Source organism: Rhinolophus hipposideros (genome assembly GCF_964194185.1).
Source record: "Rhinolophus hipposideros genome assembly, chromosome: 19".
NCBI classification, from domain to species: domain Eukaryota; kingdom Metazoa; phylum Chordata; class Mammalia; order Chiroptera; family Rhinolophidae; genus Rhinolophus; species Rhinolophus hipposideros.
The window spans coordinates 13,926,740-13,995,786 of NC_138065.1; the positions used below are offsets into that span (position 1 = coordinate 13,926,740).

Consider the following 69,047-nt stretch of genomic DNA (forward strand, 5'->3'; position numbering starts at 1 on the left):
AAGCCGACTAATTGTATTATGGAAAAATGCTTGGACTGGGTTAAAAGAAATGGTCGAGAGCAGCTCACTTTCACAATATTTTGATTATTACAGGTATTATTTTCAAGTTGTAGATGGTAACCACCTTAGTTTGGCTGAGTTTATTCATCTCATGGGCAGGTTAATATTCCTTGACAGTTCATGTGTCCTAGGCCATACAATGGACAGAGAAACAGCTTCCCCACTTTCTTGGTACAGACACAGCCCAGCAGAAACTGGACTGGATTCTACTGAACTCGGAACATGCAAATTCTTTGTCTCCTCCCTTGGTACTTCTGGAAGGGCACTGTTATGTTAGATTCCAAAAGGAGAGGAAATGGTTTAAGGGAAAAAGAAAAGAATCTGAATTTGAATACTTACCTAATTTCTTACATTGAAAAAATCTTGACCAGATGGCAGCCCTACTGTCTGGCCAGTTGTCTTTTTCTCGTTAGGAGAACAACCAAAGTGGTGAGGGATGGAGACACCTTACACCCAGCCACATCAGTCAAATCAACCTTGACAGTCAATGAAAGGACAGATGGTTGATGCCAGAGTGCCCCATAGTCTACATTTATAAGCATTTTTCATCTTTGCAAAGCAGTTTTTGCTCTGGCTGAGTTTGGCCAAGAGGATGAAACTGGTAAAAAGAACAGGTCTGGGGCAGAAGACTGGGAGTGACCTCGTGGCCTGTGCCAAGCGAGATCTCTGGGCTTGAAAAGCTTTTTTTTTTTTTTTTTTAACTTTTATTTATGTGTTTTTTTCAGGACCCATCAGCTCCAAGTAGTTATTTCAATCTAGTTGTGGAGGGCATAGCTCATAGTGGCCCATGCAGGGATCAAACTGGCAACTTTGTTGTTAACAAGCTGACCTTTCCCCGCTGCCCCAGGGCGGAAAAGTTTTGATACTTCTCTCTCCATCATCCCAAGGAAGTCCATGGCTGCACCTCCCCCCAACCCATCCACAGGAAGTTCCCTAGATTCTGGCCAAGATATGCAATTTTGTTTGCTCCCTAATTCCTGTTAGGGGGCGTTTCCGGGGAGTGGGTGAGGCTAATGTGACAGTTGCCTTTGAGCACAGAAGAGGGATCGGCCAGCCTCATCTCTTCTTCCTGATCTCTCAACTCCTTCCCTTTCTGCAATTGGAATTCTTGTAGCCCTTATCTTGTCTCCCAGGAAACCACTGGGGAAGCTTCACTTTGCCCACCCACACAGCAGTCAAGGCTCAGGCCTGTGCAGTAGGATGGCTGGCTCTTCTGGTCTGCCTACAATGAGCTTATGCTGGGTGCTTCCTCTCCTGGGAACTGAGAGAGGAAGGCTAAAGCAGCTGCCAAGTGCAACCCCTTCAGGTTTATACACTACTGGGTGGAAAATGGCAAGTGGTAAAGATACTCAGACTTGCCCTGGTCTGCCCTAACTAGTCTACTTGCCCTGGTTACTGCCTCAGAATCAGAGGGCATGGAACCATGCCTTAGAGGAGCAGTCTTCAGGGAGCCGGGATGTGGAGCCCTGCCAGGGACTCCTAGGCACCCCCCAGCGCTGGAAAGCATAAGGTCAGAGTCAATGACCCCAGTTAGGGGTGTGTGCACGAGCAGATGTGCACACACACTCAGGTTGCAGAGCACTGTAGCGAGAGAGAACTCTGTGCCGCTTCCCCCACCTCCCACTACTCCCTCACTGGGCAGTTTGCTTTTGTGTGGGTCTACACAGGAAGGTCTAGCCCAGGCCTGGGTATCCGTAGATAGCACCATGAGATAACTGGGAATCTGCCTTAGAGAGAGAGAGGTGTGGGGGACCCCTCATGTATACTCAGTGAGACAAAGAGGAGAATTCTCTGGTACCACAGAATAGCCTGAAGTAGTAGCTACTTAACCTGCTTAATTTAGCAGAGGTTTTAAAAATCACCTGGGAAATTCTGACAAAAGCAGGTAGATAAAAAAGTGGGGCTCTTATTCCCTGTACAGTAGCCAAGCCTTCTGGGTGGCTGGGTAGGGGGAAGGTTGTCTTGCGGTCATGTGTGTCTGCTTTGAGCTTTGCCTGGTGCTGGCGTCTGCGTCACACGCCCTCCAGGGCACTCCTCAGGCACTGTCCTGCCCATCAGCTGTGTCTTCCCTGTGCCTGGACTGCTAAGAATTGCCCACAGTGCCTGATGATGGTCATTCCTGGATCGCAGGGCAGGAAAAAACCCAATTCAGATAAAAAGACGAATACTGCAGCCTCTAAGCTGCTGTTACTCCGCCTCTGTCCACTCTAGGCCGACTGCAGGCTGTTCTCAGACAAATGGAATGGAAAGTATCCTTCCTCTAATTTAAAATTTAAACAGAACTGCTTTCATGGTGTGTGCGTGTGTGTGCGTGTGTGTGTGTGTGTGTGTGTGTGTATTTTAATTCCTTTGAGGAGATGACTGTGATCCTACTCCAAGAATCTGAAACAAGGAAAGAGAAACCAACCTGTGGACAAGCCTGGCCTGAGGGGCTGAGCAGGCGTGGCTCAGCCTGTGGCAGGGGCCCAGGTGGCACTGCTGTGTCCCTTATTGCTGCTCTCCCCTCCCATCCTGGCTTGTCCCTCAGGAGAGATTTGCATGGACTTCTGATCAGCAGCCCCAGACCAACCAGCTCCAGGAACTCTAGGCTGGACCCAGGGGATAACCGCACTGCCTCCCAGATTTCCCAGGAACCCCATGACTTGAAAACACCAGACAGGCAGCGCTTAGGGCAGGCTGCACTGGTCACAGTCTGGGTGCCATTCCTGGCAGGAGTGGATGAGAGCTGACCTTGCATCTAGGAGGGACTGTGTCTGTTCTCTTGTGATGGCAGCAGCAATACAACCCCTCTGAGACCCGGGGCCCCTAAGCATCATCCATCCGCGTTTACTGCCTCCCTCAGAGAAGCATACAGCCCAGAGCCAGGCGGAGTGAGAGAGAGAGAGAGAGAGAGAGAGAGAGAGAGAGAGAGAAGGGCAACAACACAGTGATACCACCTGTTTACATGTGTTTAATGCTTTGAACTTTCCAATGCCAGGTCACATGCATTCTGTCATCGCACCCTCACAACAGCCCTGTGAGGTAGGTCGAGCAGTAAGTGATTTGCTCATGGCCACACCAGTGTGAGGGGCTGAGTAAGCCCGCACTGCAGGTTTCCTCATTCCCAGGTCAACACACTTTTCACTTCATGACCCAGAGGCTCTTTCTGCCCAGCAGACACGGGCAGCGGGAGCCCCCCTGCTCCCTAAGCCTGCAGAGGACCACCAAAAAGGCTGAGGTCGGGCGTCAGGACCGGAGGTGTGCCCTGGAGGCCGGGACAGGTAAACAGAAGGGAAGTAGAGGGTCGGGTCAACAGTCACCACCGCTACTACGCGTGTCAGCGGGGCACACACTGTGTTCCCCACATCGTGACCTCTGTCAGGTGAAAAGGCCTTATTCGTTTACTCAGAGGCATCTCAGGACCCACTCCCGGAGGACAGAAGCCTCACGCTACGGCTGGGAGGTGAGACTCCTGACCCCTCCTCCCTGCCACAGCGCTTCCCATCTGTGATACTGCAGCCCAGCAAGAGGGGGAAGGTGAGGGCTGGCCGACTCAGCCTGCAAGTGCTTAGAGATCTGCAGCTGAAAGGCCTAGCACTGCTCGGCTAATGATTATTATTAACGCTGAACAGGCCTTGGCACCGCAGCCAGCTGGCTCGGGAGGATGCCCAGATCTCCCACAGTGAGGTTTTAAAAACAAGACCCATGGCAGCCATGCACGGGGGTGGGAGGGTGGGGACAATGAGAAAGAAGGGACAGGCCAGTATGGAGTGGGGCGGGACAGTCTGCCCTGTGAGAGGGTGAGGAGAGAGGCGGCACCGGCTGGCGGCTGGCGGGACCGACCAGCCGACCTTTGAGGCAGCTGAAGAGCCAAGAAGGTGTGGCTGAAAGACTTCCCTCGAGGCAGAGTGCCTGCCATTCACACCACCCCCACGGACGGTGGGGCTCAAGGGGGCAGGGGGGTTCCAGGAAAGATGGGGGCCTCTGAACCCAGAATGGTTGTCCTATTGCCATCTGGATTTTGATGCAAAAACCTGTCTTTCTAATGTCCTCAAGGTTGAGTCTGAATATAATCATATTTAGAATCAGGACTTAGTGAGCCTGATATGCAAATTTGTGCAAATTACATGCTTTTTTTTTTTTTAATTTGAGCACCCTGCCTTTTTAAAAAAGGCAAAACAGGCTGACGAGCAGCTTTCCTTAGTCAGGGGACAAGGGCAAAGGGCAGCCATTTGCTTCTCCCCTGAGGCCTCTGCTTCATCGTTAAGGTGCCCAACTAATACCCCGGATGGGGAAATAGGAGGAGGTGGGGGGAAGAGAGCGGGTAGGGAGGAGGAAATACACAAGCAGGGGGCATATGCAGCCGGCAGCCACCAAGATCCCAGCTGGAGGACGAGTGCCCTGGCACTTAGGTCTAATGGCTGTGGCTGTCCAGCTGCCGCCCCAGGATGTGAGGGCAGGTGGTGATGGAGGGAAAAACACAAAGAGGGGAGGGGAGTCTCCCCAACTATCTGGCCAGCAGGGAAGAAGGGCTCCTCCTGGTGACCTACTCCCTATACTGCAGTCAGACTAGCTAAACAGGAAACCAACTGTGTGCCCTCCTCTCTGCCCTGTGCCCCTGCCCTTCAGGTCTACCGGTCGGAGAGGCACAGCTGCAGCCCCTTCTTCATGCAGAATATAAATGACTTCCCCCTTCCTCCCAGGGCTGGGAATAGACATCAGCTGGCACAGCCCACGCAAACTGCAGGCTGTCAGCCAGCCTGCCCACCCGCCCACAATACCCCACCTCCCACCCCACGCCCCCCGCCCCACACCACCTGGGAGGAGGAAACACCTCAGGCAGGCTTTCTGGCATTGCCTGTTTGGCTCAGAGCAACCTGGTGAACCTTACACAGCCTCTCCCTGCTGAAGACAGGGAGAGACTCCCAGCACTGGCTGTGACGGGCAAAGAGGAAATGAAATCCCCGATTAAAGTGACCCCAGGTGAGAATCTGCTCTATGCAGCCCCAGTAACCATCTCCCCCAAGTTCAGACCACACTGAGTACTTTGAGAGTGGAGAACGGGCAATAAGACAGGAACAATCACCCTCTGCACAGCAGGGCCCCCTTCAGCTGCTCAGGGCTTAGAGATGCCACCTGACCCAGAAGGAGCCCAGTGAGTCCACTCAGGACGCCCTCGCAGCCCTCATTCCTGGACTGTTGAATCATACTACCCACAGAGGTCTTGCACCTTCGAAAGACCGGGAACATCCAAAACGCTGCCATCTAGTAATGCCTACCTCTGCTTCCAAGACAGGGAGCTCCAGCCCCTACACCCCAGGCCTCCCAGAGTCCCACTGAGCTGTCTCTCCCGGCCTGGCCATCTTCAGTCCTTGCCATGTTCTATGTAGGTCCCATCTCCCCACCTGAGCCAGATCACAGTTAACCAGCCGGCATCCAGCCCTCATTGCTGAGGGCAGTTTGAGGAACTACTTTCAGTTTGGAACAAAGAGGGGTCTCTGCAGGGAAGAGGGCCCAGGCCTTATTTGCCAACTAGTACCAAACTCAGCCTGCTCCCGGGTCAAAGAGCTGGCAAGAGACGACAAGAGAGGAAAGCTTAGCTGACAAGGTAAGACAAGGGCCCAGGGTGACCCTGTTTTCCCTAGATCAGAAGAGCCCTGCTCCGCTTCCTTGGTTCTTATTTTGTTCTAAAAGCTTCGGAATAGCTCCACGAAGCTGTGTGCTAAGGCAAGAACCTGAGCCCCAAGAAGGGTAAACCACGAGATGCTCAGGACTCCTTTGCCTCTGAGAATGGAGGTCAGGGGAAAGAGCACACCCATGCTCTGCAGCCTCAAGCCCAGATCCTGAGGTGGGCTAAAGGAAGACCAGCTGGACCAGAAGCCCAGCCAGGAGCCAAAGGCTTGGGTAAGCCAAGGCCTTTCTGCTCCTCCCTAAGTTTTAAAGTGACTGTAGTGCCTTTACTCTCTTGGAGTTCAGCAGACCCCCACCTGAGCTCCTTCTCTCCCCAGTGCCTGATCCCTGTACCCTGGTCCAAGGGCCAAATCAGCACAGATTCCTGCCAGGCCAGCAGGGCAGACCTGTCCCTCCAGAGGGATAAGGAGATGATGAATGTAAGAATTACATCCTGAATCTGCTGAGTGGTCCAGCCCATGGTCCAGAGCTGGGCAGGAGTTCTGTGACATCAACCTGACAGACACTGAATGTTAGAGATCATTTAGAAATACTGATTCATTACACAGATGAAGAAACTGAGGTCCTGAGACATGTGACTTGCCTAAAGTCACATAACAGAGCCTAGTAGGACCGTAACACCTAAACAAGACCCATGGGCTCTGTCCACTACAACACACGGCTTTCTCAGAAGTGACCCAGGGAGCCACAGGTGCTATTCCTAAGTTACAGGAACCCAACTCTTCATCAGGCATGCAAGTAAGAAATGACCACACCACCACCACCACCACCACCACACAACCCTTCTGTCTTCCATCAAGAGTGGAGGCTTCAGGATCAAGCTCCCCATCACCTTTTACTTGTATCCAGTACGTGTCCCCATTTCGGCCCGCTGAATCATGTCTACAATCGCTGTGTGGGTTTCTGCAGCCCTTGGCCCAGCTAAGAAGTACAAAACCCCTACCAATTTGGGAGTGGATCCCCTGAAGTTCACCAAGGGAAACACTGACATCCAGTGTCCCATCTAGATTCAGAGTTGGGAGGCACTCACATTTCCATTTTCTTCCTCGGCAAGTAGGAGCTGGAGATCTGGTGCATGATCACCAAGGCCGGATAGAGGGGCAATGCCAGGCATAGGTACCAGGCTACACCTTTGATCTGGGCCTGGAACCACACCGAGTACATGGCCAGGAGCACCGTTACCGTAGCCATCAGGTAGACCACCAGTCCACATGTCAGATGGTAGAGCTTGAGGCGAGCCACCCTTGAGACCCTGGCTGCCCGGGGAAAGAGGAGGCAGAGCCCACACAGTGCTTGGCCGCCCGTGGCCAGCAGTGTTAGCGCCCCTACCCAGCTGTGCCAGGACACCAGGTGGGGCAGCTCACTGCGGGTCCTGCTGGAGACGATGAAGCCCAGGCCCAGGGCTGCACAGAGGATGGCTAGGGTCTGCCCCGCCCAGTGGAGTCCGATCCGGGCCTTTCGGGAACAGAAGAAGAACGGGGAGTGCTCAGTTGAGAAGAGTAGGATGGCCTCAGCCATGCAGAGGCAGAACTGTGAACACAGGAGAGGGCCAGTGAGTCTTAGGCCCAGCTTGGAGGCCTAAGAAAAAGGAAGTGTGCTCATATCCAAACAAGGAGGACAAAGGGTGGGGGCTAAAGAACTCCTACCAGGACCTCACAGGTCAGCATTGCTGGGCACAATTGGGAATGAACACTTGAGTGGCAGTCTGGTCATTCCGGCTGACATCATGCCCCCACCTCCCTCCTCCACAGACGACTCCCATTTCTTGGCCAATGGAAACAGCAAATGTTAAACTTCCTCTTGAATTGTGGGGAAGGAGTGACTAGATATTACCCCTTCCACTTCCTCCTTTCAGGCCCTGGTGGAGAAATACCTTCCATATCCTCCCACCCCCTTCAACCACCTGATACTACCTACAGCCCAGCCCTCCATGTTTCCCAATCTCATAGGTTGCAGGGAAAGATGGGGCCCTGCCTGTTTCTCGCACCTCTCTGAGCCTTAGCAAGGCTGAGCCTTCTGAAGGCTGGATGTGTCCCTAGGGGCATATCCAAACAAACCAGTTGCAGGTAGAAGCCCAAACTCACCGCCAAGGCCATGAATACAGGGTGCCAGGAGAAAAGACCTAAGAATCAAAGAGAACAGACTGACGGCTGGGCACCACTGTTTACCCCTGAGGCTGGCTGGAGCCCAAAGAACCTGGCTAAGGGGAAAAAAGTCAGTGTACTATCCCCTACTATTCCTAATCAGGAATCATGACCTCACGGCTAGGTGGAGCAGCCAAGGGGCCTTAGGGTGAGCAACTAAGAGGACAAACATACACCAGTTGGGCCTGGGTTCCCCACTGAGCACCTCGCAGCTGTCAGCCCAGTCTTAGAATAAACCTCGCCTCCCTCCTTTAGTTGTACTCTAAAGGGCTCTGCTTTTGATAAACTAATGAGTTTAGTTCAGTTGTCTGCTGCTTCTCCCCAGTACCCAAAGCCCCATCCTTCCAGGACCCACACCCCCGGGCCCGCCCCACCACACCCTGACCACCCTCCACAGTCTGTACCGCCCCCACTGCTGGGGTCCCCATCCAGCGCTCCCAGACGCTGCCCCTCCAGCACCTCGGCTCCGCCCCCTTCCCTGGCCCCGCCCCGCCCCGCACACTCACTGGTTCCTGGCCGGGACAGCACAGTCAGAAAGATGGTGAAGCCCAAAGCTACCAGATGCGCCAAGATCCCACTGCCTCTCCGCAGCCAGCGAGTCAGTCTCGGCTCCCTCGCTGGAGCTGGAACCAAACCTACCTCCAGAGCCTGCATGGCCGGGCCGGGCCGGCGCACGCTCCCAGCTGCCAGAACGCGTCTTCCGGGTTTGAGAACGCGGAGGCGGCCGCAGCTGCGGAAGAGGCTCCTCCTCCCGGGCGCCGCCGGCAACGCGGCGGACTCGCCCACAGCGCCCTCTCGGGGCTGGGGGGAAAGCGCGTCGGCCTCGGAGAGCCCCTAGGGCAAAGGGCACCTGACAGCTCCTGACCATTGTTTTCTAAGCCAACATCATTGTATCTTTATGTCTACAGGGCTTACGTCTCATGTAGCCTGGAAAATTACATTTATGGCAACTGATTTCACCCAAACCCCCAAATCACAAATTTGGTTCACTGAAATTTGAGTTTTCCAGAAATACAGGATTTCCCTGGCTGCCCACTATCTCCTACCACCCCTTCTGTCTTATTAAGGGAATAAGATTCTTCCCTGCCTAAGGGAAGGAAAGGACAAGGCCTGTGTCTAAATGGATTCAGGTTTGAGGACCAAAGGAGGGAGATGCAATAGCCTGATACTCTCCTCTGCACCATAGTTGTCCCTTGTGAGATAAATGGAAGAACAAGGGCATTCCCAGGCCTTGCCACCTCCACACTGTCTGCTCAGCCCTGGGGAGCCAGGAGATCCTGGGGGACCAGGGCCTCCCACACTCTTGCTGCCTCCCACACCAAGGGAAGTCCTGTAAATGATCATACCTTTTCCCTTCCTGCCTCCGAAAAAGGTGTGGTTCAGCTCAAGGAAGCCTACCTGGGAGAGGCTGTACCCCTTCCTTAAGGGCAAACCCACAGGCCAGGGAGAGAAAGACCAAAACGGGCTGTCCCAAAGAAATCACGGACATCCTGAGAGCAGTTACCAACTCAATTCAAGCTCCCCCAGTGGTGGAGAAAATAAAGCGGGAAGGGCAGGAACAGCTGAAGAAACTGAGGCAATTAATTCAGAGATAGGATGGAAGCCCAGGGTTGCTGGAAGACCAGAAAAGGGCCATAGGCTGACTCCCACTTACCCTCAGGGCAAAGATCCCAGAGTAGTGTCAGAGGTGTGGCTTCCCTCCCCACCATCAAGCTTCCCTTCCCAATGGGACTGAAGTAGTCTCTGGGGTCAAGATTCTGGGGAGCCTTGCTCACTCAGAGCCACATGCTCCTCATCCTGTCTAGAAAAAAAAGACTCCCCCAGTGATACAAACCCCAGATATTTCCACACTGTTTCAAGGGACAAAAATATATGAGCATGGGACTTTTGTAGACAAGTGATGGGAGCTGGAGTCTTGCTATCATCTCAGCCTCCTCGGGACAGTAAGGACACTCATTTTGTTACATTTTTTTTCCTTCCTTTTCTATTTCTGTTTTTATATTTTCTTAGCAGCAACAGAACAGGGAGACAGTCTTGAGGTATTTTAAAGAGGTTTTTTTTTCTTAAAAAAAATAATATAAAGTTATAAAAAGCGGCAGCAGCCTGGGGCCCGGATCTGGAGGGGAGGAGGTGCTGGCGGCTCCATCACAGTGGGCAGGCACTTTCTCGTTAATGGGCTTTTGACTGTAGGAAGACAAGAGGCAAGAGACAGGGTCAGGCAGGGGGCCTCCCAGTCCTCCTACCCAGTGTGAACCACAAGAGCTAAGACTTGATTTCCTCCTGCTGGCCTGGTGAATAAAGCTGGGCAAGGGGGAAGATGAAAGCCAGCCTAGCAGGGGCAGGCTGGAGAATACCCATGCCCATGTATATACACACATACACATTCAGGCCCTGGGCAACTGTTAAACTCACTACTCTCACACGCGTGCCTGAGACGTTGGTATGCGTCTGGCCCATGCTGAAACCAGGAGAGCATTTCTCCTTCCGAGCTCCAGCAATGCCCTCCTGGCTGACATCATACGGACAGCTCCTAGCATGCTACTCCAGGGCTCCAGCAGCGGAGAAGCAAACAAAACTGAATACTGGCTTGATCAGAAGCCCTGGAGAACTTGCCTGGCACCTGAAAACCTGAAGTGGACACATGTGCAAGGTGGGCATACATGCATATGTGGGCCTTGAGTTATGTCCCTGCCCTTCCCTGATGCCCAGGGACAAAACCAATGAGCCAGACAGGCCTGCCAGACCTGCTGCGCAGCATATTAGGCCACAGCTCAAGGACCCAAGCTCAACCTCACTGCCCAAACCTCTTATCAGAGCTTATGGAGTCCAACTTCCTTTCCTTCATGGACAGAGGTATCTCCAGTTCCCGGAGTGAGGGCCACAGCCAAATCAGAAAGTGGCCCTTTGACTGAAGCAAAAGCAGGGGTTGGTGAGGGTGGGGCAGGAGCAGCATCTCCTTAATCCCAAGGGAGAATGCCCATCAAGCAAAAGGCTGGGATCACTTTACAAGGAGCTGACCCACCTCTCCCTAAAGAAGATGTCCCAAGAACTCTCTCTCAACTTCCTGTTTCTTCCCTTCCTTGCACAAACATATACTCAGCATCTTCTCTGTGTCAGATTCCCACCGGCACTCCACCCTCACCCACCCTGACCCTTCCCTGCCCATGCTCTTCCGGGAGCTGGGCTGGTACCTTCAGTGTAGAACACTTCTCCTCAAAGGCCAGGGCTGGACCCGGCTTCTTGCGGCGTACAGAGCAAGCCGCATCAGCAGGGGGGGCAGCCTGGCAGTGCTTGGCCTTCACTGGCCGGCAATAAGTGGCCAGGTTTTTCCGCTTCTTGGCTACCTCCTCCTCAGAGAGGCAGTTGGTCGGCAGGGCCTTGGCTGGATGTCCAGCCATTCCCCGGTTCTCCAGCTGAGAAGCCTTGACTGGTGTGGGGGGCTGATGAGGGGAACCCCGACAGTCCAGGGGCCCGGCCCGCTTCACTCTTGGCCCCACTGTCCCATTAAGCCCCATGCCCAGGGCTGTTTTAGTCTTGGTCGAGAGGCCCCGGCAGCCAGAGGGTTTGCCTTTTCCAGTGGGTTCCAGGATGCAGGTCCGTTTGAAAGTCGTGGGGCCAGGGGATAACTTTCGCTTTCGAGAAGGGGCCTCCAACTCGGCCCCGTCTTTGCCTCTGGACGACTTGCTGGCCTTCGAAGGCGGGAGCTTGCTGAAGGATGGGGATGGCGTGTTGGCAGGCAGTGGTGAGGTGATGGCCTGGCTTCCACCCATGCATTCCGCCTGGCTGCAGGCGGCTGCCACACTGGGGGAGCCTGCAAGGTAGCTAGGGACAAGGCTGTCCTTGGTGGGGGTTGTGGAAGCTGGGCAGGCAGGTCTGGGAGGTGGGCCTGAAAGGCGGGGGCAGCTGCCCATAGAAGATGGGCTCAGGGGAGCAGACAGAGGGGAGCTGACAAGGTGGGATGGAGGCTCAGCCGCTGGTGGGATCTTCCTGCAGCAAAAAGAGAGCCCCCCCTGTCATGCCAAGCAAACAAGAGGGCCTCTCCACCTACATACACCAGTCTCTCTGCCCCACCTAGTAATGGCCCACAAGCCCTGGCAGTGCTGCCACCTGCTGGCAGATGCTGGAACTGAGGATTAGGAGAAAGGCACGGAGAGAAGCAGGAATGAACTAGTAGTAGAGACCCATTAACCACCTCATTTTAAAATCTGTTTGGACATGCCCTACTCCCAGTTACCCAAAAGGTACTGGAAGTGATGGGTAAGAGTCAAGAGTCACTCCAAGACCACCCACCACTCATTCATGCCCTGCCTTAGCCCAGCTCCAGGTGGCCAAGTTTCCCCACCTCCTCTTCCTTCTAGCTAGGGTCTTCCTGGCAAACGGCCAAGCCACATCTATAGGTATGTGTGAAGAACTAGGGTTTCCAAAGCCCACATATGCCTGGGGCCTGGGGAGGGAAATTCTGAGCCCGAAAGACTCACTTCCACATGTGTGAGCTGAGGTGCCGTTCCAGCATGGAGCTCAGTGCCGAGCAGAACCGGTCCAGCCGGCGGCTAAACACGTAGCACCCTGGACTCACCAGCCGGCTCCCAAAGGTGCAGAACTGGAGGCAGAAGGAAGGTACATGGTTAGTGGGGCCTGAGATGACAGGGAGGGCACCTGCACACGGATCTGACCTCCTCCCCACATTGTGGGCCAGGAGAGCTAGGCCACCCCCCACCCCAGGTTCCTTACCGCCTGTGGCCGTGGCGGTCGGGTTGCATAATGGCAGTCAGAGGGGAGGTGGAGGTCGTCAGATGTCCCCTCCTCCTCACTCTCCTCGCTGGAGGCCTGGGCCCCACCCCGGGGTAGGGGGAAGGGGAACAGGCCTGGGTCCCCATCACCACCACAAGGGCCTTCATCATCCAACTCACTCTCAGAGGAGGCCCGGGACCTGGAAGGGCCAAAGGGGATGTGAGGGGGATGTGACAGGAGTGGGTCAGGGAAGGGATGTCCCTGAACCCGCCAAGCTCAAAAAGCCAGGGCCACACACCCTGCTGGGTAATCAGACAAAGAGGAAGGGAGGACAGGAAGGGAGGGAACAACACAGCTCACAGAGTAAGAGCCAGAAAGATCAGGGGCCACAGCTCCCAAGGGATTCTTTTCCCAACCCCTTCACTTCCCAGGCCCTGCCTCCTCAGGGGGAAAATCTGCTCCAGATTCGCCTCCTCCAGAAAATCTTCTGAGTTTAACTGCACCCAGCTCTGGTCAGCCCAGTCAATTCTCTCAACCCCCTTCTTGCATCACATATTCCTGTGAGCCTGTCTGTGAGCTGAGCCTGTGTCTTGTGTCTGACCCTCGTGTTACAGGCAGAGATGCGTGTGTGTCTCCTTCGGCAAGGCAGGCTCTCCCCGGGGTCCAGCGCAGCCTCTGCACACGAAGGGGCCAGCGAATGAATACACAGTAGGACTGCCTTACCCAGGACCCTGACCCTTTCAGCTCCCCAGTTACGAGTTTTGGCCTGTCGGAAGCAACTGGGAAAACGGTTTCATCCTGGGTGTTGGAACTGGCACACTACAGAGGCTAGGGTACTGTGGCATGCTTGGTTAGAAACAGGGAGTCACCTATTTCCACCCCCCGCCAGGGGCCCCAGGTCTCCCCACACACTGGGGGCGAGTGAGCAGCACCTTCCAGGAGACTCCCTGGGCCTGTCTCCAAGGGTCCCTGATGGCTTGCAGCCACGTGTCCCCAGGTGAGGATGGGGGCTAGATCCCGGACCGTACCTGGGCAGTGCACAGTATGAGTAGGTCTGCTTGGCACGAGCAGAGAAGGTGCTGCTGGGAGCGGCCGCCGCTGCTACAACCTGGCCTGAGGGGGGCTCCTGGGAGGGGCGCTCAAGCGCTGGCTCCTTGCGCCCTGGGCTCTTCTCCTTGGGAGACTCCCCTTTGCGGGAGCTGGCCTTCAGCTCTGCCACGAGCACATCAAAGTCCTTAGCCCGGCCTTGGACCTCCCGGCGCTGGTGCACCGAGTGGATCTAGAATACAGCAGGATGGAGGGGTGGGGAGGGGGGTGTGAGCTGAGCAGGGGTGAGGGGCAGCGGTGTGCTCTGGCCTGGGCAAGCGGAGAGAGAGGGGGTGTGAGTGTGATTGTGGGTGTGTCTGCGTGCCTTTGTTTCACTCCCCTACAGGGTAAAACCCTCCTTTGGGACAGGGGATCTGGAAGCCACCCCTGCCTGCTGCCCCCACCCTGGGCCCACTGCAGGCAGCCTCCCCTCCCTTTGCCTGGTGTGGCCTTCACCCCAGCCCCAGCGCTGCGTCTTAGAGAACATCTCAGCTCCTCTCCCTGCCCAGGGCCCGCGTCTGCCCCCTCCTCCCTCGCTGTGTGGTGGGAGGGGGGTTACCTTGCAGGTCAGCAGGCGGGTACAAATCTTCTTGGTCTCTGGATTTATTACCCCACACTGCCTGTTGAGGTCACACTCCTTCCCTGTGAGGAAAGCGGTTCCCATGAGTCCCAAGGCCATTTCCAGGCGGCCCAGGGGAGGAGAGCTTGGCCTAAGGCAGAACTCGCAGCCCTCCGCGCGGGAAGGCTGCAGCCTTCCAAATAAATTCCTGTGGGCACTAGCAGCTCTCTCCTGGGCACAAGAACCATCCCCGTGCCCACTACCACCCAGGCACTCCTTTTGGGGACTCTAAGCCCCAAACAGGGCAACACATATCAAAACACAAAAGCAGTCAGACATCTGGGATGCCAGGGAAAGTAGTTGTGGGAGGTGTGTGGTGCCCTGAACCTAGGTGAGAAAAGATAAAGGTCACCAGCCCACGGTGAGGAAGAATAACTTGGCCAGGTTAAGCCTGGATCCCTTAGCCTGAATCAGGAGGCCTGGGCTGGAGAGAAGCTTCCCAGAGAGCAAGCAGATCAAATGTGTGTCCACGTCAAGGGGTGATCAGGGGCTCCTGGATGCTGGCAACTTGTGATGGCCCGGTCCATTCCCGCCTGCCCACCTCTGCATTGGGCCCAAGGAGAGAGCAGTCCAAAGGAGTCCCCACTCTACCTTCCTGACCCCAAGACCACGACTACTCACGAGCCATTTTCCGATGGGTTTTGGGGGGCAGCCTGGCCCCACCAGGCTCCTTTTCAGGAGGGCTGACTTCAGCCCGGTGACTAGGGCCCTCGCTGGGGGTTATCTCGATGCACTCTCTGCCAGGAGGTTCTTTAGAAGGGGGCGCCATGGGGGTTTTTCCAGGGGAGTCCTTGGTGAGGCTGCCCGGCTGGCTGAGGAAAGCAGAGGGTGGGGCCACCCTGATTCCGTGTCCATCGGGTTTCGGGAGACTAGACATCTTCTCCAGATTCACCACAGGCATGAAAAGGCTACACATGGAGAGAGGATGTGAGCTGGGAGTAGTGAGGCTGGGCCTGGGCCCTGGGCTCTAGCCCAGAGCCATCTCCTTCCCAGACCTGGCACTTACATGGGCTCTAGGAGGGGTGCAGTACATGGGAAAAAGGGACCCCATATTCCCTGGAGCACATGGAAGGGAGCTGCAGACAGAGCTGGCTATGAGCAATGCTCAAGGCTCCACATCTCCGTCCGTTTGTGTCAATCCCTCCCTGGGCTAGGGTCAGGGCCGGTCTTTGGGAGTCTCCAGCCTCTCCTTACCAGAGGTTGTCCTTCTGAGTCTTCTCAGGAGGCTGGTGGCCACGGCTCCGGGACCCCTGGCCCTTCTCCCTGGAGGAGGTTTTGGTGGAACCTGGGGCCCTACAAGCTGGGCCCTGCCCATTCACTACATGGCATTTCTGAGAGCTGGCAGGGGCTGGAGGTGGGGGTGGGGCCCGGGCGTAAAGCTTGCTGAGGGGCCCATGTCTTCTTTCTGTCACCAGGAGGTGGAGAGAGTAATCGAGGTGAGTGGTATCAACTGCCTCCTTCCCCAACCTTCTAACCCTGCTCACAGACTCACGATAGAGAATCTGGAGTTTTCATAGCTTAGATTTTAAATGTGCCTCCTTCCCTATGAATTTGAGCCTTCAAGACTCAAAACCGTAGGACCCGGCTTCCTGAACCTCTCAGTTCTTCCTTTAACGCTACCAGATCTGCTAGAAGTTTGTCAGACAATAACCCCAGCCTGCCACAATCTTCCACCCCCAGGACCTTCCTTTCCCCAAGGCCTCCCTCCAGTACACACATGACCTCCCAACTGACCCTGACCTCAGAGTTCCACATTCCACCTTCCCTTGTCCCCTCTAGCTCCTCCCTAGGGCTCCCCTCACCGCAGTGCTTCTGGAAAGCTTGAGGCTTCACCACTTGGCTGCAGTGGTTACACACAACCAAATAGAAGTCGTCATGGGCAGGGCAGTGCCCGAAGATGGACATGTCTGCAATGACAGAAGCCCTTATCACTGGGGCTGGGGACCCCAGGATTTCCCTGTAAGATCAGTGAGCACTCCCACCCCACCACTTAGAAGACACTTCCCCTCCCAGCTGACATGACAGGCTTTATGCTCCCAGCTTCCAGAGTTCAATCTAACCAGTCCCTAGGAATGTGGGCTTTCAGGTGAGTGGGCACCAACCACCTATGATTAGGATGTTCCACAACAGGTCACGTGTGCCAGGGGAATGGGTGGACTGAGACCTATCAAAGTGAGGATCACCAGACCTGCTGCTTCAAGCAACTACCTCCTGGGATGCGGTGGAAGAGGGGAAGGTGGTCCTGTCTGCCCTGGGCCCCAGCCCTAAAGTGCGTTGACTCCTACCTTCTTTAATGAGGGTCATGGCATCCAGCTTCTTCGGATTTTTGTTACTCTCCTCCAACTCAGCTCCTGGAGGAGAAACACAGCTCAGAAGGACCATCCCCTTCCCAGAAGCCCCATATCCTAGCTGGCCAGGGCCTGCAGTCTGGAGTCTGGCAGTAGGACACTCCCTGACAAGCTCCTGGGGCTCAGGACCACTTGGAGAACCACTTGGTGGTCATTCTCCAGTGCCCCTTCTTCCTACATCTGCTACTTCTGAAATGAGCTGGGCCCATTAGAAGGGATCCAGCCACCTTTCTTATGGACCCTTTACTCCAAGGTGCAGTTCACGGTTCTACTGCTGACTTTTCTGGCTTGCTTCCCCAGTTAAATGGGAAACGGTCTTTGACATATTTTGCTCTAGATCCCCAAGACCCTTCTTGAGATTTCTCAGATGGGTCCTTTCTGCTACTCTGTAGCATCCCAAACAGAAACTCTCCCAGGTCCCCATCCCCATGAACTCAATTTTGTTGCCCCTGGGTTACCATAGCATGGGCAAAGTCACACCCAGCTTCTCAGGTCCTGCATTGATAGGACAGCCACAGAGCAGAGAAACTGCTGTCTTGGGGCCCTTTGGCATCTTCAAAGGGTTGCCCTTGTACCCCCGTTTCTGGGTGGATGACAAAAACATCTTAGCTGTGCAAAGCAGCTCTTTCCCCATCCCCCTACCTTACTGCTCTCCCCTCCCTCCTCTACGCCCCCTCCCTGTCCCTTGGAAAAAAAAATCAATTCTGAGTCACCAAACCCGTCTGATTCCATTTCCGGTTCTCAAAGCACCCAGACCCTGACAATGGCCCCATCCTTGCCCACCCGGCATGGGGCAGTCCCTGGGGTGGCCTGGGCTCCCACTTAGATCTGCTTCTGAAGCCTATTAACAGATTTGCCCCTTTCCAGGATGAGAAGATTGTCGACAGTCTTATATAATCTCCAGATATGAGGGGTGGTGGGTTAGGCATGCAAGAGGCAAGGGCCAGTTCCCACTCTTAAGTCCGTTAAAATGCAGTGATGGACAGAACTGAGCTGGGAGTCGGAAGTCTCACAGGAGAACAAGTGTCATCAGAAACCGCATGGAGCGGTCCTCCTCCTCCACCTCTTCTCACTTGCAAACTTCTTCGGGGGCGTGATGCCTGCTGTTACCCCAAAGGCCACGAGGCCAGGTGCCCCACCGGGGCCCAGGAGACAAAGATCGGGAGAAGGGGCTGTCAGCCCGCGCACCAAAGGCTCTCAGGGGCCTGGGGAAGGTGGGGGTCGGGGAGAGAACCAGGAGGCAGGGCAAGAGGCCCGGGAAAGGACGGTGGGTTGGAGGCATGGATGGATGGACAGAGGGAGGGAGGATGGATAGATGGATGGACCGACGAACTAACGCGGAGGGGGCGGGGGTCTTGTAGCACGGCAGCCGGCAGGCAAAAGCCGAAAAAGAGCAGGAGGTGTGGGGCAGAAGGCGAAGGAACAAGGGGGGCTAGAAGGGGGGCACAGAAGTGGGGTGCGTGGGAAACACGTGGAGAGGACTATTGCGGATGGGGAAAGCCCGAGGCAGGTGCAGAGGGGGCGGAAGCTGGAGGACAGCAAGCAAGGAGAAACATAAAAGCAAACAGATGTGGAGGCAGGTATTGGGCACCAGCAGAGTCAGAGGTGGGCAGGGTGGGCTGAGGGGCGGTGAGCCGGCGCTAGGACCCAGAGGCGCGAAGGTGGAGGAGCGGGCGGGCACTAGGACCCGGCGGGTCCTTTGTTTGGGGGGCCGGGGAGCCGGACGGCGGCTCCCGTCGGCGGCTCCCCTCTGCTGGCGGGGACCCGGAGTGGGGGAGGGGAGACAGTGATGGGGTCCCCAGACTCTAGGGGAGCTTCACTCACCGTCGGTCGCGGGCAGGTCGGCCCGTTCCACCCACAAGCTCCAGCTCTGTCCCGCGAAGTCATCGAGACTCGGCACCCGCCGCTCCAGAGCGGCCATTGCTGCCGCCGCGCGTTCACGCACCGCCATCACCGCCGCGGACGCGCGCCCGCCCCGGCGCCGCCGCCGCGCGGCTCCCACCCCCCCTCCCCGCCGCGGGCACTCCTCCCTTCTGCCTCCCACCTTTCCAGCTCACACTTTGCGCAAGCGCAGCACAGGTCGCCTTCCCCTCACCCTCCCTGCCGCATAGCCTTTTGGGAAATGTAGTCTTGATGGAGGTGCTGAGGCTTACGGATCTTGCAGCTAGAGCCCTTCCGAAATGCACATTTGAGGGGGTAAAAGAGACCAAAACCCCAAGATCTTCTCTGCTAACCCTTGTACACACATTCTTTCTGCTACCAACCCACCCTCCCAGGCTCACTGCACACACACCCCAGCCCCACACCTCTCTCTGCTCAAGACGCCCCTCTAAGCCATGCCTCCGCCCGCTGGCTGGCGCCCCTTCCCGGGCTGGCGGCCACGAATCGACTCCAGTCCCCTCTAGATGGAATAGGGTAGGTGCAGGGAGGTGGGCGCTGTGAATCAGAAGGGCAAGGGGAGGGAGTCTGTCAGATGTGCTGAAGGACACAGGGGTTGGAGTGGGGGAGGGTCCAAGGCTGCCGTGTTGTGCCTCCTCTGTGGGAACCTCATGCTCCCCTGATGCGGAACAGAGGGTTGGAGTGGCGTTGTCCGGTTTGGGGAGGACCTAGCTGAGCTGACCAAGATCACCTGTCAGGATGACAGAAGGCTGTCTCGGAGCCAGAGCCAGCCCCGGAACTGGGTGTGCAGCATCTCTGCTGATCCGTCTCTCTCCTGAGCACTGTGATCGATACCCTGTACCGCCTCTTCCCAAACCCTGGCTGGATCTTGACTCCATCCATCACTTTGGCTTCTTTTTCTAATGAATATTTTCTGTGCTGGAAATGCTGCTACCAGACCTCAGCATAGGGAGATTTCTCATCAGATCTGTCATTTTCCTTGCTAAGGCCTGGAAAATACCTTAATCATCCACCTCTTTCTTCTCAGCTGATAACATTTCTTCCCACTCTCACACAATCGGGACAAAAGCCGCCCCTCCCCATCACATCAAAAAAGATACGCGAATTCTCTTATCCCTCAACTCCTCACACCTCACCCCATATTCATTCCTTCAGCTAAGGGGGAACCGAATTGGAGGCAATTAAATCAAGGTCTGTGACTTCAAGATCTCAGATTTTCTTCTCTTCTTCACCCAAGCGAGGTCTAAGTAACTCAAGGACGATCTATGAGGGCAGAGACTCTTAACCTGAGAACCACAGATGATCCCTAGGGGGGGTCCAGGGGTGTCTGGTGAAATCAAATGTAATATTGTGCCCCAAGTGTATTTTTCTAGGGGATGTAGGGTATGATTGTCAGAAGGAGAGAGGTGCAAGTTTGTTCAGCAAGTACCTTTATAGTTAAGAAGGCAAAGCATATGGCCCTCAACTCCTGACAGGAAGCTTTTCTGGGTCACAGATGGTAGGAGAACAAATGGAAACAGCATTGTGGAAGCCACTACCTCTCTCGCCTTTTGAGTTTGCTCTCAATTTGCTAATGAGTCTCGGTTACATTGGACTAATTGACGCCATCAAAAGAGATGTCACCAGACTGGCAGGAACAACTCCTCAGTGTGCAGACTCTATTGCTTGAGGTGCAGAGTGGGGAAGAGTGGAATGATATTTTGGTGGAAATGTAAATATTTGTCCAACAACTTAAAGTACGGGGAGGAAGAGAAAAGAAAAATCCCCATAAGGGCTCCAGTCTTGGCTCCTTCATGGCAAATGCTTGAAGCACTGTTTATTCCAATGTGTAATAACAAGCACCAGAAAACAACATGCAACATTCTCCCCCCACCCCTGATCTGCAATCCCGGAAGTAGGAGACCTCCATGATAATGGAGAGAATTCATGTTCAGGAAGGGTCCTAAGTGGGCACACTGGCAGGGTCAGGGTTTACTAGGGCAAAGGGTAAGTGCCCTGCTTGTTGGCCTCCTGCAGCAGCTGGAGAAACCAGACACCTTCTTCTACCTCTGGCCCCACTAGGCAAAGCGGTGATGCCAGCCCTGGTTGGAGGAGACATGAATCCTATGCGGACAACCCTGCCCTTGGGCACTTGGCCCAGCCTTCTGGAAGTAATGAAGTGAAGTAGTCTTTCCTTTTAGGGTGGCCAGGGAGAGAGAGGCCGTAGCCTAAATCAAGGCTCTTCTGGCTGAGGACAAGCGATCCTCTTGAGGAGAAAGAGCCTTCTCTGCTCTAGGGAAAGTTCTGGGCAAAGAGTCCTTGGCAGGACTGTGTACCCACCCACTCCCCTTTCCCTAGTGAATGGCCAGTTGCTAACTCTGGCCTCCAAATGAGAACACTTTATCCATCACATTTCAAATAAATTATAAATACATACACAGAATCCAAACAAAGTTACAGTAGAAGCTGCTCACAGACCCTCACAGGGGCCAGCTTGAAAAAAAAAATGAAAGTCACCCCTTTGTTCTCTGTATCTCTGGAGCTGTAGGCAAAACTGTCTCCCCTTGTCCTTGAGTAACCATGGGGACAGCTCAGGACAGAGAGGTTCAGACATAGAAACAAACATTCTCATCCCCATCTCCTTTTTCCTTCCTCAAATCCCTTCCTCCAAATCCAAAACAAAACAAAACAAAACACTAGTTCTTTCACTAAAGGACTCTGGAGCAGTTGAGGATGTAAATCTCACACTCCCCCATCAAGTGGGGAAACTCTGACTCAAAGAAGAAACGATTGGCCCAAAGGCAAAGGTCCTGACTCCTGGGTCCCCGGGTAATGCACATATTACTATGAATGATGTTTGGGGAAGTGAGGAGGTTAGAGGGGTTGACTCAATCCTGAGGAGAGAATGGCACAGGGTACATTCACCATTGGGATAATAAGTGGACTAATCGGCACTGGATTGGAAAATGGCTGGATTCTACCTTCTTCATCCTTCTCTGGGAAGACTTATGGGTAAGGAAGACTGGAGTATTGTGAGCTGAGGAGGAGACAGATACCCAGTTAGCATTGACTCTTAGGCCCTGGGGTCTAGAGAGGGACTGAAGGAGGTGTCAGGAAGAGGAGACACAACAAAGACACATATGGAACTGGGTCCCGAAGTGAAGAAGCACCAATAGCATCGGCCTGCCCTCGACTGGTGTGTGTGTGTGTGTGTGTGTGTGTGTGTGTGTGTGTGTGTGTTGGGGTGGGGTGGGGGGCGAGCAGGATAGAGCCTGGGACAAATGAAGAAGCAGGATAGGAGGGAGGGCAAAGGGAGAAGGTAAGAAGCAGAAGTATGAAAGAGGGGCCAGAGAAGGAGCAATGAGGTGAGGGTGGGGAAGGTCAGAGAGTAAGGAAGAAATGGGCCCATCCATCCATGTCCTGGGGCTTTGGGGCAACTTAGCCTCAGGATGGTCCTTTGGACACTTCCAAAGTCCCTGTTTCAACCCACAGGAAAGGAAGGAAGGCCTGGACAGACTTGGAAAAGGCTCTTGAATGCCTCAGACCCAAGAGGCTGGGGAAGGGAGATGGGCAGAGGTGTTCGATGGGGGAGGGCTGAGATGGAGATGTTCCTAAACCCCACGTGTTGTGTTCCAAGTGTGAGACCAAGCCCAAGAAGGAGGTAAGGGAGGAAGGTAAGGAGTTTCTAGGGCCAGTACGAGTTCAGGGTGTTGGTGGAAAGTGCCCCAGCCTGGAGGGGTGGGAGGACTGAGGGAATAGAAGAAACTGATTCCCCCAAGTTTCCTGGTTTTCGTTTCTTGAAGTTTCAGCTCAGTTGCAATTTATCTGCTCCCCACTGAGTCTACACCTCATCAGGACTCCCTGAAGACTGTTTTCCAGGCTAGTGGGCCTCCCCAGTTCACACATGGTGGGCTCTGTGTGCAAGAAGAGGCCTGAGGAGTGGGAAGCATACTGAGCTTGGGCTGTCTGGAAATCAGTGCAGACTGATTGGAAAATCAGTGTCGCCCCTCTGCAGTCACTGAAGAGGGGTCACTAAACCACTTGTGGGCCCTCCCTGCAACGGACCAAAGAGAAGGCTGCCAGCCAATTTCCCCTCCCCCCACTTTTATTGAGGCCGGACAGGTTGATAGAAGTGGCTGCTAGGAACCAGTCCAAGGACTCTGGTCCCCTACCCCCAACCCTCGCCTGCAGCAGAGGCTGTGAGGGTCCGTACAGCCCCAAGAAAGATGCCTGGGTCCAGGCAGTAGACAAGCACTGAGTTCCTGTCATCTGGGACTCCAGCAGAAGCAGGGATAGAAAGCCACTGGGAGGGCTGTCCAGGTTCCTGACAGCTGATACCTGCCCATCCATCGATATCTCAAAGTTCCAAGCCCAGAATAATGGGGGAGGGGAATTAGAGAAGGAAGAAGAGGGAGGTCCTGGAAGCCGGAGGTGGTTGAAGAGGTGCCGTCCTGTTCGGGAGTAGCGAGGTGGGGGCCGCTTACTGCTTCTCCACAGCTCCCTGCTCAGCCGCGCTCTCCTGGCTGGGGCCCTGGCCCTGGTCCTGGTTCTGCCCATGCCATGGGGTCTCCTTGAACACAAACCAACAGTTCCCAGCCCACAGGAAGAAGTTGATAAAGCCGAAGAGCTGCAAAGACATCAGGAGAGTTTGTGAGAAGAGTAATGGGGCATCCGGGGAACAAGGAGGGCAGTACCTGTGCGGGGGCGGCGAAGGAATGCAGAGGTACAGAGGGCTACAAAGACTAAAAGACCAACTGGATATTGAGGAGGTGTTCAAGGCCATCACCTGCTAAGTGGTTCTTTGGTGAACGTGTCTAACTCTGTGTACAGCATGCACCCACGCTGTGGCTTGGTCACTAAGAGAATCTGGCCCCTGGAGTGGAGCATCCTACAAAGCACAGCCAAGGACAAGGGCTGTAGTTGCGCTTCCCACAGCGCAAGGGGGACCCTGTTCCGGGAGCCTTCCGCAGGTGGGTGTGGCCAGAGCTGTCCAAGGTGCTCCTTCCGGAGGGTCAGGGACCACGCCAGAGCTATAAATATTTATTCGAAATATTTAAAAACCTATCAGCGGGAAGTATTTAGGTGGAAGTGTACTGATGTCTGCAATTAACTCTGAAATCCATTAAAAATAAGATGGATTGACAAATGAAGAGAGGCAGGTAGATACATGATCAGGCGAATACAGGAAAATGTTAATGGTAGGTACAGTCTAGGTGGTGAGTACGTGGCTGTGGGTGTTTGTTGTACAATTCTTCCAACTCTGCTGTCTATGTGAAAATTTTTACAATAAAATGTTGGTGGATAAAACCTATCAGCAGTGTTCCAGCAAGGTCGAGGGGCTGCCTGGTGTGCCAGGCATTAAACCCTTCAGTTACTGGGCCTTCAGGGAGGTTCAGGCCGTTTTCAGGGCAGGCCTGGGGTGGTGGGGATGAGAGAGGGACATTTGAAAAGCTTGAGGCCGCAGCTATTTACCAACTGATATGTAAACAGTCCAACTGGGGTAGCCAAAAATGTGCAGACCAGCTGGACCCACCGTGGCCCAAAGGCCTTTTCTAGTCTGGAGGCCTGAGTGACAGTGAGCCCCTTCTCACTCACCCTGGGCCTGCTCCCAACTTTAAGCCCAGCCACAGCCCTGTGCTCCCCCTTCACACACACATATGGTAAAGAGGCAGGAGGAGTGGGAGGCAGTCACAGACGGCAAGCCTGGAGGTGGGGAGAAAAGAAGGGAAATGGGAAGGCAGTGTGCGCAGAAGAAGGAAGGGACAGGAGCTCCACTAAGGCTAAGTGGCACTCAGGTGCCCCCCCACCCACCGTCCCAAAATGTCTTCTCAGGGTCAGCTAGAGGTCAGCAGCCCGCATTCAGCACAGGGGGTGCTGGTTCCAGGTACAGGGGATACTGGCTGTGGGGACACCTCTGCTCTTCTCAGAGCCTGCTGCTAGGACAAGTTTGGGAAGCTGGGACCTCTTCAGTGACCACAGGTCTCACCACAGAGATGTTGGCCAGTCCCATGGAGGGTGTGGCCCCGGCACTGCACTCTATGTCCTCTCCATGGCACACGGACATGGCTGCAGTCAGGCTGGATGGCTGTGTCGCCCCCTTGACGTCAGTCAGGCCCTTGCCCCAGGCAGCTGCTGCCACCAGCCAGAAGAAAGTGAAGGAGACAGTCACACAGAAGTCCTGGGAGGAGCAGACGGACAGGAAATGCAATCATACCCCATGATTCCCCACTTCTTTTCCTCTTGCCATAATGCACTGGGGTCCTGGGGTCCCAGGACAGATGCCTCTTTCTATCCTACCCAACACCTAGCACCTCAGGGAGCCCAGATTGTCCTAGAGAATCTGTTCACTGTCACCAAAGGAATTCTGCCACCGGGGGCTAACCCCTGGCCATGCCCTCAGAACTGAGGTCAAGTAACAGTGTACCAAGACATCTGCTAGTCAGTGTCACTCCAAAACCCAAGTGGCCTAAACTCCCCAATCTCCCTTTCCAGCCTTTCCTTTTTCAAAAAAATTTTTAACGGGTTTTTCTTTTTTTTATTTATTTTTCAATTACATTTGACATACAATAATATATTAGTTTCAGATGTACAGCATAGTGTTTAGGCATCCCAGCCTTTCCTTTGGTCACCACTACTCAGCTACAACTGGGGGCAGAGCGAGGGCAGACTGCAGGAGACAAACAGCGTCCCCTAAGGCACCCCTTCCACCTTGCATGCCTGGGATAGGGAGAAAGTAAAGTGGGAATAATATCAATTAATAGCTAACACTTAGTGAGGCTAACTATATACCAGATATTTTACATACATTTTAATTTTATCTCCCCAGAGGCTGTGAGATAGGTACTATTTTACTCCCATTTTCTAGCTGAGGAAACGAAGTTTAGAGAGATTAGGTAGCTTTTCCAAGAGCATACAGCTGGTAGGGGACAGTGCCAGGATTAGAACTCAGGCAATGTGACTCCGGAGCCTGCTTCTGGATGCTATTGTGCCTTCCTTGAGCAGAGCAAGCCGTGGGAGGTTAGTAGAGGCAGAGTCCTGAGATGTGGGCCTTCTGTTGGCCTGAGGAGCTGTGGGAGCCACAGCACCTGAAGGGACCAACAGCAAAGAGCTGGAAAGGAAATTCAGGAGGCCCCACATATGGGTGCCAGGGACCCAGCAAAGCCACCATGTTTGTTCTCGGCTCCAGCTCTGGCCTCAGCCTCAGAACGTCAGTCTCCTCAGTTTCTCCCCCCAGTCCTTTCTGGCCTGTGCCCACTCACCACCAGCGGGAAGCGCCTGTTCTCCGTGTAGAGGTTGTGGAATCGCAGGTAGAAGACCAGCGCAGCCATGGTGTAGAAGAAGGAAAAGATGCCCAGGGTCACGAAGAACTCGGCGGGGGCAGAGAAGTCTCCCATGAGGTGCATGGTCTTGGAGTTGGGGTCACTGTCGTCACAGAGGGGCATCTCATACTGGACCCGGTTCAACCTGCAGGTGGCAGGGAGGCCACCTTGAGCTCACGGCAATCATCTGCCTGCTGAGGGGTGGTCTGAGCTCGTTCTCACCCCAGGACACTTACAGAGCCAAGACGGGGGCCATGCTGGGAAGTGTGTTTCTGGAGGGAACCTTGCACTCAAGACAGGAACTTCCCTGGAATTCTGGTCAAACCCTGCCTCCCATTCAGCCACCACCTCCATACTCATCCACGCTGCCCAGATATGGTGACCATGTATTTCCCAGTATCTCCAGGGCCCTGTAGGTTACAACCACAATATATATAGTTCATCTATTTCTGGGATCCAAACCACCAGGGCGATCACCTTTATTCTGCTTCAGAGAAGGCGCAGGCCACAGTGACCAAGTTAAGGTTGGAATCACCCATTCTCAGGCCTACTTTAGGACCTTCAATGAGACAATTGGACAAAACAAAGAGAAAAACAAAACACCCTAGTATATATAAGAGACAGTTCACCTAACTTGGCTGCTCCCTCTGAAAAGGTGAGAATGTCCTGATTCTCCTCTGAACACCTTAAGCTCTCAAATACCCAGGAAAGACTATCTTCTCCTACCTCCTGCTCAGGTGTGCCTCTTTATATTCTGGTGGTATCAGATGTACATACACCCCCATCAACTCTTTGGGATTTAAGTAATAACAAACATCCTTACCTTCAAGGCGGGGCAGAGAATGCAAGGCTCAGAGGGACCTACCCAACTTGCCCAGACTCCCATGAGCCTCCAGCCCAAGCTGCATGGGTCCTTTCCATAGGAGCTGTCATTACCTGCTATTGGTTCTCTATGGACTGGAACACTGATAACAATGGTTTGAGTTTCTCTTATATTTTTTTCTGGTCAGTATGTCTGAAATTCCTAAAGGACAGGAAGGACCCAAGTCCGGAGGGGCACACCGCCAATGGACCATAGGTTTCTGGAAGAGGAAGAGACCTAGCAGGTCCCGCCGATCCAGTGAGAGAGATTGTGTGGGGTCAGGATCAATTCCTGCTCACCTGAAGGGATAGCCGAATGAGACAATGATGGAGCTCACGTCCTTGGCTTCGTTGTTGCAGCGAACCATTGCTCCTGTCTCCCCGCTGTAGGAGCCGCAGCACCCGAAGGCGAAAATAGCAAAAAGCTGAGGAAGAGGGAAGCGCCTTTGAGTGTCAGAAGGCCACAGCCGGCCAAGGTACATCCCTTCAGAACCACCCTCTGACTCTCAGCAGGTGCACCTATGAGGTGGGGGCAGGATTCCCCTTGATCAGGTTCCTCCTGGGCAGGGACCCATGACTTCCATTCATCTTTCAGCCTCAGGGTGCTGTAGTCACTGCACAGGGTGCTGGACCAAACGGCCAAATGAAAAAAGGTGACTTTGAGTGGTGTCTGGGAGGGAGATGATGAGAGAGGAAATGGACAGTTTCTAGGTCTCCTCACTGGATGTGACATTCAGGATCATAGGTAGCCTCCTTCGGATGATGATTAGCCCAAACCAATTTAGGCTTTTGGAAACTTCTAGCTCAAAGCTGGACTTGACTTTGCTCCCCAAGGGAGAAGTACCCTGGAAATAGATTCCCCTGCCCCAACCTAGATCTGGCACGCATGGAATTCTTTCTATTTCTCCTCTGAAGTCGTCATTGAACCCTGTCATTCATTACCTTGGGGCTAACTTTGGCTTCCTGCCTCAGCGGAGGTATCTTTAGAGGGGACTTCTGCCAAGCCTTCAGAGGGGCCAAGGGGCAGGGGCCATGCTGCTGTCCCATGGTACCGCCAGCCTAACCCCACTTCCCCCAAAGGCACCTTTCCTTTCAGCAATAGTGCTGGCTGGGTCCGCTGACAGTCCTGGCTCAAGCCCAGAGAAAAGCACCCTCCACTTGTCTCCACTGCTTTCCCAGTGGTGTCTTCCTTTGTAATCTGTTGATGCTGCTACTTCTCAGGGTTAAGAACCAGAGGCGTTTCAGGTCACTTGAATTATTTTCCTCTCATTTTACTAAACCTCCTGTCTTGAATGAAATGCAATTCCCTCATCTTATGATTTTCAAATCTCTTTCTGGGAAAACACACTTCGATTAGAAAAGAAGGTGATAAATTGGAATTCCTTATCCTCCCATATCATCTTTCAGGCCCCATGTCCTTGGCTTGTACGTGATGTAATCATTCTTATTTAGCAGGGAGCTTATTCTCTAAATTGTTCATTCTCTGTGGCTTAGTGTCTCAGACAATAAGCATCTAGAAGACAGCTAATCCACACCCCAGTCCTGCATCCAGAGTTTAGAACAGAGTTGTGTGCGTAGTTTTTGGCTAATGCTCAAGAGTGTCCTGGACTGAAAAGAGACCTGGATTAGGAGTCTGGAAATCTGGCTTCTAGTGCTGGCCCTGTCACAAGTTAGCTGGGTGGCCTCTAGTAAGTCGCTCTGCTCTCCGAGTCTGTTTCCTTACCAGTAAAATGAGGGGTTTAGAGTAGGCAATCTGGAGGCCTTTTCCAACTCTGCGATTCTCTCACTTACTGAGGGTAATGCTATTAGTGTGCTCTTGGCCGGGCTTGCCAGCAGCTGCACTCAGCCCCCGGGTGGTGTCTGGTGCCACTGCCCCCCCTTGCATTGCCTGGCCAGGCACATCTCTGTGCTGGAGCCAGACCCTCCTCCTGCCCCTTTTAAAGGTCATAATGGGCACTTTTCTCTTTCCAGGAGGTTTCGTTCAGACAAATAAGAATTGTGTCCATTAAAAAAATGTCCAAGAAAGGAAATAGTATAATCTCTCTCCAATGCCTGAACAACCTCCTCATCTGACTTAAATTTCCCAGGCTACTATAGGGCCCTGGGGACTCATCTTCCTGACAAAGCTGGAGAGAAGTCACCCAAAGCCTCTGAGTCATGACCCTTTACATACTTCAAGTCGCCTACCTGGCGTCACAATGGGACTTCTCTAGCTCTTCCTTAGAGGAATTCTCTACTCTTTTGTCAGCTATGTGATTCTCTGATTCCTCTGAAGAGTGTCTTTATTCCTCTTAGCTTCTGGTGTCCAACTGGACATAATTAGGGTGTCACATTCTAGGAAGGGCAGCACAGTTGGATATATTTTTACCTGTTGGCAATTAGTCAGTGAATGACTGTATATAGGTTCCTTAAGAACACAGGTATTCCTCCTTGGGGGCAAGGAATGCTCAGTTATGGAGCCTTCTCTCTGACACCAGCACTCTCTTGACAGACACTCCTGAACATCTTCAGAAAGATGACATTTGCTGAGCTTCTAGTATGTACCAGGCACACGGCTCTGGGGACCAGTACTTACCAGTGAACAAAAGAGAAAACAGTCTCTGTCCTGTAGAGCTCAGACCCTAGAGCTGTCGTATCCACAACAGTCGCCACTAGGCAAGGGTGCCCATTTAAATTTACATGAATACAAATTAAATAAAATTAAAAATTCACGGGCTCCGTCACACTAGCCACATTTCAAGTTCTCAACAGCCACATGGGCTAGCAGCGGCCATACTGGACAGCCTATTAGAGAACTCTTCCATGATCACCAAAAGTTCTGCTATGTCTAGGTGATATCTTAAGGTTCTAACAATCCTGAACCCTGCTTTATGATTCCTTTATAGGCAAAATAGACCCACAATAACTTTAGTCTTAACTGTATTCTATTCTGATTCTTTGAAAGCCAAGACTCTCTAAACACTTTATACAACTTGTTCTTAACCAGAATATATAATTAAATCTGAACATCACCCAGTGAAATAGTGCCAAATGACAGAAAGTTTGCTCTAAGTGGATGAAGGGCGAAATCTGAGGAGAATCTCACAGGTTCACAGAGCAGCAGAGCAAAACAAGGATCTCAGAGTTTATCAAATGCCATAGTCTCATTACATAGAGGTGGAAACCGAAGTCCCAAAAGATTGAGTGACTTTCCCAAGGTCACATTTAGCCAATGTGAGGTCCAGGCTTAGGATCTGCATATCCTGATACCCTGTCCAGTGCTCTTTCTACTGCATTCATCCATTAATCAACAGTTATTGAACATCTACTTTGTGTCAGGTGCTGGAGACATGAAGATGAATAAGACCAAGGCCTACTCTCAAGAGTTTACATCCAGAGAGGAGAATGTCAGGCTCAAACAAACAACAAACAAGAAAACCTTGCTTCACAGAGTTATTAGGGCCAAAAAAAGAGATCTCTACTATGTGCAGGGAGGATTATAAGGAGGGAGGGAATAGTTCTGCACCTGGGATGAAGGAGCAGAGAGACACCCTCTCCCAGACCCCTCCATCTTTCTGCACCAACTTTGCTTTCTTTCCTAACTGTGACAGGTGACTGAGCCACAGAGAAGAGCCCGAAAGAACTGAAACCACCCCTGTCACCAAGTACAAGTCTCTGAGTTGAGTAAACTGCTCATAAAACACAGGAACGAAGAAGAGATGGAGTCCTTGGGACAAGGGGGGATCTCTGGAGTTCTGGTGCCAAGCAGACTCCTTCCTCTGGAACCTGCATTGCTGGGGACAGCGACGGTCTTCACTGCCTGCCTCCTCCTCCTCCTGGCCCGGCATCTCTTTTGGAAGATATCAGAATAGCCTTGCCAGTTTTAAGGATGAGGCTCCACTTTGGTGCTGACTTGCTTGTTGGGGATAATCTTGTGTCAGTCCTGAGAACACTAACGTCCCCGGTTAAGGCAGAGCGCAAGGAAGACAAGTTCTGCCCCCAAAGCCTACTCCCACAATTACCTCATTGACTTATGGACTCTGATGGCGTACTCTCACATTTCCCACACTTACCGAAATAGGTGATTTTCATTACAGAGACCCCCAGAGTCAAATAAGTGACTTTGGCACCTCAAAGGTGAATTGTTGATCAGGACACCCCCCATTACTGATACGATAACTTCTTAAGGGAATAGCAACTGAGTAATCCAGGAGATTCTTTTGTACTTTACCCTCAAAGTGAGGATTTGGCAGTGACATTTGAATAATCTCACCAAAGGACAAGTCTAGCTGACAGTTTGCATAAGGGGGAAAGTTAAGGGTCAGGGGAGGTTCGAGAATAGGAGGGAAAGGAACCAACACTTACAGAATACCTCCTGGACTGCCAGACTTGCCATGGTCTTCTTGAATGCTCAGATGCTTTACAGATAGTACCTCCTATAATCCTCCCAGTGAGGCCATGTGATAGATCTTACCCTCTCTTACAGATGAGAAATCGAGGCCCATAAAGTTTCATCACTTACCCTAGGTTCCACAGCTAGAAAGCAGAGGAGATGGGATTTAAACCAAAGCCCATCCGACCTCAAAGTCTGCTTTTTTCTCTTTTAAAAAAAACTAGTTGGTCTATGCACATTATTTCTATGCACTAGCTTAGTATAGACTTTGTGAGACCAGAATTGGAATTGAGGTGAGATTAGTTAATTTTTGAATTTCACAAAGATACTCTAAGCGAAGCTCCTGGCTGGTAAAAGAATGAAAGAATAACATTACTTTCTTCTTACCAGGATTGCAGTAAAAAGTTTTCAATAATCATTACAATAACTGCAAGATTTGTGCCTCTCCCTCCAAGCAGGAAATGAGTGAAACTTCCCAAGTGACATTTTCCCTGTCATTTCTGGTGCTGATTCCTGTGTACTTTTATGTTAGCTCATCTGCAAAGATTCAAGGCAAGTGAAACTCACGCTGTGAATTTAGGTTAGGAGGATGGTAGTAAAAGCAAATCGAGTCTCCTTATGAGGCTGCCCTTCAAATGAAGGCTGAGCTGAGAGTCCAGCACTGGGTCTCTGGATTGAACATTATGAGAGAGAGGTGTATCCTCTCTCTAAGAAGTTGAGGATCATAAAAATCAAACAGGTCTTAACTCTTAGGGATCAGTGCTAAGCCTGGGAGGAGACTGCATCACTTCCCTTCGCATCGCTTTGTGCAGCCTTTATAGAAATGTTGTGGGTACTGGGGGCACGGGGTGGGGGAGGGGATGAGAAAAGGATAGAGGGTTGAAAAAGGAAGCTTTTCAGAATCTCCCCATGGAAGATGATTCCATGGTCTAATAACCTCATTGTTCCCCTAGTCCCTTGACAGCATTTCTCAATTTTCCCTTAGATCCATTTGTCTAGTTTAATGATAAAATTGTACTCTTACATTTCAGACTCTGCTCCTCCAGATTGCTCATAATGGTTCCCTAGTTCTGAACAGTCACATAGAGCCTTAATATCATTCTTATATGGCCCCCTCTGGTACCCAAGTGGTGGGTCACAACAGGAAAGTGGGCGGAGGTGAAAGAGCTCAGTCAGTAGTCTGTCCAACTGTTCTTGAGGCAGTAGGGAGAGTGGAAAGTCCCCACCAGGTCCCAGAGTTTGCACTTGGAAGCTTCCCAATCTGGCCTGTAGCCCCAGTCAGGGTCTCAGATAGCTCAGAGATAACCCCAAATGCACTATTACCCCTGAATTCCAGAGTTGATGATTCTCATCCAAACAGTGATTTAAGAGTCAGTGACACGGTGCTAATTCCTGTCTCCAGTGAGTTAAAAGCCCTTTAAAACTCAATCCTCCTCAGTATTAATGGTAACTTATTCCATAGCTGAATTCTGTGCTAAAAGCACATTAATAAGTTATTCACACACCATTTGGTGTGTGGATAGTCTAACTTCAAGCTCTTCTGGTATAGTACACTAAATGCTCCCAACAAGTCTTTATGATTTAAAAGAGCGACTGCGACTGCACCTGTCCACATGCCTTGTACCCAGGAGGCCTTGGGCACTGGGAAGGACAGAGAGCATACCACTGTCTCACAGTACCAGTGAAGCAAGGAGATTGTGTTTACCCTAGACCATTATGGGGGAAACTGAGGTTCTGGGTGAGGATTTCTTCAAGGTCACAAGGTAAGTCGAATGAATGGCAATATTCTAGAGTGCCAACCCATTTATAGCAGAAGGGGATTGGTGTGATCAACACTTGAATAATGTTGGAAACTGAGGTCCAAAGAAGTGACTTGCCCAAGCTCACATAGCTTAAAAGGCAGGTCCAGGTCTGGAACGTAGAGCCCCGGCTTCCCAGCTCAATGGTCGAGTCGCATTGTGGCCACACTGTGATTTTTACTGTCTTATGTTTTTCTCTTATTTAATCCTAGAGCCATGACCTCCATTCATTCATTCATCCACCCCCGCGGTCAGTTACAGGAACCCAGATTACTCTAGTGACTTCAAAAGGGCAACAGCCAGCTGGGGGCCACTGTCCCCTGAGTCCACCTCCAGGACCAGTCAGGTCCTGATGGGTTTGGTTGAGGGATGGTTTCCATCCCCTGCCTCTTTCCCTCCTGTCCTCTGCAGCTTTCCTCGTCCCCCTTGTCCTCCTCCCCCCTTCCGACACCGAGGAGTGGTATGTGCAGGATCAGAGTTCTGGAAAGGTTACACCCGAGTCCTCTCGCCCGGGTGAAATGTGAGCGCCCCGGGCGAGGGCTCCTTGCACATAGAAGGAACGAATCCCGGACTCCGCATGCCTCGCTTCTCACCCTCCTGCCACCAAGTGCTGGAGAAGCAGCCCCAGCCCGCCCCTCCCCCGCCCACCTGTCGCCGCCCCCCACCCTCCCACCGCAGGACCTCCTCGCCCCCCCACTCCGGCCACATTGCTTCGGGTCAGCGTCACAGCCCAGGCTCCCGAAATAGCCCGCGGCCAGAACCGCGACTCACCCACTGGAGAACTTTGATGAAGCCCAGCGGCTCCTCCAGCCGCCGCCAGCGCAGCCCCACCAGCAGGCGGTCCACCTGCGAGACAGGCGGGCCGGGGGTCAGTGTGGTGGGGGACCCCGGGAAGGCGCCGCTCCACGTCCTCCCACCCCCACTAGGGAAAGGGGCGGCATAGGCGTGGAGAAGGGGAGGTGAGAGCGTCCCCAGGGGCGCAAGGGGACTACCTGCTGGCGCGGCGACTTCTCCGCCGGGCGACTCGAGCTCTCCGTCGAGGACATGCTGGCGCAGCGGGGCCGGGGCGCGGCGCTGGGGCTCGGCTCCCTCGCCCGGAGGCTGCGGGGTCCGCGGTGGGGCTGGGGGCTGCTGGCCCGCGGTGGGGCAGGCGAGCGGTGGCGGAGCGCGAGCGGCCGGCGGTGGCCCGGGATCCAGGCTGGCGAGGTGCGTCGCGGGGGCGCTGCTGCTCGCTCTCGCCGAGGTCACGGCCGCCGCGCTGCCCCTGCGGCTGCAAGAGAGCCCCTGAGCCCGATTCAAACTTCTGTCAAACTCGGCAGCGAACTTGGCAGCCGAGTCACGTGGCGCGCTCTCGGGCACCCTCCTCCCGCCCCCCGCTGCCCCGTCCGCCCGCAGGGCGCCTTAAAGGGACCCGTGGCCTCCGTGGGCAGCTGGGCCACCAGGGGGCTCCAGCTCTGTGCCAGACGCTTTCAGGGCCGATCCCAGCAGAGACTCCCACGGCTGCTCCAACCCACTGCCACGGTCGGGAACTAGCCTGGCTCTCGGGGATGCACCTGTTCCTAGCCTATCTTTCCTTATTTCCCTTGTTGGTCGTCTTTCCCTTCTTCCACACCACTATACTCAAAACCTTAAGGATTTTCGTAAGGTAGTGTCAGGGCTGGAATAAGGTTTTAAACCTTACGGTTAACAAACCCCTTGCTTTCAAAATCTTTGAGAGCCGGTCCAGATGAAAAGGGCAATAGGATACACATTGCTCACTTTTTATTCGGTCTAGTTAGGCGTCGCTTTGAATTTTTTTAAACAACAAAATGCATTTGTATGTAACGATTTAAAAGTTATTAATCTGTTAAAGGTATACACTCAACATCCTTTAAAATAGCCATAACTGTTTAAATGAGTGAAAATAAAGTCTGGGGAACAGGGGGTCCAGAGAATGTAATTTGTATCGAAAAGTTGACGTTGTTGCTTTATGATCGACCTTAAATCGGTCTCTGACTTTCAAAAAGTGTTCGGCAGGAGCCTCCAGTGAACAGCCATGAATTTTACCATGAATTTGGGTTACCGGATTGTAAATGGAAGGAGTGAAAGGTTAAGTGATTTGTCCAAGGTCACAGAGTGAGCCCGCAGGCGGTGCCAGGAGGAGAGAACCCGCCCTTGCCTCACATCCACCTCGTCAGTTATTCTTGGAGGTCTCCTCTGGTACCTCACAAGGACTGTTTTTTGAACAAACATTTACTTATTGTTAATCAATTCATTCTCCCCACTGAGTAAGTGCCTTTCTAAGGTTGGGGTAGGAGGGAGTGGCTGGGATCAGGTCACCTGGGCTTGATGGAAACGTCTCCGATAGATTGCCATGAGAATCTAGGCTAAATAAGGAACAACTGAGTCCCCATTTCAGTTCTTAATACATTATTCTGTAGTCTTAGTTTCCTTTTCTATGGAATAAGGATGTTAAATTCTGTCCTACTTACTACATAAGGTCATCGTGAGGGTTAAGTGGTGCGATGTGTGTAAATGCCCACACTACACAAATATAAAATAATACTTCATACCACTGTCTACAACACTATGCATACAGAATACAACACAATCAGAAAAGAATCAGAATAAGACAGCAAAAATCCACATACCCACCAACCAGGCTTGTTAACCCTTTGCGTTGTTTGTCTCACATCCATTCTTTCAAAGCAAAATGAAAATTGTATATAACATCAAGCCTGCTTGTACCTTTGAATCATTCCCTCCCTCTCTCCTTTCTCCGCAGAAGTAACCACTATCCTCTGCTGAATTTGTGTTCTATCAAGCTTCATGCATATTTTAACACTTGTACTCTCTATATAACTATATGTAGAAACAATACACAGAAATTCACCACAGTACTATTTTTCAGATTGTTTTAAACTTTATCTAAATATTATGTTTTAGGTAACCTTCTTAAACTTGCTTTTGTAGTTAATGTTGTGTTTATGAGAGTCATCTAGCCTGACATATGTACCTTTAGTTAGTTCATTTTAGTTACATAGAATTCCACAACATACCTAGACCACAGTGCACTTGCTAATTCTCATATTGATGGACATTTCAGTTATTTCCAAATATGTATTCTTCCACACAGTGCTGCATGGAACATGTACACATCTCCTTGTGCAATGTGCATAAGTTGCTACACAGTACTGAATTTCCAAATTTCATTTTGTTTTTATTTTCTTAAACACAAAGGTAAAAACAAATAAAATTTTATGATCCATTATATAAACTGAAACAAAAGTTTTACAAAACATTCTCATATTTTCTATTCCATTTCATTTAAAAAATTCTGGTCATCAAATATAGATCCTGCTTTTGGGGGCCTAACGTTTATAATTTGAGGGACCTCTTTAGAAAAAAAATACAAAATTATAAATAAAAAATTAGTAACCAGGCCTTGGAAAAAGCTTTGCAAGTGAGAGGGCCTGAAACAAGCTTTATTAGTTTTAGGGTAAATATCCCTCTGAGTAGACACACTAGATTGATTTAATGGTTCACTAATAATAGGTCTCTATAAGCAGTTTGATAAACATTATACCTAAAAATGAGCTGGCTAAGATGTGAACATTTCAACTTTGAGTTTTGATAAATGTATATACCCATGCAATCACTACCATGATCATGACATAGAACTTTCCCATCATTCCAAAGAGCTCCCACTTACCAATCCCCAGGCAACAACTAATCTGCTCTGTAATTATAAGTTAGTTTTGCTTTTTCTAGCATTTCAAATAAATGGAATTATGCACTATGTACTCTTTTGGTTCTGACTTAATTCACTCAGCATGATTTTGAGATTCATCCATATTGTTGCACTTATCAGTAGTTTATTCCTTTTTGCTATTGAATAGCATTCCATCATTTTATGAAATATTATCCATCACAGTTTGTTTATCTATTCACCTGCCAATGTATATTTATGTTGTTTCTCTCTCTCTCTCTCTCTCTCTCTCTCTCTCTCTCTCTCTCTCTCTCTTTCTCTCTCTTTGCTACGAATAGAGCTGCTATAAACATTCTTGTATAGGTTTCTGAGTACACATAAGCATTTATTCCTAGAGTGAGTACCCAGAAGTGGGATTGCTAGGTTATATGTAAATAAATGTATGTTCATACGAAACTAGAACACTGTTTTCAAGAGTCTCTGTGCTATTTTGCTTTCCCATCAATGAAGTATTCCAGTTGTTTTGCATCTTTTCTAGCACTTGGCATTATTAGTTATTGCTTTTTTAAGCCATTCTAAAAGTACATAGTGGTAGCTCATTGTGGTTTTAATTTGCATGTCCCCAATGGCTAATGATGTAAACATCTTTTAGTGTGCCTATTTGCTACCTGTGTATCTTCTCTGGTGAAGTGTCTCTATAAGTCCTTTGCCCATTATTTTTTAAAGGTTTTATTGGGGAAGGGGAACAGGACTTTATTGGGGAACAGTGTGTACTTCCAGTTCTTTTTCCAGGTCAAGTTGTTGTCCTTTCAATCTTAGTTGTGGAGGGCGCAGTTCAGCTCCAGGTCCAGTTGTCATTGTTAGTTGCAGGGAGCGCAGCCCATGTGCCACCTCTCTCTTGCGGGAGTTGAGGAATGGAACTGGCAACCATGTGGTTGAGAGCCCACTGACCCATGTGGGAATTAAACTGGCAGCCTTCGGAGTTAGGAGCATGGAGCTCCAACCGCGTGAGCGACAGGGCCAGCCCCCTTTGCCCAGTTTTATACTGAGTTGTTTGTTTCTCACAATTGAGTTCTGAGAATTCTATATATATTCCGAATGCAAGTCCTTTGTTGGATGTGTGATTCGCAAATATTTTCTCCCAGTCTGTAGTTTGCCTTTTCATTCTCTTTTGAGAATTTTTGAGAATTCTCTTTTCATTCTCATTCTGTCTTTTGCTGAGCAAGTGTTTTACATTTTGGTGAAGTCTAACTTATTTATTTTTTAATGGATCATGCTTTGGACATCAAGTCTAATAACTCTTTTCCTAACCTTAGGTCACAAATATTTTCTTCTATGTTTTATAGTCTTATGCTTTACATTTAGATATTTTTGAGTTATTTTTGTACAAGATTGAGATTTAGGGCAAGGTTCTTTTTTTTTCTTTTGGCATGTAGATGTCCAATTGTTCTAACACCAGTTTTTGAAGACTATATTTTCCACTTAATTGCTTTTGCACTTTTGTGAAAAAAAATCAGTTGGCCATATTTGTGTGAGTCTATTTCTGGACTCTACATGATCTATGGGTCTGCACCTTTGCCAATAACAGACTGTGTTGGATACTGTAAATCTTAAAATAGAGTAATATGATTCCTCCAACTTCTGTCTTCTTCAAAATTATTTTAGCTGTTCTAGTTCCTTTGCCTTTCAAATAAATTTTAGGATCAACTTATCTATATCTACAAAAACTTCTGCTGGGATATTGATTGAAACTGCATTTCTATGGATCGGTTTAAGCAAAATGAATATCATTACTATGTTGCATTTTCCAATCCATGAACACAGTATGTGTCTCCATTTATTTAGGCCTTCTTTGGTTTCTTTCACCAGCGTTTGCAGTTTTCAGTATACAGGTCATGTAAATGTTTTGATAGACTTACATATGAGTATTTAATTTTTGAGGAGCCATTATAAATGGTATTATTTTAAATTTGAGTTTCCATTGGACAGTTGCTAGTACGTAGAAATATGATTGATTTTTTTTCTGTTGGTCTGTTATACTGTGACCTTTCTAAACCTACATTTAGGTACCATGAATTTTTTGTAGATTTCTTGGATTTTTCTATATGGACAATTATGTTGTCTGCAAATTGGGATATTTTTATTTCTTTCTTTGTAACCTATTTGCCTTTTATTTTTTTCCTCATCTTATTGCACTGGCTAGGATTTCCAGTCCATGGTGAGAGCAGACATCCTTGCCTTGTTCCTGATCTTAAGAGAAAGTGTTCAGTCTTTCACCAGTATCATATTAGCTGTTGGTTTTATAAAGATTCCCTTTATCAGGATGAGGAAGTTCCTTTCTATTCCCAGTTTGCTGAGAGTTTTTATCATGATATATATATATATATATATATATATATATATGTTTTATTATGTTTTATAGTCTTATGCTTTACATTTAGATATCTTTGAGTTATTTTTTTGTATAAGGATGATTTTTAGGTCATGGTTCTCCTTTATCTTTTGGAATGTAGATGCCAATTGTTCTAACACAAGTTTTTGAAAAGACAATACTTTTGAAAAGACTATACACACACACACACACACACACACACACACACACTAGAATTTTTTTTTCCATTAAAGTTTATTGGGGTGACAATTGTTAGTAAAGTTACATAGATTTCAGGTGTACAATTCTGTAATACATCATGATATATCACATTGTGTGTTCACCACCCAGAGTCAGTTCTCTTTCCATCACCATATATTTGATCCCCCTTTACCCTCATCTACCAGCCCTCTCCCCCCTTACCTTTTGGTAACCTCTAAACTATTGTGTGTCTATGAGTTTTTGTTTCTCATTTGTTTGTCTTGTTCTTTTGTTGTTTTTGGTTTATATACCACATATCAGTGAAATCATATGGTTCTCTGCTTTTTCTGTCTGACTTATTTCACTTAGCATTAAAATCTCAAGATCCATCCATGTTGTCACAGATGGTCCTATTTCATCTTTTCTTACCGCCGAATAGTATTCCATTGACACACTAGAATTTAAGAGAAGTTTTAGGTTCACAGCAAAACTGGGCACAAAGTGCAGAGAATTCCCACCTTCCCACCCCATCCCACACAGCCGTTCCCATAATGAATCATTTATTTGTTGCAATCAATCACCCAACACTGACACATCATTATCAACCAAAGACCATAGTTTACATCGGGGTTTACTCTTTGAGTTATATATTCTATGGGTTTTGACAGAAGTATAACGACATGTATCCACCTTTATGGTATCATACAGAGTAATTTCACTGCCCTAATAATTTTCTGTGTTTTACCTATTCGTCCCTTACTACCCCTAACTCCCTGGCAACCACTCATCTTACCGCCTCCACGGCTTTGCTTTATCCAGAATAGCATAGAGTTGGAATAATTCAGGATGCAGCCTTTTCAGATTGGCTTCTTTCAGTTAGCAATATACCTTTAGGTTCCTGGCTTGATAGCTCATTTCTTTTAGTGCTGAATTATATATCCCATTGTATGGATGTATCACAGTTTATATATCCATCATCTGCTGCAGGACATCTTGGTAGCTTCCAAGCTTTTGCAATTATGAACAAAACTGATATAAACATTCATGTGCAAGTTTTTATACAGACATAAGTTTTCAAGTCATTTGAGTAAATATCAAGGAGTGTGACTGCTGGATTGTGTGGTAAAAATACGTTTAGTTTTGTAAGAAACGGTGAAACCATATTCCAAAGTGTACCATTTTCCATTCCCAATCAGCAATGAATTTTTTCTCCAAATCCTGGTCAGCATTTGATGTTGCTTGTGTTTTGGGTTTTAGCCATTCTAATAGGTGTGTAGTGGTATCTCATTATTGTTTTAATTTACAATTCCCTAATGACATGATGTTGAACATCTTTTCATATGCTTATTTGCCACTTGCATATCTTCTTTGGTGAAGTGACTGTTCAGAATTTTTCCCCATTTTAATTGGGTTGTTCATTTTCTTATTGTTGAGATTTAAGAGTTCTTTGTATGTTTAGGATAAAAGTCCTTTATCAGATATGTACTTTGTAAATATTTTCTCCCAGTCTTTGGCTTGTCTTATTCTCTTGAGAATGTTTTGCACATATCAGAAGTTTTTAATTTTAGTGAAGTCCAACTTTTCAATTTTTTCTCTTTCATAGGTCATGCCTTTGGCGTTATATCTAAAAAGTCATCACCATTGGTGAAAACCGAAGGGGGAAAAATTTCATCAAAACCCAAGGTTGTCTAGATTTTCTCCTCTGTTATCTTCTGAGTTCTTTTTTTCACATTCAAAAAAATCTTTATTATAACAACCTAAACAATTATTCCTAAAATCATGCTTAGACAAAACCTGTCTGGAACAAATTAGGTGCAATGTACACAGAGACATATATATATATATATATATATATATATATATATATATATATATATATATATATATATATATATATATATATATACCACTCTTTAGTCACACAACAGCCTAGCCAACTGTCCCTTCATGTCTTTCCTTAAGAAAAGAAGAGTGTGAGATTGTGCCTTTCTGGGACTCTGTTCCACCCTTGTGTTTACACTTTATGTCTCTCTGTCTGGTCCCCAAAAGATGGTTTGCAGCCAAAGATGGGTAAGATATCTCACGGGAGATACAACCTAAGCCAGGCGGAACCGAGTGGAAGCGAGTGGGGACCCCCAATGAGCTGCCTTGGACAGGTATGGGAAGGGGCCTTGCCTCCCCTACCCCCTGCCTGGGAAAGTCTGTTGCCGGCTCTGGCTTTCCCCTTGCATCTGTTTCCACTTATCTCAACGGAGTTGTTACAATGTGAAAGACTTGATCCTGAAAAGGGACATACTTTAGGTAAAAACATCCTGGGACCTTGTGCTTCCCCTGTTTAAAGACAAAGGGTGATTGGAATAAACATTTTCTCTTATGAGGTCTGAGCCTCACAGACCATGAAGAAACAATGTTGCTTTCTTGTAGTTGTAGACCTCTCAATAAAAACCTCCAGCCAGCTTTATTCTGGGCTCCAGCCCTCCGAGACTGAGACCCCTGGCCTTCGGAGAGATTTAACTGCATTAAGTCTCTGGTTGTTTCTTGCTTAAAAACTTAACCCAAACCACCCCTTCTCGCATCCTCACTGCCCTTGTTGCGCGGGACCCGACACTTTAGTATAAAATTTTCCAAAAAAAAAAAAGGAGAATATAATAATTTATATTTATAAAGAACAGATGTGTATATAAGCACTGTTATAAAGAACAACAAAAAAAAAACTCAGAAAAAAGTAGTCAGAGTATTACTTCTTACACAAAAGGCAACTAATGCCCTAATGTCTCAAAATCCTTTACAAAAGGAGGTAGTTTAGTAAGTTCTAGTTCAGGGTTTGTTTGGTTTTTGCTTTTTGTGGTTTTTTTGTTGCATGTTACTATTTTTTCTTCTTTTTTTCATCTACTTTCATTTTAAGCTTAACTTCTTCGGCTGTAAGAGCTCCCAGTTTCTTATTCTTTGCTTTCTTAACCTTTTCCTTGATGGCAGCGGCATCGACTTTAGTTTCAGTAGAAGCTTCCTTAGGTTTCACAACTGGTTTTTCTTCAGGTGGAATGAAAGCTTTGTTTCTTTCCTCTTGTCTCTTACTGAGAGCTTCTGCTTGTTTAGCCTTTATTGCTTCCATTTTCTGTCGCTTCTTTTGACTTGCCTTCAAGAAGTATTCACCACTAGCCAATTCTTTATCAATCTGACTTTCTGGTTATGGTGGTGGGAATGGTGTATACTCTTTCTTAACAGATTTTTCCTTCGTTTCCTTGCGTTTATTCACATTTTTGTGCTTGAACTGCGGCAAAAATCTTTCCCAACTTTGTGATCTTAATTCGGAATCGTTTGCCAACTCTCGTTTAATTAATGTTTTTATATTATAAATTGGATGAATATTCTTCATAGTATCTAGGACTACTTTTCGAACCTCTTTTAAGCCACTAAAAGGTCCAATAGCTGAAACCGTGTTTCCCTGAACCATAATATAACAGTTTGTTAAGAGTTCCATTGCCTTCAATGTAGATCCTTTGGGACCAATAAGATGTTGTCTTCTTTTTACAAATCTTTCTTTATTTCTTACTAAAGAACCTATTTTAATGATGTCACATGCAACATCATCCTGAAGAATTCGTACTGCCTGTTCAAATGAAACACTCCTTGCTAACAGTTTTATTAGGTCTCTGGCCCTAATGAAGATATATGGATCAAAAGTCTTCTTTGTCGTGCGAACAGTCATGCTGCCCTCAATCAGGTCCAAGGTTGCACTGACATGCTGGGTCCTTCGGCTTTGGCTTCTGGTTACGAAATTCACTTTTCCCAGGCGCTGAGGCTGACTCATTGAATTTGGAGGACGCCATGTTTAAATTGCTTTCTGTGTTACCGGAAGTGAAACGGTTCTTAAATCCTCTTCTAAGAGTTTTATAGTTTTGCATTTTACATTTTGGTCTATAATCCATTTTGAGTTAATTTTTGTGAAAAGTATGAGGTCTGTCTGTATTTGGAGACACTTTTCATGTGGATGTCCAGTTGTTCAAGCACCATTTATTGAAAAACTTATCCTTTCTCCATTGAATTGACTTTGGTCTTTTGTCAAAGACAAGATAGCTATTAATATATTTTGGTGGGTGTATTGATTCATTATTGAATATTGAATGAGCCTTGAATTTGGGGGCATGATATGTTATTCTTTATATATATTCTGTAATATATATTTATATATTATCTATTATATGTCACTGAGTTCAATCTGTTAATATCCATTGAGGACTTTTGCATCTATGTTCATGAGGGCTATTGGTCTGTAGTTTTCTTTTTCGGACTGTCTTTGTTTGGTTTTATTATCAAGGTAATGATAGCCTTCTAAAATGAGTTGGAAAATGTTCCCTTCTTTTATATTTTCTGGAGAGCTACTGCTTCTTTCTTTCTTTCTTTCTTTCTTTCTTTCTTTCTTTCTTTCTTTCTTTCTTTCTTCCTTCCTTCCTTCCTTCCTTCCTTCCTTCCTTCCTTCCTTCCTGCCTGCCTGCCTTCCTGCCTTCCTTCCTGCCTTCCTGCCTGCCTTCCTGCCTTCCTGCCTTCCTTCCTGCCTTCCTGCCTTCCCGCCTTCCCTCCCTCCCTCCCTCCCTCCCTTCTTTCTTTTTTTTTTCCTTCCCTCCTTCCTTCCTTCCTTCCTTCCTTCCTTCCTTCCTTCCTTCCTTCCTTCCTTCTTTCCTTCCTTTCTCTTTCTTTCTTTCTCTCCCACACACCATTCCTCTCCATCCTGCTGAGAGCTACTGCTTTTTAAAAAACTGACATCATATTGTAATCAAACCAACTGTACATTCAAGGTATCACCACTCTCTCAGCACTTTTTTAAATCCATAAAATTATTCCTTATCAATATTTCATTTTTTAAAAAAATTCTGCCTGTTAGTAGTAGAGGCACCCTACAAAAGGAGATTAACCACTTGCCAAGTTTCTGTCCTAATAATTTTTTCTTCAATTGTTTTAGATAATCTTGGGAGACACTAAAGGCTTCTTGGACTTATGGTAAAATGAATTCTATCAGGAATCCTAATTCTGTTGGATTGGCATTTATAAACTATTTATAAAGGCCTAATACACTTCAAAAACCATTTAATCTTCATACATTCTTCAGAAGAAAATAGTTTAAGGGAAAATACACATATGAGAGTAAAAATCAACAGCTGTTATTGTAATGAAAAATAAAAATGACGATAATTATTGTGTGAAACAGTGATTTAAAGATTTTTTTCTGGAACTAGTGACACAGAGAGAGCATTCTTACATAAATAAGGGCATAGACGTGTGAACTACTGAGGGGTATTGGTGATCAGCAAATATTTGCCAGAAAATCGGATGTATGAAGGGGTGTAATAGAAAATCAAATTGGAATGGCAGTTGGGAGTAAGGGCCTTGAGTGACAAGCCATTAGAATTTATTGACCACTCATTCTTAAATTTTGAGCAGAAGAGGTAATTCAGAATAGTGGTTAAGGACCCAAGCTCCGGAGTCAGACAGATCTGAGTTCCAAACCTAGTTCTGCCATTTAGTAGCTATGTTTCCTCTTCAAGAGATTTAATTTTTCTAAGCTTTTATTTTCTTACCTGTGGAATGGGGTTAAGGATAGTACCCACTACAAAGGGCTGTGGTGAGGGTAAAATAATATACTGTATACAGAATCTGGGGCTTAGCACACAGCAAGTATTCAATATTAGAGACTACCTGATTGGAATTGTGCCTCAGGAATACGAGAGTCTGACAGCCATGTGTATCAGTAATATAAGCACATGGCTTTCCTTCTTAAAACAGAACCAGGCCTTCCAAAGTTTGTGCCGAGAATATTTCAGAAAGCAGAGCCTCTAGGTGGAGTGGTATGTCTCTGATTGAATTAACAAGAGTTAGAGGCTACTTTGACTGAAGATCAGGGAAGAGGGAATCATGATTACATTACTATTTTCTGTATTCCAGTGTTCTGGTATTCTGTACTGTTTTTTAGCACTGAAATTCAGGTATTTTTGTTGATGTAATACCATTCTTTTAGACGTTAGTCAGCAGTTTCATTAACTCTTCTTAGCTGTCTTCAAACCTCTGCCCAAACCCTTCTCATCATGACCACCACAAGCCCTTTCCTCCTCTCTGTACCATCCAGTTCTAGCAACTCCCTACCTCTTTCAAACTCCTTAATCCTCCACTACACTCTCTCAGCAAAAGTGCTGAGCAAGGACTTGGCAGGAGAAGACTTCAAAGTAGGAAATGTCCCCATAGCGGGTGGGGAAGCATCACCCCACCGTCACCCCCAGCTAGGGCCACCTCTCTTGGACTCACAGGAGAGAAATCATCTTCAATCAGAGCCAATAGTCTTGAAAACTTGGTGAGGAGCTTAACTGGGCAGGGAAGTCTTGAAGCTCTTCCAGACCAGCTCCATCAGAGGTGACGCATGTGTGAGGGTGTATGTGTGTGGGGGTGGGGATGGGGCGAGCAGTGAAGGGGCAGAAAACCACAGAACCAGCAGTGGCCAGAGGACGTTTTGTAATATATTCACTATAATTTTTGTTTTAAAACATATTCAATAACATTCAGTTTCATTATTTAAAAAAAACTAAATTCTGAACATGTGAAAAATACAATACAGTATTTTGGCTTTGCAGTAAATTAAAACAGGAACATTAACAATATAATTTTGCTCTAGTATTGTAACCACTCATTGAGAGAGGAATCAAAGATGGTTTAAAGTGGGGAGGACCATTGAGGACAGTTATACAAATAGGGGATGTCATCAGGACTCTCAAACATTGTCCTGTATTATAAGACATGGTGTCATGATTAGGGTCCCAAACTGTTTTTTTGTTTGTTGTTTAATGAGAGAGATTGGTTTTGTAAGTTTTCCTTTGCCTTCCGTTGGTATTAGCACCTAGTACCAAAATACTGAATTTTATTTCACAAAGTGTTCGAATTTATAACATTAAAAAAAAAAATCAGTGAAACTGCTGCTGCTCTGCTCTCCTCTCCGTTGGTTTCATTTTCCAATAAAGTCTCCCCCATGAAAGCTCACATCAGTCCTTACATCTTAACAACCTAGTAACAGTCCCATGAGAGTTTCAGGAAAAGTTCATTGGCCCAGATTGAGCCACACCCCCATTGTGAACCAATTGCTGTGGCCAAGGGACTGGCCCGACCTTGGTTCTTGTGGGTAGTACCTAGTACCAAAACCACGAAACTGAAAGTTAGAGAGAACTAGTTTCCCCAGAGGGAAATCAGGGTGTTTTTGCCTAAAGAAGAAAGGATAATGAACAAGCAAAATCAACAGATGTTCACTGTGTCAGATAACTAAACCTGTTGAAATTGCATCTAGAATCACGGCAAGTTGGGTCTGAAGATCTAAGAATATTTCCCATAAATAAAACCCAGGAAACTTGGTGTATAAACTTTGTAGCCTCTATTTTGGTAGTTTGTAGAGCTCAGGGCATAGAGGTGTTGTTTTGTGGAATCATCTTCCTATGTCAGTTCTTTAAGTATGGGCATTTCTTAGGGTTTTATTCTCTGAATAATTAAGTTGTCACATAAATGATCTTTGGAGATGAGCTGTACCATAATCTGACAAGTTCTATTTCTGTCTTTTGGAATTGCACCAGCAAATCATTAGGTAGCGAAGAGAATCTCACAGGATACTTAAGCCACCTGGAGTAGAGATAGTGTTAGGTCAGCTACGGGCATGGTCAAAGCGGCTGGGAGCCAAGTCATACCCCTCTGCCAAGTCAGACCCCTCCTCGCATGATAGAAACTGGGGTCCGTGGCATTTCCCAGAAAAGGCAGCAGACCGCTGGTGTGATAAGCAACTCCGGACACAGCTGCTGGTGCCTGATCTGCGCTAGAGGGGCCTGCTCATCTGCCACCTCACTCAGCCAACCCCCACCCCAAAAATCGCATATATGCCTCCCTCCCTATACCCTTGGCGTGACTTCGCCGCCCCTGTCTGCGGACCGGTGAACCTCGCCCGGGAGCGCAGAATAAAGCACTCACTTTTCTCAACCCGTCTGACTCTCATAGCTTCATTATCTCGCTGCCAGCCTCACAGATAGAACAATTCAAGTGTAGAATTTAAAAGCTAAAGGAATCTGGGATTGCTTTCCACAAAGCAGCTAACTTTCAAAATGAGGAGTCAATTCAATAAATACCAACTGAACAGTGTTTCATTACTGATTGCTTCCGCTGTACTGATTTCCCCATTTTTCTAGATTTTGCTTACGGCAAGCCATTCATGGCCAAATGGTTTGGATAAGATAAATTCAACCTCTGGTTTTAAAGGTAGGCTCTGATTGACTTATGGCAACACTTCTGGTCATGGTAATTCATTCAAGGATAGGCACATGATCCAATTTAGGTCAACTACACTCAACTCGTGGACATCTATTTGAATGAATAAGAATATGTATCTCTATTCCCCCATCACTCCCCGACCCTCAATTGGATGTAAATCCACAAGCACATACCTCAGGAACTACTGGCAGCCATCTTGCCCCAGGGAGAGTTTGTTGAGAATGAAGCCAGTCTCAAGAAAAACTAAAAGAGAAAAACCAGGTCCCTATCACCTTATTTAAGTAGCTGGATCAAGCCGTGCCTGAAGCCATATACTTATGGACTTTTCAGTAATATGCACGAATAGTCACTTTGAGTAGGATTATCTGTTAACCTGTTATTCTGACACCAAACCCAACTGCAACACAGTTCTGATGCTGATCACCTGGGGTTAGAGTCAGACTGCATAGGTCTAAGGGCAGAGTCCTTAGTAAGACTGCCCTTACTTCAGGCATCAGACAAACTTTGGGGGCCCTCAGGCCATTCATACTTCTGACCAACTGGAGAAAATCCAGGGATTCCCATGACCCCCCTCATGGATGGGGGTAAGAGAGTATCAGGAGATGAGTCCAAAGAACCCTCAGGTTCAATAATTCACAAGAATGACTAACAGAGTTCAAAAAAGTGCAACACTTACCATTACAGTTTCATTGCAAAGGATACAAATCAAAGCCAGACAAATGAGGAGACACACAGGGTGAGCTTTGGAAGGATCTTGAACAGAGATTCCATGCCTTCTCCCTGTGGAGTCAGGACGTATCATTTTTCCAGCACACCTGTGTTCACCAACTAGGAACTCCTCTGAGTCTTAGTGAGTAGAGGTTTTATTAGAATTTCATTATGTAGGCAAGATTGATTGGATCATTGGCCACGTGACTAAATCTTCAGTTATGTTAGAGATGTTTCCTCTAGCTCTTCCTCCTTTGTGAGTTCTCTAGATATTTGATTATTTAGGTCTGGAGTTCAAGAGAGGTGGGGGCTAGAGATACAGATTTTGGAATGATTAACTATATATGAAAGGGACAAATGTGGGAATGCATGAAATTGTCTGGAGACTGAAAAACAGACACCAAGGACAGAACCCTGTAGCATCAAAAATTTTAAAGGAACAAGAGGAGAAGATCCAATAAGGAAGAGTGAGAAGGAATTTCCTCTATTTTCCAGTTATTTTTTATGCCCATAAGACATGGAACATGGCTTCACCTCTCATGCCTGTAAAGCCTTCCCTTCCCTGGATTCATACCTATCTCTTATAGTACTTTACATAAATCTTTATTAGCACTATTTCACTGCATTTACATTGTATGTCTGCTTCTTCCACCAACCTGAAAGCGCCCTCTGGAAAAACTTTATTCATCTTTTTATCTGCAACTCTTAACATAATGCATTGTAGGTGCTAAATGAATGATGCATGGAGCAGGGAGAAGTTAATCCACAAATAGAGTGTGTAATATATAAGCATTAGAAAGTGTGAATATGCCTTTTATGCCTTTCTAAAAGATATATACATGTTGGAAAGAATTCACCAGTGAAGCCATCTGGAGTTTTCTTTTTAGAAAGTTTTTAAATTATGAATTCAATTCCTTTAAAATATAGAATTTCTATTTATTATTGTTTCAGTCTTGGTAAGTTTTCTTTTTCAACAAAATTTTCCATTTCATCTGAATTGTCAAATTTATTGGTCTAAAGTTGTTTTTAATATCTTCTTATATTTTTAATAGCTATAGGTCCTGTAGTGATGTCCCCTTTTTTATTGCTGATATTGGTAATGTGTTTTCTTACATTTGTCCTTCATTAGTTTTGCTAGGAGTTGATTAATTTTTCAGTCCTTTTAGGACTAAGTTTTGGCTTTGTTGATTTTCTCTTATCTATCTGCTTCCTATTTCATTGATTTCTGATTTTATTCCTTTTACTTTCTTTACTTTTTCAGAGTGTTGCCTCTGACTGGCACTTCACCTGTATCTTTAAGAAAGTCATTCTAGCTCTTTATGGGTAGTTCTCTAGCCAAAATGGCCCATTACAGGAGTCCCAAGTCTCAAAGAAATGAGCATGTATTATTACCCCACCATGCTCAGTCATTAGCTAGGAATAGGTTGTGGGAAGTGTGGCCTCAGTTGTGAAGACACTGATGGATACATAACAGCAGCTGGGGCCATCAATTAACTATGCTCTGCACAGCAGTAAATCCAGTGGCCATTTTCAGAACCACCACCGTTCACTCCTTTGCCCCACTGACCTACTTCTTTTCCCCCCCTTTTATTCTGCCTCCTCCTCCCACTCTGGTTCAAGCCTTTATTTCCCTTGTTTCTCAGTCTAGCATTTCTTAGTCTAGTTGTGTAGGACACAGCTCCCTGGCCCATGCTGGTATTATGAGCCTCGTAAGCCTCCCTCTGGCTGAGACAGTCGGTCGCCAGTCGTCAGTCCGTCACTCACATCAGCTCATGGCAGCACACAGCAGTCCATGATGGTTGTGGGCCACTTACGCTGGCTGCCAGCCACTCACGCTGTCCCTCCGCTGCTCAAGGCAGCCCAGCTCCAGAGAGAGCTGTTATTCACAAGCTTAGCTGTAGAGGGTGCAGGTCACTGGTCCATGTGGGAATCGAACCAGCAACCTTGGTGTTAGGAGCACGGCGCTCCAACCACCTGAGCCACCGCACTGGCCCGACCTACTTCTTCATGCAGGTTTCAGTAGAAGCTCTTCCATGGTTCCCAATGCTCCTTTCTTCCTGAAGGAAAACTTAGAAGAGGAAGGTTAGTGAAATGAACTACAACAATTGGTCTAGAGGTTACAACTGATACTTATTCTCTTCTTTTTCCAGTATCCACTCTAAATTACCCTTACCCTCAGTTATCATCTTAGCAGGTCTGGGTGGTGTAGGTGGTGGTGCGATCCAACTCTTTATTCCTGAGGGGACTGGGCTCCTGGTAACCATGCCCTTCTCAGGCCAGCTCTGTTGCATGTCTTCAGTTAGCATGGGGTAAGAGAGTATCAGGAGATGCCCATGTGGACCACAGGGATTCTCTAAAAGAAGCAGTTACCTTTTGATCAGTGTCATTATCCTTGTCATGATGGTGACTGCTTTTATTTTGCCTACTGGTCTCTGGAATGAGTCCAAAGTACCCCAGTAGCAGTCACAGCTTGTAGTTCAATGGAACCCTGTATCCCTTAAAAGGAGTGAAACCTCTTTGGGTTTGTGGGTGTGGAGAGCACAAAATCCTTTACTGGATCATTGGCAGTGAAGGTAGGTGGGGCTATTCCTGCATCCACTCCTTGGTAAGTGGACCCATGTATTTTTCCTGTTGGGGTAATAAAGACCTCTGGTTTAATGTGTATAACCCATCCTGAATGATAGCATCCTACTTTTTCAGTGTTGCCTCTGACTGGCACTTCACTTGTGCCTCTAAAAAGTTATTTTGGCTCTCTGAGGTCAGCTTTTTCTGGATGGTGTGGTATGACCATTGTGTCCACTCCTGCATCTCTTTTACCATGAAGCAGGTACCCTGGTCCAATGCTATGTTAAGCAGGGTTCTTTGCCTGTGGATCAGGCATTCCATAAACCCCAATACATCAATACTGGCTGAGGATCTGTGGGTGGAAAAAACCTGTACCCAGAATAGCTATCTATCACTGTGAAAGTGAACCACCGGTCCCTCTAGGAAGAGACCCGATGTAGTCAACTTGTCATAAAGTAGCCAGTTGTTCTCCTTGAGTAATAGTGTGATTTGGGGGCTCAGAATTGGGGTCTGAGTTGCTGATAGGTTGGATATTTAGGCATCAGTAGCTAGATCAGCCCTGGAAAGTTGCGGAGTCCTGCTTTTGGACCCATACATAGCTTCCATCTGTGACACTGTGGCCACTCCATTTATGTACCTGTATTAGTTTCTTAGGGCTGTCTTAACAAAAAACCCACAAATTCGGTTGTTTAAATCACAGTTCTTGAGGTTACAAGTCTGGGATCAAGGTGACAGCAGGCTTGGTTCCTTCTGAGGGCTGTGCAGGAAAATCTGTTCCATGCTTCTCCCCTAGCTTCTGGTAGTTTGCAGGCAATCTCTGGTATTCCTTGGCTTCTGCTGCATCACCCTGGTCTGTTTTTATCTTCACATGGCATTCTTAATGTGTATCTCTGACTTCACATGGCATCTGCTTATAAGGACACCAGTCATATTGACACAGGGTCCAACCTACTGCAGTGATGTCATCCTAACTAATTACATCTACAACCACCCTATTTCCAAATAAAGTCACATTTTGCAGTATTAGGGGTTAGGACTTCAACACACGAATTTTGAGGGGGATAAACTACAACCCATACAATGTCCATCAGCTGGTCCATGGTGGCTGGTAATGACAACTGCATGAGTCATTTTGTCTACTTGATTGTTTAGTGCCTCTTCCACGGTGGATTCAAGATTTGATACAAAAATTTTCACACTTCATGCCCACTCATATTCACCCATGACTCTACCCCAGACCCAGACCTTGTCTTTGATCTTCCGGTCCTTTTCCTTATGGTCCCCTACCAGAATGCTGGGCCATTGACACCAGCCCAAGAATCTCTTTCTATATTCTTAGTTCAGTCTGCTTCTCCTTATATGCAAAGCAGATGACCAGGGATAATGTTTCCAACTTCACCCATCAGAAAGATTTTCCCGCTCTGCTGTTTTTCAAAGCCTCTCAAGAATTTGACTATAATGCAGCCACCATATAATTTTGGTTTGCACCCACATACTGAGCTGACTTATCCATAAATCAAAGTCAGCTTTACCCCTCCTCGTCCTTCAGCTAGTCGTGGTATTAGTGCAGCTGTGGTGGGTGACATGGGGGTCTGGGCTACCTGGTCCTGCAGCTTACAAGTGCCCCAATTGCACTTATGGAGCTCCATCTACGATGTACTATTTCCATCTTACAATAGATGCTGCTCTGTTTGTCTGAACCAACCCAGCCCATAACAGGCAGTTCTGGACACATGGTTACTTGGTATCCTGTGGTTAAATGTTCTATCTCCACCGAGGCCCATTGTCACACTAGTAGTTGGTTCTTATAATGTCTATAATTCTCTGCTGCAGAGTCCCAGGGGCTGTATTGTGATTTTTTTCCCACTGGCGCTTGCAATAAGTACTGAACAGAAATTTACTTTTCACAGTTCTGGAGCCTGCGGTCCGGAACTGGATCCAGAGGTCCAAGATCAAGGTATCAACAGGTTTGGTTTATTCTGAGGCCTCTCTCCTTGGCTTGTAGATGACCACCTTCTTGCTCTGTCCTCACATGGCCCTTCCTCTGCACACACATGCCCCTGGTGTCTCTTTGTCTCCAAATTTCTTCTTAGAAGGGCACCAATCAGGTTGGATTACCATTCACCCTAACAAATTCATTTTTAACTTAATTGCCTCTTTAAAGAGCCTATTTCAAAATAGTCACATTCTGAGGTGTTGTGGGTTTAGGACTTCAACATATAAATTTTGGGGAGGACACGATTCAGCCCATAACAACATGCAAGAGATTCATTAGGGGAAATATCTGTGAAAGATAAAAGGGAGGGAGTAGGAGAAGGTGGGAGAATCTGCAAACTGTGATACAGGTCTGAGGCCTATGAAGGAGGGAAAAGAAAAGGTTAAGTAGACGGTGTCTCAGACTGTAGCACAGTTCTAAGAAAGTTTCAGCTAGGCTGACGGGTCGACCTCAAGCCAAAGCTGCCCATCAGAGGAGTCCCAATCATTGCAGCAATGAAGCTGCAATATACTTAGTCACTGGCCAGGATTGGCCAATTATTATTTCTTGAGGGGCTTGCAAGAGTCAAAGCTAGTTAAACCTTCCAATATTCTTGGCTAAAAACATTTGCTTATTTTAAAATGTTCTTACAAAATGATTGAAGTAAAAAAATCACATACAAGGTGAAGCAGCCAAATCTAAAATGTTTTTATGTAAATAACAAATTGTAGCTGCTAAAGAATAATGGACAGTTGGATTTGGGGGACACAATATTTAGGAAGAGCAAAGGGACCAAGATTAGACTGATCTGCAATCACTTATGAAATTCTCCACCTAAGTATATTTTCTGCCATTTGCCCAGGAGTGTCTGAAAAAAGTGACCATATATGACATTTGCTAACAAATTTGAATATTTCCAATATTTATTGGAATATTAACTTTACCAAACTACTTCATTTACTTCCAATGGAATTGTGAGGCTTCTAATCTATGGACAGGAAAATATCACATTTTATTGTAATACAGTTTAGACCTCTGTGTTTCATCTGTAAAATAATTACAGCATCTTTCAGTTAGGGGATTATTTTCCTTTTTCTGGCAAAAAATGTGCAAAAAGTACCAAAATATCTGAAAGTTCTCATTCTGTGGGTGTAGAACTTTCATTAATGTCCAAATGATCGGCATTTCTTCAGGAACAGTTTTTAATCTCTCAGATTTCATCTAGAAAGGCTGTGACCAACAAACTTTTTTTTAAAACCACAAGGAAATTAAAAACAATACTAGTTAAAAAAAAAAATACTAGTTTTAAATTGTAAGAGCAATTTGAAATACTGAATTTTCTACTTACTTTTAATTCTCCAAGTGACACATATGTTAATCTCAATGTGGATAGCATGTTCATAACAATCAAGAAATACTTGTCTATTTACTCAACAATTATTTCTACAGCATCTACTATATGCCAGTTTCTAGGCTGAATAAAACATAGCACTGGTCTTCAAAGAACTCATATTTCAATTACTTTCCTTTTAAAAAAATTGCTTATTTTTATTGTGGCAAAATGGAAAACAAACCATTTTACCATTTTTAAGCATACAGTTCAGTGGTATTACATGGATTCACACTGTTGTGCAACCATCACCACAATCCATCTCCAGAACTTTTTCATCATCCTATACTGAGATTTTGTACCCATTAAACAATAATTCCCCAATCCCTCTTCCCCTGCCCCAGGCAATCATTATTCTACTTTTTGTCTCTATGAATCTGACTATTCTGGGGACCTCACATAAGTATAATCATACAATATTTGTCATTTTGTGTCTGGCTTATTTCACTTAGCGTAATGCCTTCAAAGCTTCATCCAAGTCGTAGCGTGTATCAGAATTTCATTCCTTTTTAAGGCTGAATAACATTCTATCGTATGTACATATGTACCACACTTTCAATTTTGGGGTGTATAACTGATGACTGAATATGGGTTTATATTCAATTATTTTTTAAAATAGCTAATCTCTCGTTTTCTTTCTTTCAAAGAGATAGCTACCACAAGGCTTTTAGAATTCCTTTTTTTTACGGTAGTGTCTATAGTAGCTGCCCAGATGCCAGTTCCCTGCTTTTGCTGCCATTACGCAAAGTACCAAGTTCTGTCTTTTATAGTAATAGTCTCAGAAACAATTCCTGACCCTTTGCTTCTGTATTTCTCTTTATGAGTCACCAGTTATACACAGTGACACACACTTTCAGGTGTCTTTTTTTAAAAAGTAGTAATTTCTAGTTTATGTACAGTCAGAAATATTTATACGTTAGGCAATTACAGGTACATAAAGAATTCAGTTTGGGTTCTTACCGGTTTCTTTATTCAGGTGGTGTCTCCACTCCACCCTGGCTATTCTGCCGCTGTTTATTTTGCTCCAGGACCCACATGCCTAACTCTCCAAGCCGGTTACATACCTTTCTTAGTGTCTGAATCCAGCGGAGGTGGGGAGATGCTGGTAAAACGACCTTGACCTTGCAGAAACTTGAGGACTTTCCGACAGACTAAAACCCACCAACTTTTCTCAACAGCCACGGTAGGGGAGGGAGGAAGCAGCTGGGCTCGCTCACGGCGCCCACTCAAGACTCCCTGTGGGCACCCCATCACCGCCCCAGGCGAGGTCTGGAGCCCTCCACACGGCACCTCGCAGGAGCCCGCACCCGAGCCGGAAGACCGGTGAATCGCGCGGAAGGATGGGCGGTGGAGACCGTGGAGAAAATGGAGCCAACGTGCTCTGGCGGGGATGACAGAAGCCGGCGAAGGGACCTGTCACATCAGGGTTCAGACTGCCCAACCGTCCGTGTACATTTTCGGTTGCCAATCTTGGGGCGGGTTCACACCTTGTCTAAAACGAGAACTCTCACCGCACCACTTTGGTTCCCAGCGCCTCTCGCAACCACCTGCAATTTAAAGCGGAAGAATGACCTCTGTCCCGCCCTCCCTTGACCAACCGAAGCCGGGAGGGGAAGCCCGTTGGCCCAATCACCTTGGCTAGAATTACGACCAACCAATAGGAGGCAGGCACAGGGGGGGCGGGCTGAAGAGGTCGTGGGCGCACGCGCAGTTGGGAGCAGGGTCTCGGTTCTGTGGCGGTGTGGGTGAGTTGGGTTCCAGTACACTCGTGTTACCTCAAAATCCCCGCGTAGCCGCTGCCGCCCTTTCCTGCCCTCGCCATGTTCCTCACCCGGTCTGAGTACGACAGGTATGTGCGGTGGGCGGAAATGGAGTTGGGGTTGTGGGTGGGCTGGCCCGGGGCCCAGCTTCGGCCTGGGTTCTGCCGTGTCATGGGGCTCCCCAGGTACCCGAGTCTGGCCCGGCCTGGGGCTCTCTCGCCTTCCGAGCCGCCCGCAGTGATTCCCCAAACTAGACTCGCGCCGATCGGCCACCCTTGTCCTCCCGCTGAGTCACTGCTGGGTCCTAAATCGGTGCGGAAGCGAGAGGCTCCACTTCGTGCTTCGGGAAGGAGCCTGAGGGGCAGGGACGGCGACCTTTCACCGGGGGAGGCCCGGGGTGACCCCCTTCCCCGTTCGTCTTTTCCTACCGCCTTTTTAAAAAAAAAAATGTAAACGTGCTGCCTGGAAGAAAAGGCAACTAGAGAGTGTTTGATGGGTTTGATCACTTCAGCTCCCTTCTCTTTCAGGGACAATTTCGTTTTCCGTTTCTTAGGGGTGAGACTAGGGCAGCCTTTCCTTGGATGGAGATGCTAGTGCCGGGCGTGCTGGGCTGTGTCGTTCCCGCGGGAGCGCGAAGGCACTCTCAGCTCTGCCCAGAGACGGCGTCTGGGGTCTGATTTTATAGGAACCGGCGTTTACAGTGGTTCCCAGAAGTTTTCTCACCGTGCTGGTCCCACTGCAGACCTGAGTTTTAAAGAGTTCAAAGGAAGTCAGTTTCAAGCGCGTTGAACGCCAGCTGTGTTTGAAATCAAGGTTGTGAGAGTGTTGTATTTACCGAAAAAGACGTCCAGAGCTTAGAAATGTTAATATTAAATTGTACATACTTTAGACTGTAGACATTCTAACTTTCAGTTTCTGTTTTGGTCAGTTAAGTTATTAAGTTTCTGTGGGTGGTTTTTTTTTTTTTTTTTTTTTTTTTTTTTTTAATAAGCCAGGAAAGATAGATGTTTTCTTTGTACGAGACGGCTTGAGAGGCTTCATTTCTTGTCGAGTATAGTGTGACCCCATCCAAAGGTTTTATCCCCTGGAACTACCACTTTTTTTTTTATTTTTTATTCTTTTACTGATTCATAGAAGATGGGTGTGAAGTTTTAAAACGGACGTCTTTTCCTACTGTGCTGTAAAATGACTTTGTTTCCCACTGTGCTACAAAATGACTTTATTAGTCAATACTTAGCTTCTAGAGCACTGAAGAGAATCATCTGTGGGTGATATGCTTTGAGTTAGGGTGTGCGTGATGGAAATTGTTACCCTTATCAGGAAGCCTTCATTCAGGTTTTGTGATCATTTACTTAACATCCTCATTGCTGCATTGTGCTGTTCAGTTTTGTATCTTCCCAAGAATGCCTAAAATACAGCTTTTTTATTCAAAACTAGCTGATGTACTGGAGTGTTTACTGTGTACAAAAACTGTTCAAGTTGCTGGGCATACAGCCCTGAACAAAATCAAGATCCTTGCTCTCCTATGGGAGACTGTGTTTTAAAGAGCTAGTTACAAAAAGTAAGTACGGTATGAATCAGAAATGTATTCATGTCAGAGAAATTCACATCAACAATGTGGATGAGAGAGACTATGTTCAATATTAGAGGATCATGGAAAATTTCACAAAGGAGCTGATATTCAAACTTGAGTCTTGAGAAAGCAAGATTTTCGTGAAGATGGACAGTGAGAGTCAATATTGGAGGCAGAGAATATAGGATGAACGGTGGGGCAGTGGGAGAGCACAGTGCATGTTTGGGAAATTCTCGTCTGTGTGACACATATAATACATGTATGGGAATGGTGGGAGATATGGGAAAAACAGGATGGTACCAGATATTGAATGGTTTTTAACATTAGGTTAAGGAGTTTGGGTAACTGTGTGCCATTAATTTTTATTTTAAGAAGTTGCATAATCATAATTGTGTCTTATAGAGATTAATTGACTGGATTAGGGGAAAGAGTGAGTCAATACCAGAAGGCTCTTACAATAGGTGAAAGGCAATGAGGGCATTGAGAATGGAAAGAAGAGAGTGTTGAGTTACTGCGGAGGAGGGATTGATAAGAATGGATAAGACTCATGGTTGATATGGGAGAAGATGGGGAGGGATGAGTCAGATCATTCAGAACTCCCTAGCTTCGGGAACTGGAGATTGGAGGTATTTTAAAATAAAAAAGAAGTAGGAATGGCAGGAGATGGAGTTGATTTTGTAAAGATGGCTGGATTTAAAGAGATATTTCAGATTGGAAAATTTTGAGAGTTTTGTGCTAATGGGATATCCAAGTGGAAATGCTCAGATTTAGATTAAAAAGGGAAGAGGTAAAACTGATAATAGAGATTTGAAAGTTAGAGTTGGTACTTGGCATAAATGAAATAAACCCTGGGAAAAGGTGAAATTTGAGGAGAGGGCCAAGAGCAGCAGAGTCCCGTATTAGGGAGGATGGAGTAATAATACTTCACTAGGATGAAGTTCCTGAATTAGGGTGAAAATACTACATTCACACAGTACTTTGCACTTTACAAAGTTCTTTCATACTCTATACAATTCAACTAATTGTCTTATGACAGAGGCAGGGTAGGCTGTTTTGGTTTTTGTTTGTCCATTTGAGGAAATTAAAGCTAGTAAGTAGTGAAATTAGAACTTAATCCCAGCTCTTCTGTCCTCAGACTTTTCTCTCAGTGATTTAAAAAAACTTCCTTAGAGTCCTAAACTTCCTTCTAAATGACCTCAGGAATATTAGCTCTGGGTCAAGAGAAAGGCTTGGATGGTGGGATTCTCCTTTCACCCCAGATTTAGCCAGAACAATTCCCAGCAGTCCAGTGGAATAGTTGAAAGCTTGGGCTCTGTAGTTAGATTGCCTAAATTCTAATTCCAGCTGTGCCTCTTGTATGCTGAGTAACTTTGGGCGAATTACTTAACCTTTGTGCTTCAACTTCCTCATCTGTAAAATAGTATCTACCTTAAACTACTACTTCATAGGATTGTGTTGAAGAGTAAATGAATTAAATCATTTAAAAGTTTATAACAGTGCCAGGCATATAGTAGATATGTAGTAAATGTCAGCTTGTATTATTATCTGTTGTATATTTTGTGTGCACACACACACATATATATATATAATTTCTTTTGAAAAAAGTTTTTTATAAAATAAATTAGAAAACACTGTACTATACTATATTATCTTACATGTTATAAAATCCCAGACTCCATAAACCAAGGATCATAAATAACTATTTTCATTCATTTGTTCAAATATTTAAAAAGTATCCATTTTGTGCTGAAAGCTCTTGTAGCTAAGACTGTGATTGATACCTCTCCCCCATAGGGATTTCCAAGAGACTGGAACAAGGATAGGTAGGGAGTGTTTTAGAGAGAAAACCAGTCTGGTGTGAAATTGGTGTAAATACGTATTGAGTGAATGAACTACCGTGTTTCCCCGAAAATAAGACCTAGCCGGCCATCAGCTCTAAAGCATCTTTTGGAGCAAAAATTAATATAAGACCCGTTCTTATTTTAATATAAGACCAGGTATACTATACTATACTATACTATAATACAATACAGTACCGGGTCTTATACATTATATATTATATTATATGTTATATTATTATAATGATGTTATAATAATTATAATAATTATAATGATGTTATAATAATATAACATTATAATATTATATATATATAACATTATAACATTATATATATAACAATATAACATTATAATATAACATAATATAATTATAATAATTATAATGATGTTATAATAATATAACATATAATATAATATATAATATATAAGACTCGGTCTTATATTAGTTTTTGCTCCAAAAGACACATTAGAGCTGATGGTCCAGCTAGGTCTTATTTTTAGGGAAACACGGTAGGTTACGCTTTTAGGAACTACACAAATCTCAGCCTGTTAAGATAAAAATACTAATTCATACAAATATATCTGTACCTGTGACTGACTTTACTAAAAAGTAAGATATTAACATCAAATGCACATAATGGGAAGAGGATAAGGACAAATGCATTTTCTTGGGAATTGCCTGATAGTTTTGCCACATGAGTTTAGCAGAGGAATTCCAGATTGATTCATGATTGAGGCAGAAAGTCACTTGCTCTCATTTTGATCAGTTTGAAGACTTTCTGGCAGTGCATGCAAGTGTTCTATACATAGGTTCCATTCCTTTGAAAAGCTGTTACTGTATAAAAAAATAGCTACGATTGTTGTGGGCAAAGGAGAATAATGACAGCATGCACATCTGGTAGCCTTCCGAGCTAGACGTCAAGGAACTTGAGTTTAATGAATCTGTGCTTATATTTTTCTGACAATTTTTAATGCCTTTTTTTTTTTTTTTAAATTCTAGGGGTGTGAATACTTTTTCTCCTGAAGGAAGATTATTTCAAGTGGAATATGCCATTGAAGCTATCAAGGTACAGTATCAAGTGGCATAATTTTTTTTTTTAAGATTTTATTGGGGAAGGAGAACAGGACTTTATTGGGGAACAGTGTGTACTTCCAGGGCTTTTTTTTTCCAAGTCAAGTTGTTGTCCTTTCAGTCTTAGTTGTGGAGGGCGCAGCTCAGCTCCAGGTCCAGTTGCCTTTACTAGTTGCAGGGGGCGCTGCCCACCATCCCTTGCGGGACTCGAGGAATTGAACCGGCAACCTTGTGGTTGAGAGCCCCCTGGCCCATGTGGAAAATGAACCGGCAGCCTTCAGAGTTAGGAGCATGGAGCTCTAACCGCCTGAGCCAACGGGCTGGCCCCCTCAAGTTGCATAATTTTTGAAATTTCACGGCAACCTAACACTTTGCTAGAAGACCATTCAGAGTAAATGTGTTTTTTTCTATCCCTTTAGAAAATGTTCCTTTATCTCCCTTTAATCAACCATGATTAACCATTTTAATAGCAATTTCAATCCTATTCCTAAGATCTATTTTGAAACTTCTTGAACAGAGAACTGTTGCATAATTATGTAAGTGGACTTTTCTCAGTGGATTGGGGGGATGTGTTTGTATTTATAATCTTCTTGGCTATAAAGAGAAGGGTATAGAAGTCCAGAGTTAGCACCTGGGAGATATTTTTAACAAATCACCTGTATTCCTGTAGGTAAAATTGTGATTTTTTTACTAGACCCTGTCAGGACTAAATAAGAGATGTGTTCTGTAATCTAGTAACAAAATCGAAGAGTTCAAACCAATGTTAAAAATATTGGTTAGAAAGTAAGCTAAGGTTAGTTATTACCTAGGATCTGTATTTGTTAGGCTATGGATAATCTGAATTTCAGGCGTCAGTATTTTTAAGCACTCCCCCTGTGATTCTAGTGTCTAGCAACGGTTGAGAATCACTGATCTAGTCTAACCCTTCACTTTGTGCTCAGTCACCTCTATCTACATTCCCAAACTTCCTCTATTTGTATAGTTCTAGTGACAGAATAGTTCTCACTAGATAGCTGCTTCTGTTTTAACCATTCTGTCTAAACCATTCATAATGGTTTAGAAATTTTTTCCTTGTATTGAATCAAAAGTCTAGCTTCCTGAAGTTTCCTTCAGTTGGCTTTAGTTTTGTCCTTGAACCACACAGCATGTTTAAACCACTTCCATAAGCTAGTTCCTCACATAATTGAAGAGAGCTATTATGTTTCCTTCTAAGCTACCTCTTCTAGAAAGTGTATTGGCGGAAATGGTTATATGAGAATCTTGAAAAGGGGAAGGGATTCTGAGTAGTTGAAAACATACAAGTGAAGGTAGAAGCGTTGTGATAGATAGTGGAACAGAAGATGATGGGCCAGCTGCAAGTGCCTGTTTCTACTTTTGATCATCTTTGCTTTTTATTAAAACCATACATTACTATGAAGTATGGGACTATCACAATTCCAAGCTGTGGCATTTATTTTGAGCCTCAGCCAAGACAATAGTTCTGCAAGCCAACAATAATCCTCATTTTGGGGGTTTCTCCTTTAAGTTCCTTACTGCTAGTAATTTCCACATTGCTTAGAGATAATGAGATGGTATCTAACCTGCAGCTAGGGTGGGCTAGGATAGAGATAGTGATGTGGCCCTCAAGGATGTATGAAAATTCAGGCTCTTGGGCATTTAAACAACCTGATTGTTGCTTTGGCAACTTAGGAATAGCCAATGAGAAAGCAACTTGATAATAGTAAGGATTAGTAGTATGAAAGGAACTGAAGAAATGAGTAAAAATGGCTGACAAGTAGTAATTATCATTAAGAAGTACCATATGGGGGGAATGGGTGAGATATAGCCATCAGAGGTAGGGGCAAAAGTGGCTTTAGAGTACGTTTCTTGGGGGAAAGAGTGGAAATCTGTGGCAGTGTCAAAATTATTGTATTAGATTGAGCATCTGGACATTGGTTGCTAGGCTTGTAGGTTATATTAAAGCAATATTACAGAGTCCACTTATAATGGAGAGTTCCCTCTCCTCCCTTCTCCCTCTTCCCAGTTTCCGCCAAGGAGAGGGTGGGTAGAGTTTAGGCAGAATTGTATTATTGAAATATCTGGGGATAAACGTAAGTATACAAAAGAAAACTATCTAGATTTTAACATATTTTATAAGCCAACCTGTCTCACACAGGCTAGCTGATATATTTTATATGTTAAGTGTGTGATGCATAATGATTCATGGAATTCTTTGGAATCCTTTGTAGCAATAGGCTCCAGGAGTCTGTTGCTCACACTGGCAGCCTTTGCTTTACGGAACTAACTAAAGATAACGGTAACTCAGAGGAGAGAGCACATGCTCTTGGAAAGGCTTTATGAAGGATGGGGTGTATTTGGATAGGCAGAGGGAAGCTCGTCTTCCAGGGGAGATAGCATGAGCAGAGGTGAAAGGGTAGGGGATGATACGGCATGAGAAAATGGGTTGGACTGTGCCTGAGGGATTTTGTTGGAGAATAATCAGTAATAAAGTTGGAAGAGAAAGTGGGATTAGGTTTTGAGGGCTCTGGAATCTTATTTGAATTTCATGTTACAGGCAATATAGGGAGACACTAGTTCTTTACAGTGAAGAAGTATAATGAAAATAGAATTTTGTTAGATCAGTCAGGCCATAACATGAAAGACACATTGGGGGAAAGAAATCAAATAGGGAGACTTAAGTAGGAGGCTGCTGAAGTAATAACTAACCTCTGTCGCTCATTTATTATGTGCTAGGCACCATTTTAAGCATTTTGTTTATTACCCTTTGTTGAAGCATGTGTTTACCCTTCTTGATGTAGGTATTATTATTATTCTCCCCATTTTGTAGGTAAAGAAACAGGCATAAAGGGGTGGGTGACGAGGATGGTGCCATGGAGATGGAGAGATGAAATTAAGCTATATTGTGGACTGCTAGTGACCTCGAAAAATGAAGTTAATACTTTTATGGTGGTGGTTTGATCATCTTAGAGATGATCGTTTTCCAGGAATTTTTAAGACCTTATTGGACTTCCCCCTTAAAGCACAAAATTCTGTACATCAGTGCTCTTAGCATCGACAGGAACAGTACTTCTTAAGGTGCTCCTCATTCTCCCTGTGTACTAGCTATGACTGATTAAAGCATCTGTCTTGTGGAGCTATACGGAGATTCCTGGTGAGTGTGTGAGACATGATAACTTTAACATGTTGCTCTTTAGCTTGGTTCCACAGCTATTGGAATCCAGACATCAGAGGGCGTGTGCCTAGCTGTGGAGAAGAGGATTACCTCCCCACTCATGGAGCCAAGCAGCATTGAGAAAATCGTGGAGATTGATGCTCACATAGGTAAGAGCTTCTCCGTAGGATGTGGCTCATTAGTGTTTCCTGTTCCCAGGGAGGGCCATTGGATGGACTTTGCCTGCTTAGCCGTTGCGTTCCAGGCAGTGGGCCAGGGTGACCACAGAGGAGTGGGAAGCAATTGTAGGACTCACTCCCAGAAGTTCCTTTCTCCCTCAGATTTAGACTTGGCAAATGTGACGGTTATTGAAACATGTAAAGGTTGAATCATAGGCCAGCTCCCTATGATGGCTGCTGGGTCTTCACTGATGTATATATATAACACCTGCCCTGGTAGGAGGCCACCAAGTGCAGGGGATTCTGGGGAAGCAGAAGATGGAAGGTCTTCAGAGGGACTAAGACTCAGAGCATAAGAGTAACAGACTTTGACCAGTCTATTCAGTCCTCTTCCTCTGTTTTCAGATACGTCTTTTTACTCCCCATCTCCTGCTATTTCCCACTCCGCCTCCTTTTTTCATCTTCGTTACAATTCCCCTGCCTTAGCTTCTGGCATCTGTAGTGAATAGTTCTGCTTATTTATAGCATGGCATTTTACTTGGCTATCCAAATTTTCTTTATCTATCTAGTCATCAAATTAACGAAACATTGGTAAAATAATCAGCTGTTTGAGGGCATCAGAACCAAATGCTGTGGTGACTCTGGGAGCTTGACATTTCCCCTTTCATAGATATAGAAACTGGGATTTTGTCTTTTAAGATTAGAACATCGTATCTACTTTATCTGAAGTCACCTATCTTATAGAGGTAGGTCAGTGTCACTTCATTCAACGAATTGAGAGCCTACTATGTGCCAGGCATTCTGCTAGTTACCAGGGATGCAGAGAGGAATGAGACATAGTCCTTATCTTCTAAGAGCGTACCGTCTAATTGTGGAAATGGACGTGTATAAAAGTAAATGCAATTAAGGGATGTAAGTATTAAGAAAGGCTTAGTAAGGTATGTGCTCAGTAGGGGTACAAAGTTGAAAATAATTAGCTTTGCTTGGGGTCAGTGGTAGGGGGGCTTTCAGAAAAGGATTCCAGAAAGGTGATGCTTGAGCTGAGTTGAATTGTAAAAGATAAGGAAGTATTTACCAAGGGAGTGAATGTCGGGGTGTAGCAGGGGAGAGCATTCTAGTCAGAGAGAATAGCAAAATCTTGGTGGTATAAAATAGAAAGTACTGGCACAAGTAGTTTGGTGTGACTGAAAGATGGACTGCAGCAAGGAATGACTCAGGAGTCAGACAGTCCTGTTTACCATGCTAAAGAGCTTGAACTTGATCCTTTTGCACACAGGAAACGTTTGAAACATTGAGGTAATGTGATCAGGTTAGGATTTTAGAAAGACGATTTTGGTAGGAGTGTGGAAGGTAGAGTAAGGCGGCCTGAGACTGGAGGCAGGGAGACCAGGTAAGGAATTTTTAAAAATCCGAACAAAGAGATGATGCAGGCTTTAACCAGCCAGGACTGTGGCCAGAGAATGGAGAGGTAAAGACTAAAGCCTGATAGGTTCATCAGACAGAGGTTGGTAGAATTGGGGATCTGATTGGTTGTGAGGGCAAAGGAAGAAGATGGCGTCTAGAAGGGAAATAACTTGATTTGAGTGTGTGGTGTATCCAAGTAGATACATTAAGGGAGTCATTTGGCTTTATAGGTTTCAAACATGGTAGTGAGATCCAGGCTGGAGATTTAAATTTGAGTCATGGTATGTAAAGTAACAGCCATAACTTCGGCATCTTGGAACATCAGGCAAATTTCCCTCTAATATAACTAGTTGGTTTGTGTTTGGTCAGGGAGGTGAAAAGGCTTTTGATTTTATTCTAAGGTCTTCCATTGTAGCTCACAGTGAGATGGTTATTGTTTTTCCTTATTTTTCCTGTTGAATGTTGGTATTTGCTTAGTTTGAAAGTATCATGGTCTACAAAGAGTGCTAAAGGGATGCTTAAGAATGTAATACATGGAAATTCATGTTTGATTAGCTGTCCTTCTCTGTCTTCTATCTTAGTAGCTGGACTTCTATGTCATTGTGGATGGTTTTTTATTGGTTTGTAATATAATCATACTTTGTGTTCAGTGCAGATAATTTCCCATCTCAGCTCTTGGGTATATTGCTATGGGATTGCTGAATGGTGGCCATGGTTCCACTCCAGAATGTCTGTATTTCCTGAGAGGATGAAAGAGTTCTACAAGGATTTGGCCACTGGGTCACTGTTGCTTTTACATTGCAGGTTGTGCCATGAGTGGGCTAATTGCTGATGCTAAGACTTTAATTGATAAAGCCAGAGTGGAGACACAGGTAAAATAAAATTAGCATCATCTCTCCTTTTTACCATGATGCTTGAATTCCTTGTGATGTTATAGCTGCCTGGGCTGCACTACAGGTACCTGTGTTAATATCAGATGTCGCTCTTAGGAGTGATTTGGGTAGAATCCCTAGTTACAACTTTCTGAGGCTTGGAATCTAGCCATCCAAACATTGCAGCGTTAAGGAAGCCCTGGTAAATAGCATTGATAGTCTCTTGCTTTCTGATTTGCCTTATATAAACAAGCATTGTGCTGCATTCTGTTCCCTAATTGACTTTCTATGGGAGCACCATAGCGGGAGGTAAACACAGCTAAAGGACATTTTCTTCCCAGCTGCCTTTGCTGCTGGGCTTGCAAATAACAGCTCTCCTGTGGTGAGTAATGATATGTACCAAGTGCCAAATACTGGTCAGGAATACTGATTTTTTTTTTTTTTTTTTTTTTTTTTTTTTTTTTTTTTTTTTTTTTTTTTTTTTTATAACTGAGCACCTGCTGCCTGGAGAATAGACTAGTAAGAAAAAAATATGTGATGGGTAAAAAATTTTGCACTCATTTGCAAATTTACTGACAGTACTTATGTAAAAATAAGTCCTTTAATTTACATCAATAGAAAGATTCTAAGAGAGGGTCTTTGAGGGAAAGTGGCACTCAGCGATTTGCATTCATTTTTTGAAAAACACTAAACTTGGGTCTGTGAGGGGTTAACTGTTTTTCAAGGGAGTAATCCTCCAGTCCATCATTGCTTAGAGTCCTTTTGATAAAAGTGTATTTCCACAGCTATTTCTCTTCTTCTCATGGAGTCCCAAGCCTTTGAGTTTAGTGTTAAGGAAAACACACTGGAGCTTAAACCTCCAGTTTCCAAGCACAGTTCACAGGGGTGTGTGTAGTGAGATGGTGGGCTGCTTTAGTGTCCTTCGTATTTGGAAGGTAGACCATGCTTTGCTCTTCTAGAACCACTGGTTCACCTACAATGAGACGATGACAGTGGAGAGTGTGACCCAGGCCGTGTCCAATCTGGCCCTACAATTCGGAGAAGAAGATGCAGACCCAGGAGCTATGGTGAGTGGGAAGCTGTGTCAGGTGTCCTCGTTATTCTGTGGGCCCTAGGAATCTGTCCTCTGAACGTGGCTTTCCCAGACCCTCTCGCCCCTGTTTCATAGCCATTATCCTAATACGTCTTGTTTTTTTATTTTAGTCTCGTCCCTTTGGAGTAGCACTGTTATTCGGAGGAGTTGATGAGAAAGGACCTCAGCTGTAAGAACTATTTTGCCATTTTTTTCCTGCCTCTTTTTTGGGAGAATTATTTTAATTTGGGATGGGGACTGGTAGTTGAAATCAACTGAGATTGTATTGTAGAGTTGTAAAAAGCAAAGGGCTTCTTACTGTAAATTTCAGTGATTCGATGCTGTTTATACAAAGAGATTTGGGGATTCTCTGGAGAACTCCCTTATTGGAACCAGTGCTACTTCTGGAAAGGACTAGAAGTAACTTTGTTACTGTAGACAGGATATGTTTTAGAGCTTTGCTTTGGAATTTTGATTTGATCTCTGTCCTCAAATACTGTGTATAGGCATCCACAAGTGCCATATTGATGTATACGTACTATAACTACAACTATAACTATACTTGTCTTCTAAATTCCTGAAGAAGCGGTTAGTTTTCTTAAACACCTTTTAAAAGATCTGGTTTCTCCAGGCATAGAACGTCTTTGGAATCTGTGCCTTAGTATTTCAGTGGAGTTTCCTGGCTGCAGGCCAAGCATTTATATTTTTTAGTGAGACGTTTGTTACACAAAAGGCCACCATTTTTACGCATATTAATCCTCTTTTGGGGTTTTTTGCAGGTTTCATATGGACCCATCTGGGACCTTTGTACAGTGTGACGCTCGAGCAATTGGCTCTGCTTCAGAGGGTGCTCAGAGCTCCTTGCAAGAAGTTTACCACAAGGTAATTAAGCATTCTCAAAAGTTTTATGCTGTTATTATTTTGAATAAAGTTGTAACAGACCTACAATAAAATATATACATCTTCAGAGTTTGGTGCTGTGGGTTTTGACAGTTGTACATCCCCTTGTAACCACTACGTAAAATAGGATATAGAACTCTTCCATCATCCCCTGAAAAAGCTCCAGTCCGTCTCTCTTCTTCCCGCGCAATCACATTTACCACTACAGATGAGTTTTGTCTGTTCTTGTACTTTTCATAAATGAAATAATACAGTTTGTATTTTTGTCGGCCTTTTTTTTTTCAGCATACGGTTTTTGAGATCCATTCCGTTTTTGCACCAATAGTTTGCTGCTGAGTGTTATACCATGGCCTAGATGTACCACAATTTGTTTATCCTTCATCATTATAGCTCTACTTAACAGTAAAGAATTATACTTAGTAATCTGGCTCTGGAAACAAGTGGGCATTTGGCACTTTTATCTGTGGGTTGGGAAGACATGATTTTGGATGACTTGTAGTTAAAGGCTTCCTTTTTCATCATTCGGGTGGTTCATGTAGGGATGCCTGCTCACATCAACCCCTCACAGTATTGATTCTACACGTGGAGAAAAATGAGGTACAAAATGGTGTAAAAAGATTTGTTAAACCGTTGGGCTACCTTCGTAGATCATTTGGTAGTGATTATTCATAGGATATCATCACTATTATCTTGCTTCTAAATTAAAAGAAGATAACTAAAGAATCATAGACCTTCCCCTCCGTCAAAGGTCACTTACCATATGAAAGTTGGTGACTTTGTTCTGTTTCTAAATAAGACATTTTTTCCCTCTGAATAAATGTATTCTACTTATTTACCATTTACTTGAATTCTAGAGATACTTGTAATGTACTATACTTAAGATATTTAATAATATTTGCTAAATCATTTCTTCAGGGAGATTCAGGGGAAATCTTTGAAGGAAGGAGGGATTATGTACAATTAATGGCTTCTCTTCTCACCCTCTATGTTTCAAGTCTATGACACTGAAAGAAGCCATCAAGTCTTCACTCATCATCCTCAAACAAGTAATGGAGGAGAAGCTGAATGCAACTAACATAGAGGTATTTTTCTATTTTACTGTTTTTTATTCACATATAGCTCCCATTGCTGAAGATTGAATAGAGAAGATA

At 46.5% G+C, this 69,047-nt stretch overlaps 4 protein-coding genes and 1 pseudogene across 8 annotated transcripts in view; 1 reads left to right on the forward strand and 4 right to left on the reverse strand.

Moving 5' to 3' along the window:
• Positions 1-638: 638 nt before the first annotated feature.
• On the reverse strand, positions 639-8,660 carry CYB561D1 (cytochrome b561 family member D1). 2 transcript variants are annotated; one of them, XM_081026279.1, is made up of 3 exons: positions 8,381-8,660; positions 7,815-7,852; positions 639-7,260 (listed from the first exon to the last, which is right to left on the reverse strand). In XM_081026279.1, exons 1-3 carry the CDS (start codon positions 8,526-8,528, stop codon positions 6,757-6,759), a joined length of 690 nt encoding a protein of 229 aa, XP_080882405.1. In that variant the 5' UTR covers positions 8,529-8,660; the 3' UTR covers positions 639-6,756. The 2 variants fall into 2 exon arrangements, with proteins under 2 accessions (XP_080882405.1, XP_080882406.1); XM_081026280.1 differs by having other exon boundaries at positions 7,791-7,852; positions 8,381-8,629.
• Positions 8,661-9,910: 1,250 nt separating this feature from the next.
• Positions 9,911-18,629, reverse strand: ATXN7L2 (ataxin 7 like 2). Of its 3 annotated transcripts, none has more exons than XM_081026276.1 (11): positions 18,483-18,629; positions 16,596-16,661; positions 16,113-16,217; positions 15,505-15,715; positions 14,932-15,218; positions 14,251-14,333; positions 13,634-13,884; positions 12,606-12,804; positions 12,353-12,474; positions 11,066-11,861; positions 9,911-10,058 (listed from the first exon to the last, which is right to left on the reverse strand). In XM_081026276.1, exons 1-11 carry the CDS (start codon positions 18,607-18,609, stop codon positions 10,044-10,046), a joined length of 2,262 nt encoding a protein of 753 aa, XP_080882402.1. In that variant the 5' UTR covers positions 18,610-18,629; the 3' UTR covers positions 9,911-10,043. The 3 variants fall into 3 exon arrangements, with proteins under 3 accessions (XP_080882402.1, XP_080882403.1, XP_080882404.1); XM_081026277.1 differs by having other exon boundaries at positions 9,912-10,058; positions 14,932-15,122; positions 18,483-18,613; XM_081026278.1 differs by lacking the exon at positions 18,483-18,629 and adding an exon at positions 17,672-17,725 and having other exon boundaries at positions 9,912-10,058.
• Positions 18,630-19,973: 1,344 nt separating this feature from the next.
• SYPL2 (synaptophysin like 2) lies at positions 19,974-34,262 on the reverse strand. Its single transcript, XM_081025316.1, has 6 exons — positions 33,880-34,262; positions 33,659-33,733; positions 27,017-27,141; positions 25,796-26,000; positions 24,523-24,714; positions 19,974-23,163 (listed from the first exon to the last, which is right to left on the reverse strand). The coding sequence occupies exons 1-6, from the start codon at positions 33,931-33,933 to the stop codon at positions 23,017-23,019; spliced, it is 798 nt and encodes a 265-aa protein (XP_080881442.1). The 5' UTR covers positions 33,934-34,262; the 3' UTR covers positions 19,974-23,016.
• Positions 34,263-41,126: 6,864 nt separating this feature from the next.
• LOC308487296 (KRR1 small subunit processome component homolog) lies at positions 41,127-43,590 on the reverse strand (annotated as a pseudogene). The gene has a single exon. The product of its transcript is annotated as a KRR1 small subunit processome component homolog (transcript).
• An 11,809-nt stretch (positions 43,591-55,399) lies between these two features.
• The window catches only part of PSMA5 (proteasome 20S subunit alpha 5), a 20,621-nt gene continuing 6,973 nt past the window's right edge, over positions 55,400-69,047 (forward strand). Inside the window, exons 1-8 of the mRNA XM_081025317.1 lie at positions 55,400-55,923; positions 60,247-60,313; positions 63,513-63,639; positions 65,857-65,924; positions 66,884-66,991; positions 67,128-67,186; positions 67,776-67,878; positions 68,892-68,978. Coding sequence (XP_080881443.1) covers positions 55,895-55,923; positions 60,247-60,313; positions 63,513-63,639; positions 65,857-65,924; positions 66,884-66,991; positions 67,128-67,186; positions 67,776-67,878; positions 68,892-68,978 — 648 coding nt within the window. The 5' untranslated portion in view covers positions 55,400-55,894. The remainder of the gene's footprint in view (positions 55,924-60,246; positions 60,314-63,512; positions 63,640-65,856; positions 65,925-66,883; positions 66,992-67,127; positions 67,187-67,775; positions 67,879-68,891; positions 68,979-69,047) is intronic.

What these genes read in the sequence shown, in the direction of transcription:
- CYB561D1 (XM_081026280.1), bottom strand. Translation starts at nt 8,528, where the DNA reads ATGCAGGCTCTGGAGGTAGGTTTGGTTCCAGCTCCAGCGAGGGAGCCG. An exon ending in GCTGTCCCGGCCAGGAACCA is followed by an intron (nt 7,853 to 8,380) that starts GTGAGTGTGCGG and finishes TTTGATTCTTAG; the next exon opens with GTCTTTTCTCCTGGCACCCT. An exon ending in GTTTGGGCTTCTACCTGCAA is followed by an intron (nt 7,261 to 7,790) that starts CTGGTTTGTTTG and finishes CTGTGTTCACAG; the next exon opens with TTCTGCCTCTGCATGGCTGA.
- ATXN7L2 (XM_081026276.1), bottom strand. Translation starts at nt 18,609, where the DNA reads ATGGCGGTGCGTGAACGCGCGGCGGCAGCAATGGCCGCTCTGGAGCGG. An exon ending in CCCGCCTGCTGACCTGCAAG is followed by an intron (nt 13,885 to 14,250) that starts GTAACCCCCCTC and finishes GCTGTATTCTAG; the next exon opens with ATCCACTCGGTGCACCAGCG. An exon ending in GACCGCCACGGCCACAGGCG is followed by an intron (nt 12,475 to 12,605) that starts GTAAGGAACCTG and finishes TTCTGCCTCCAG; the next exon opens with TTCTGCACCTTTGGGAGCCG.
- SYPL2 (XM_081025316.1), bottom strand. Translation starts at nt 33,933, where the DNA reads ATGTCCTCGACGGAGAGCTCGAGTCGCCCGGCGGAGAAGTCGCCGCGC. An exon ending in TCATTCGGCTATCCCTTCAG is followed by an intron (nt 26,001 to 27,016) that starts GTGAGCAGGAAT and finishes TGCCACCTGCAG; the next exon opens with GTTGAACCGGGTCCAGTATG. An exon ending in ACAGGCGCTTCCCGCTGGTG is followed by an intron (nt 24,715 to 25,795) that starts GTGAGTGGGCAC and finishes TGCTCCTCCCAG; the next exon opens with GACTTCTGTGTGACTGTCTC.